This window comes from Tachypleus tridentatus, chromosome 8 (assembly GCF_004210375.1).
Source record: "Tachypleus tridentatus isolate NWPU-2018 chromosome 8, ASM421037v1, whole genome shotgun sequence".
Taxonomy (NCBI): Eukaryota; Metazoa; Arthropoda; class Merostomata; order Xiphosura; family Limulidae; genus Tachypleus; species Tachypleus tridentatus.
This window is the reverse complement of record NC_134832.1, coordinates 84,270,025-84,330,972: the sequence shown is the minus strand read 5'-3', so window position 1 is coordinate 84,330,972 and position 60,948 is coordinate 84,270,025. Positions and strand designations below refer to the sequence as shown.

Genomic DNA, 60,948 nt, shown 5'->3' with positions numbered 1-60,948 from the left:
CTGACAACACTTCAATATCAGAGGATATAACATTGCTACCTCATCTTTATTAGAGGTTACAAGCCTTCAAACTCCGTACAGCTCTCCACATTGCTACTGCAAGCATCACTAAAGGAGAAGCCCCTGGCAGCTAATAGAAGTGGGGCTTGATGGTTAGATGTACCACTGGAAATTGCAGTGTCACTAACGAGTGATGAAACCAGTAATGATAACACCTCTGAAGATATCACTATGTTCCAAAACCAAAGAAAATTCTTCCAGAGCTTGGGTTCTCTAGAGGGTCAACAGTCTCGGAAATGTAGAAGCAAGATAGATACTTACAGAACACCAGTCGTTGGGATGATGATAAAATCCAAAGTATTCTATGATGTAACCGCTGTCATGCTGCCAATACATATGAGTTAGCCAACTCATGAATCTTTGATGCTTGGAATAAGTGAATAAGGGAGCCCCGACCTCGAAAGGAGTGTCTACCACCCTGAAAATGGAAATTTACACCGTAGCAACTGCCAAAGCTCCATTTGCAAAGTGGCCCATGGAGCAGGCCCCAAGAATACTAAGGGTGGAACTCCTATCTAAGACATCAAAAGGCTGTTACTAACTGACTCACGTTAAAGCTAATCCCAGTGCTGAAAAGATGCATCCAGAAGACAGTTACCAACTGATGGTCTTGAGTTCTCTATGCAAGAGGAGGATCAGCTGTGACAGAGATTAATCCCTCTACTACGATTTGGGAAACCATTGCACCATACATTGCAACTCAGATAACATTAAAAGTGCCCTAGCCAAAGCCAACAATGATCTTCATACCACAACAGTGACAGACTGCAAATCAATGAAGACCTTTGAGAATTTGCTGGTGGGTTGAAGTGAATGGGAGCAAACCTCTACAAACTCGGAGGTACGTTGTATATTTTATTTATTTATTTATCATTTTAATTTCAGTTGCATATTTTGTATATCTTTCTATTCTAATTCCATTCTTCCACTAACTTATCTTGATATATAAGGAAGTTTAGAGAACTTTAAGCCAATTAGTACTCAGTAGCATATTACATCATTGTAGCATGCAATAGATGCTTATTAGAATTGGTTTGTTCAACGTTTATAAACATAAGAATATTCTACTTAATGTGTATTGTTACGTAGCCAAATAATCAAATTGAATACCATACGGTTAAATATATATATTTTAACACATCTCACATTCAGCACAACTATGCAAGCAAATAGTTGTTATTGTGAGCTATTTTAGCTATGTAGATTTTGCTAAGTGCTCTAAATTGTACTTTTCATTGTTAAGCTAACACATCAATAATAGAACCAACTAACAGATAAACTTCAGGCCACCTGGTGAAGTATTTTACAGATCAATTACCTGTAATGGATTTACTGTTATATATTTATTTTAATATCTACGTTTGTTCCAGTTTAATGCACGTAATGTATATTATTGAGTGTGTATTGCGCAAGCTCTGCCTATTCTCTAAATATGTAGAAGATTTTCAAAAGTAAGAATCAACAATATGTTTTACGAAATCACTTGTGTATCTTCGAATATTGTTGAACTTTCAATAATCTCGCCAAATAAGTATAAAAGTTAGCCATTGTAACACGCGGAGTGACAGTAATAGAATATCGTTAATCGGCTACAATCAGTATACTATAAGCCTCGGAAGCTGTATTGGTGTCAAACACTTATTAATCGGAAAACTACAGATATTTGACCAGGAACGTTTATAGATTTCAGATATTGTGAACTTTAACCGTTTGATTTCAGAGAATTAACTTTGGACGTTAGTATTTCTACGAGGAAATTAGATACCTTTCTCGGTAAAAAGTAAACTTGCAAACCGCGTTAAGCCAAACAAAAATAGAACTAGCTAGCATTCCCGTTATGTGAAGTATATCTTTGAATCTACTCGGAATTAATTCGCTCGTCATAGACCTAGATCGTCGAAAAATTTTCTCAGTTCCAGACCAAACAGAATATTGTTTAAGAGTTTATAACATTTTAGTGTATAAGTAATTATTTGTAATAAGTACGTGCATTTGTAATAACCATAATTATAAATTGTACTGTTATTTTTATATTAAAATATATTTATGTCAAGAAAGAAAATTTTGTGTATCAATCTTGTTGGAAAATATAATAAATTTGATACATATTGAAATTCTATTAACTTCTAAATTAAAATTAAAATGTCCGGTTATTTGAAATCGTAATACGTAAAATAATAAATAGGAGTCTCGTCCGCGATAAATTCTAATATGTAACATATATTTCTCAGTTTTAAACAAAGGACCAGCTATACCCAGAATAAATCCCTACTATATATTTGTTTGTTTGTTTGTTTTGGAATTTCGCACAAAGCTACTCGAGGGCTATCTGTGCTTGCCGTCCCTAATTTTGTAGTGTAAGACTAGAGGGAAGGCAGCTAGTCATCACCACCCACTGCCAACTCTTGGGCTACTCTTTTACCAACGAAAAGTGGGATTGACCGTCACATTATAACGCCCCCCGGCTGGGAGGGCGGCATGTTTAGCGCGGCGAGGGCGAGCATGTTACGATTCGCGCGCGCGACGCGGGCGCGAACTACTTTCCCTTTCAAATATGCTTTCAGCTGTGGGGGCTTTATTATGTACAGTCAATCCCACTATTCGTTGGTAAAAGAGTTGACGGTGGGTAGTGATGACTAGTTACCTTCCTTCTAGTCTTAAACTGCTGAATTAGGGACGACTAGCGCAGATAGCTCTCGTGTAGCTTTGCACGAAATTAAAAACAAACCAAACCAAATCAAACTAGAACCTACAACTAATTTGACTTGCTTTTTCTCAGAGCTTTGTAAATAGTACATGTTCATGTAAGCTTTCAACTTCTTTATATGAATGTATCAAAACAACAACAACAAAAAACACGCACGAAAACAAGAAATCCTCACGCATATTTTTATTATAATAGAAACATTTAAATTTCTTGGAGCAATCACGAATTTAACGTTTTTCATAATAACATATGAACAAATTCGTCAATACTGGTGCTAATTTAGATTCCATAGAAAATCATTCTGTCTGATCTCATATATCTTGATTAAGCACCAAATATATGTGTTGTAGCTAATCCAGTATCTGTAAAAATACATTGTAAATTTTGTAGAGAAAAATGTACAATCTAGATATTTACCTTTTGGATTAGTTTGAGATACGTACATTATTTGCTAAATTTTGTAACATTTTTATGCCAGCTTGAAACTGTTTGCATTTGGCTAAATAGTAAAGATATATTTTAAAATATTAGAACATTTGTGGTAGGAGTAGCTTTTATATCTTTTCATAAATATAATAAAAATAGAAAACCAATTAATGTGAGTCAGGAAGAATTAGAAGCACTTAATCAGTTAAAGAGTTAAAAATATAATCATAAATAAACATGTTAAGAAAGTAGAATTGTACTATTCAATAAAACATAACACATTAATAAAGTTTAAGACATTTTAAAAGACGAAACTAAATACAAGATATTGGAGAAACATTCTACGAGAACAAGAGAAGATAATTAACAAAAGTGTTTATTGAATTTAAAGAACCAAGGGTTAATAAAATATAATTATCATAAATTACTAAGACCAACAGAATCACATGCAGGTATTTTATAATTACTACCTAAAGCACATAAGGCAAGATATCAAATAAGTACTGTTTTATTGATCATGTCACAATCGGGAATTATCGATTGCTAGTTGGCCAGGTGGTTAAGGCACTCGACTCGTAATTCGCGGATCGCGGATTCGAATTTCTGTCGCACCAAACATGCTCGTCCTTTCAGCCGTGAGGGCATTAAACTGTGAGGCCAATCTCACTATTTGTTGGTAAAAGAGTAGCCCAAGAGTTAGCGGTGGGTGGTGGTGATTAGCTGCCTTCCCTCTAGTCTTACACTGCTAAATTAGGGACGTCTAGCGCAGATAGCCCTCGTGTAGCTTTGTGCGAAATTCAAAACAAACAAACGATTGCCAGTTATTATAGCGCAGAATCAAGTCGATTATAACATTATTTTATATTGTTGATAGTTTAACATGAAAAACTGTAAAGACTACAAAGGATATACATTTAAGCATCATTAAATTTGAAATGGTTAAAGTTATCAATAAATGTGACATGCAAATAAAAAAAATAATCGCTTTTCTCTTTTTAGTTTTTCATTTGAACAAGTGAAAAATGAAAATTGGGAATGACATTGTGGCTAGCACACGATCGATTCACAACTTTATGTGATCCTTGTGAGAAGCAAATAAATTGTCGAGGTTCGTTGTCTAAAGCCATGATTTACTTCAGCCGTAAGTTTGATGAGTTTTGTTATCATTCTGCAGATTTTGAACTAAATCACGTTCTGATCCAAACGAAGTATTCCAGCCAAAGGTCAAATAAAGCTACAGATTTTGAATGTTTCTTTTGTACATCGGCGTGATTCTAAGTCTTCCATGTACTGTAATTTAGGCTAGACACACTTTCTATGCTGAGGAATATCACTGCATGTGGTGTAAAATCCTAATGAGCCCGTGACGCAAATAGTTTTGTTTCTCAAAGCATAAGTACTAACTCATTCGTACGTGAACTGTGTGTAACAATTTTAGTTGCATACTACGAGGGCTGTTCAAAAAATACGCGGACTGACGTCATAAAACAAAATGTACTTTATTTAGAAGTTACAGGTCTGGGACCCCTTCAAGGTACTCTCCTTCCCAACGCACACACTTATCCCAACACTGTTTCCACTTGTTGAAACAGTCCTGGTACGCTTCTTTTGTAATGTCCTCCAGCTCCTTCGTCGCATTTGCCTTAATCTCGGGAATCGTCTCAAATCTTCTTCCTTTCAAGGGTCTTTTGAGTTTGGGGAACAAGAAAACATCGCAAGGAGCAAGGTCAGGTGAGTAGGGGGGTGGGGAAGAACAGTGATCGAGTGTTTGGCCATAAACGCACGAGTTCTGAGGCACAAATTTCACAGCAAGTCGTTGCTCCTTCAGGTCATTCATTCTGAAATCCGCCAAACGAAAAAATCGCACTTCACTTAAAACCGCGTAGCTAATACACAAATAAAGATATCTGCAATCGGAAAATGGCGTCGTAATCAGCTGATCTGTACGAACCTAGCGACACCAAGCGGATTCCACTGGAACCAACTGGAGCCGCGCAATTCAAACAGTCCGCGTATTTTTTGAACAGACCTCGTATACCTTAGAAGGTTATAGAATTTTCTATAATTCAGCTACGGAGATTTCGAAAATATTATTAATTTAATTTCATATCACATAAGATTTTTTCTTTTTTACAAATTGGGAAGAAAAACTCTTACTCAGATCAAATTTCCAACAAATTTATCAGTTATAAGACAATATGTTTGGGAGATTTAAATAACCTCTTGTTGCTATAGCGAAGAATAAGTAATACTGAAAAGAAAAAATTTGTTTGTTTTGGAATTTCGCACAAAGCTACTCGAGGGCTATCTGTGCTAGCCATCCCTAATTTAGCAGTGTAAGACTAGAGGGAAGGCAGCTAGTCATCACCACCCACCGCCAACTCTTGGGCTACTCTTTTACCAACGAAAAGTGGGATTGACCGTCACATTATAACGCCCCCACGGCTGGGAGGGCGAGCATCTTTAGCGCGACGCGGGCGCGAACCCGCGACCCTCGGATTACGAGTCGCACGCCTTACGCGCTCGGCCATGCCAGGCCAAAGAAAAAAAAATGTTAAAAAATGCACACACAAAGAAATATTATCTAGAAACGACACACCATCAACCTATTAACCATTTATTGACTAGTGCTATGTTTCTTGTGGGTTGTAGAAAGATCGATAAGACTCTCACATCGCAATTGGTCTAGAGAAATCTAGAGTCAGTGGTTGTCAACATTTTAAACGCAACAAAATGTGGCCTGATTTCAATGAAAACAATTTACTTATTTAAAAGCATATACGACATTTTGTGAAAAATATTTACGTGATAGGAAAATTTATATATAACAAAACTATTGCAGGCCTGTGTAATAAGAACTTTTTTTCTCTTAGCGTGAACTTGAGAAATGACCAGTGCTGTAAAACAGATATTGTCAAATTGGTAAAAAATATGTTTATTGTTAAAAACTAGTGAACTAATCTAAAACTTCTGGATAGTTCGGCATGATAATAGAGTAGTGAAGTTTCAATTCATTCGACATTCAGCAAATTCAGAGGCTGATGTTCTCAGTTTGCTCACAGTATTCTAAGTTGTATTACACGTGTAGCCTTATTGTTCAGAATGCCTCGAATTAGCAAAAAATGGAATTATCTCACTGAAGATCCTGCATATAATTCTTGAACAAAATACAATATTTGCAGTTTATTTACATCACACACACCAGCGCGTGCAAGGCGTGCGAACTCAGTAATACAGACGAAGGTCGCGGTTTCGCGCCCGAGTCGCGCCAAACATGCTCGCCCTACTAGTGGAGGGCAGCCGATATGGAGGGGCATTATAATGTTTGATGGTTAATCCCACTACATTCGTTGGTAAAAGAGTAGCCCAAGAGTTGGCGGTAAGGTGGTGATGAGCTAGTCATCCCACCCACCGTACTTTGGGGTACACTCTACCAATGAATAGGGGATTGACCGTCACATTATAACGCCACACGGCTGAAAGGGGGAGCATGTTTGGTGTGACGGGGATTTGAACCTGCAATCTTTGGATTACGAGTCAAGTGCCTTCACCAACTAGCCATGCCGGTCTCCTTCTTAAAGTATGAAACCTAAATTTTGTAAGTTGAATTTATTGTGCTAACTTTGATATTTAATCATATTCACAAATACACCTTTGAATGAAACACTTAATATAGTTGTAAATGTGGTTCAAAATCAATATAAAAAATAGATTCTTTAAAGAAGTATTTAGAAAGTGTAACGCATTTATATTATACGTTTAGTTTAGTATCTACGCTTGTTTCTTTGTAGTTTTCTTTTTTTTTTTTTTGCATGTGACGTACAACGTTGACTACGTATTGCACACGTCCTGTCTCTTCTCGAAACTTGTAGAAAATTGTTGAAAATGAGAAGCAATAATATCTATTTTCGAAAATGCGTTAGATAATTGTTGCCAAGCGAAGTGTGGTGAAGGTTATACCCGCGCGATATTTGCATAGAAAGCAGCTATCGGAGAGACTGAAGAATATTGGTGGACAATTATAGTTAGTACGTTATAAGTCTAGGAAGATATAATTGTGATTTAACGTTTATTAATTCTAAAACCAGAGAATTAGACCAGAAACATTAGAAATTTCGAACATTACAAATCGTTCAAATTCAGTGAATTACTTTGGACGTTAGAATTATTGCAAGAAAATGAAATGTCTTCATCTGTAAGCGATGTGAGGTTAGTAAAGAAACGATAGCTAGCTAGCTTAAGTGAGGATAAACTCAGAATAATTTGTTTGGCGTGGACCTGGATCGTCGATAAAATATTTAGTTCCGGACCGAATATAAGACTCAGTGTTGTCTGTAAACCATTATTTGTAATAATTATTAGTAATAACAGTTATTATAAATTGCATTGTTTTTATGTTTGTATATTAAAATATATTTATGTTAAAAATGAAATTATATGTATCAATCTTGTCGGCTAATCACATAAATTTAATATATATTAACATTTGATTAACTAAACTCAAATTAACATTCAGGTTTTTTGAAGTAGTAATATGTAACTTGATAAGTTGGATACTCGTCCGAAATAAAATATTAAAGTGAACATTCGGATATTCATGAAATGTAAAAAAATGTTTGCCCTTTAATGCAGTAGTGCGTATGCTTCGACAACATTGGATTCTGTTAACATTATTCTTGTATGAGTCACTTACTATCCAGAGTTTTTTCCTGGCCTTAATCTTTATAAATTTTTTGATAGGTCTATAGGCTTAGTTATAGTATAAAGCAAGCCATAATAATGGTATCAAATTATTACATATAAATTTGTATATGCATTAACTATCTGAACTTATCTATCCTTGTTAGTCAACAGTTTGGCAGTTTTATAAAATTCATCCAAATAATCTTCATGTTATAATAGACAATATAGACATTTGCATTGCTTTTAGGTTGCAAAAAAATCATGTTTAAAAAAAGTATACCAAAAACTTGATTTGTGTTTAGAATGCACTCCTTTATAGTGGCTCTAAATGATAATGTTTCTCTTGTGAGATAAGATGGTTTGGTGTTTTATGGGATAAAGCAATTAGGCAATCTGCACCAAGATAAGATGATTACTGCAATATATTTTCATGCCTTGTGAACATATCTTAAATTTTTATATGTTGAAAATAATTTTTGGGTTTACATTGGGAATGCAGTGATTGTGTGCCCTGCTATGGGATAAAATTTTGTATCAGAATAAAATGTAAAATCTCTTATGTATCAATAATAAATGTAAACTAAAATGTTTATATATAGAAATGCATGAGAAGGTTAAACAGTGTCAATCATTTGGAAAAAAAGTGTTGCTCTAAATACAAATCTTGCTATATATATGTATAAATCTATTATTTATATTATGGACTTTTTCATGGTAGTACATAAAAATAGAGGAAAGTTAAAATTCATTTATATATTGGGAGGCAAGATTGCTGGTGTACATAAAGTACAAGTTTGGATTTTAATGTAAAACATTAAATTTTTGTTTACAACTTGAAAAAAATGTTAAAAAAAGAATATTTTATTGTAAGAAAATGTATAAAATTTGTGTTTTTATTTTTAAAGATATTCTAGGCTTTATGTCTGTCACTTTGATATCAGCTGGATTTTTATGCTCATGCACACACATCTTTATTAAAGGGTTTGTTTTCTTGTACTTTGTAATTACATACCTAGTTGTAGGGCCTCATTATTATGTACTTTGAATTTAATTGATAAAGGTTATTGCTTGCCTGTCCTTTCTAAATCTTGTTCTGTAGTGTATTGTTTGATACAAAGATCAATAAGATATTACATATACCCAGCCAGTTTGTAATGTTTGTATTTACCTTTTCATGTCTAATTTTTATTGGATTTAAAGTTAGGGTTGAGGATGGCTGGTAAGTAAAAGGAAGGCAAATATGGATTTTGAAATACCATGTATTCATTTCTTATTTAGCTTAGATTGGTAAAAGTTGACTCCATGAAATTTTCAATACTTTTCACAATTATATGAAAAGTATATGTATTAATGTATAATATGTAAATGAACTCATTTGACTTTACACTTGTGCTAGTCACATGTTGTTTAATGTCATTTACCCATAATATTTCTGTATCTTTCCATGGCTTCTGTTGTTAGAGTTCTTTCAGGCTTGTTTAGTGGTTTGTTTTGGGGGCACATCAGTCATGCAAATGTAGGAAAGTACTGAAGTGTCTATCTTCTCTCTTTGTCATTTGTTTTTTTTAATAGGAGTTACATTGTAGATTACAATGAACTGTAGAATAATTAGCCACATAAATATTTTGTACACAGCAAACTGAGCCTTTTGTTTTTATTCACCAGTGAATAAAGTTTAATGTTTTATTATGAATGTTTTGTTCAGCCAATTTATTTTATTCATTGAGGTAAATTTTACATTCCACAAACATTTCTTGTTGCACTTCTAGTTATTGCAACTTATCTTTCCTTTCAAATGTTATCTTGAGTTTCATTATTGTGAGGTTATCCAAGTGTTGAAACAATGCATTTTAATTTTTATTAGTAAAAACGTAAGAAAAATATATTTACTTATTTTTAGTAATTGACATGTTTAGTGTTAGTTTTGCTCTAAGTACACAGCTTGCTCTTACTGAAAGTTAATGCTAATTATTAATTGTAATGGAACACTTGTAAATAATGTCACTGCAGCTGTTACATTGTTACTAGCTGATAAAAGTGTAGCTGATTAAAATTCTATTAGTGTTAACAGTTTTACAGAAGATGAACTGTGTATTTTTATAAGTTTAAGCAAACAAGAATGATGAGTAGCATTTAAAAAAAATACAAAAATGCAAATTTCTTTACATAATGTTATTTTTCATTATGTTTTAAATCAATATGGGGAGTGGCAGTAAAGCAATAAACAACAGAAGCATAAAGCATTTTGTAGGTATTCACTCTTCACTCCAGGTGTTTTCAACAGTATCTATACATACTCAATTCCATCATTTCCTATCTCCTTGACTATCTCAATAATAATCTTTGATGGACCTCTTTTTTATTTTTTTTTGGTTTTCTGACCTCTGTTGTACTAATGTCCAGTACTGAGCCTACTACTGGAAATGTATTTTCCAGTTTTCTGCCTCTTCATCTTTGGTGTTAAATAGTTACTCATTGTACTGTTTTTATCTTTTATCTTTTTTTCTTTTTTTTTTTACTTTTCTTTCACCAAGAGCATCCTTTCTTTATCTCTAATTACTTTGAATACTGTAATGTCTCTCTTTGCTATTTTTTTTGCTTGGCTATTCTCCGTTTTCCCATTTTGGTGTTTCCATGTCATCATATAAATGTTTAATTGCCTCTTTCTTTGTGATTTCTACTGCAATCATTTCCTCCTTTTTTGGCTTTTCAGTACACTATTCTTGGATAGTCATCTTTCATTATCTATGGTTTTTCAATACTTTTTTCTTTTCTCTAATGGTTTGCTGTATTCTTTCACTGTATGAATCTACATCCTTTTGTTTTGCCACAAACGTTTTATGTTTCTTGAATTATGAACATCTTCAGTACTTTTCAATAATTCTCTACGTTGGACCTCTTGCATCTTTCAGTTCTCTACTGCTTTTTTTTTTCTTCTGGCCTCCATGCCTTAATATTCTCAGTTTCTTTCCCTTTTTCTTTTTTGTTGGGCCTCCTATTTGCAATCTTTATTATCAGCATTCTATGTTGGTGTGCCACTGCTTCTTCTAGTATCACCTTTACATTCAACACCTTTATTTTTTTTTTGTCCCTCCTTTGGACTTGATATAGTCAACCATGCCATTACTCAAACCTGCATCCTTTTAAAGTAAAAAGTTAAGTGTAATACTCTTTAAATTTGTTGTACAATATTTATGTAGAAATGAAATAAAACACATAAAATACAGTATCTTTTATGTAACCACATTTACGTGTAAACAAATATATACACATTCTCTGACATTGTACTACACAAGGAAAAAAATTCTTTAAACACAAAAGTATATCAAGTACAAGGATATGAATATATTAAGACAATATTTACAATAATCCTGGATTTTTTATAACCTACAGGTGCACCCTGTTACCCCCTCTCCCCCACTACAGAAGTTCGTGAATGAAAAGAAGCCTTGTAGGACAATAGCAAGTTTCTTCTTTGTATTTGCTGTATGAATATTTAAGATATTTAGCTCACTAAGAATCTCAATAAGCTCTTGTCAGCTCTTCATCCAGGCTGTGCCAGTTACTCATTTCTCTTCCTCTTGTTATCTTCTTTCTAAAATAGTTCCATGCCATCACTCATTTGGTAATACCAATTCATTTGGCATGCAGTGAAAATACTAATGCACCACCATTTTCAAGCTGGTAGTGGCTGGATGCAAGGCAATCAATGGTGATTCTACTTGGTCTATTGATCAATATTCTGGTGTTACTCAGGACAAGAATGAATTGGCCATTGTATTGGCAATAGTAATCACCATTTAAGTTGTAGTGTTGAAAGGAGTGATAATGGTCTTAGTTTCTTAGCTGTTTTCTCTGCAGGATTTTCATTCTCATATCTTTAAAGAGGTCTTTCCCTTGGTGACTTTCTTTATTATAGACTCTTTTTGATATTTTGGGGTCTTCTTGAAAAATTCAGTTTTCATCACAGTTAAAGATCTGTGGAGTTTTATGATTCCATTCTTTGAATGAAATGATTTTCAGATATGACTCTAGTGTTTCTTTTGTTCTTTGTAGTTAGTTGCTTTTTGCTTTTACATCATGTAGCTTCTCTCTACAGTATGTTGATAGTTATGGAAGGTGGCATCAGTGAACAACTTGGGAGCATCAGAAATGCTGTAGCTGGCAGGTCTTTTTCTTTTGAGATGAGATTCAACAAATATAGTTTTTATTGTTCTTCAGTGCTGCAAGCACTATTATCAAAAGAAGCACAGATGCTCTCATAGATTCAGATGTGGAATCACCTGTGTAGGTGCTGAGGATATTCTAATTTCTTCAAGTCTACTGTGATCTTCACTTCTGGAGTATTGTTTCATATTTTTATTTTTTACCAAAAGAACAGAAATAATTGTAATGTTGATTCTAAACATTTCTTAAGAAGTAAATCTTTAAAAAAAAATTTTCTTTTTCTGTTAATGCAGAGGAATGGATAATATTAGTCATTATGTCCAGAATAGGTTTAAACTTTAAGCTTCAGAATAGGAGTATTTAGTGAACTCAGTGTTTTTGTATATTCATGTTTGACACAGTGCTCAAAATAAAAAGCAAAGGAACAATATGTGAGTGTATGACTAGCACACACTGAAGAAATGGTGTTCTCATCTGAAAATGGTGAGGTTAGACACACTTTTGTGAGTAACAATTTGACTTAATCATCTAGTAAGCAGAAATTTAGTATTTCACCCACCTCTGGTACAGCCCATATTTTGTTCATGTTTGATGCAAACCAGTCATAGATTCTTGGTTATCCATTATTCCAGTGTTTATTTCTGAGGTATATTACCAACAACTCTCTACAAGCTTCTGCAATTGTTGGTCAGGTTACAGTTAATGCTAGGCTGACTTACAGTAGGGTAATTGACAAGTAATGCACATCTTTTTTTATGATACTTTTTGTGTTCTGTATAGTTTATAAGGTTAAAACATATTCAATATTCACTTATTGTTTGCCATTGCAAAGTATAAGTCTAATATTACAACACTATTTTATATGAAAGTACAGTTTTCCTCATGGCACATGAAAGTTAAGTCAGAATTACACTAATAATAGCCAGAACAGATTTTCTCAGAAAGAAACATTATAGCATTGTGTAGCACAATAAAAACTTCAGCATAATATATGCACACAATATATTATATCTCAATGGCTATATTTCTTTCTTATCCAAAGTAGGATTACCATATATTTTAATAAAACTGGAATCATTTTTTGTCCCAATCAGAAACAATATATGAGTTAAAATGTCCCAGTTTTTCTCTACCTTAGTATGAGTTTGATATGTAAGGTTTGTCAGTTTACACTGTTTCTTTAAATTTTATTTGTAAGACCACCTGATTAACAGATCACATGGTACAGTGTTCCTTCCACTGATCTCTACACTGAAGTGATTCCCTTCTGTTCCATTACATTTTCTTAAAGTAACCTATCATTGGACAGCTAGAGAAATTGTGATCTGATGACCTACCTAACTACAAAAAAGAAATGAAGAGGTAATACTTTTCTTTTGAGTGACATAGAAAAAATAATAGCAAGTGGTTCATAAACTGAATCATTAACTACTTTCAAAACTCTTGTGTAGATATTCATTGATCCTGGTGCTTTATCATTCTTTAAACTTGCTGAGTTTTTTTTTTTTCTGAACAAGCTTAGAATTAATGTGGCTATAGTTTTTATCTAGCAATTGTTCAGGTTGAGAAATATTGCTTAAATCTGTGTTTTTTTTTCATTATAAAAACTGAAGAAAATAAAACTTAACCTAGCCATCCTGTAATCATCAGATGTAAGCCTTCCAGTATCACCTCTCAAAAGCCTTACTCCCTTCCTAACATTCTATTTATTCTTAATGTATTTGAAGAAATCCTTCATATTTTTAGCCAAACATTTTTTGTACACTTCATAGATTTCCTAATTTCCCATTTGACCAACTCTTTTAATCTTCTATAAGTTTCTAAATCTCCCATCATTACAAGGAATTTAAACTTCTTATAAATGAAAATAAAGACAATACAAAACACAAGGCCAAGTGTGTTACAATAGATGTGAAACTGGTGAGAGATGAGTGATGAAACTTTTAACAAACTCTTAGCAGTTTTGAGTGCTCCCTTTGAAGTTAAGCTATAAATCTCTTTAACATTGAATGGGAAAAATAAAATCTCTGGTGAATATTAGAATAAAACAAAAGATACATTACTATTTACATTAAAATTCATATGTTACAAAGTTTTATATCACAAATTGTTACAATTCAGGCAGTAACTCTTACCTAGTCAAATTTTGCATAATAGACTAAAAAACAACCAGATCAATGAATATGAGTTTACACCGACTTCATCTTGTACACATCACTTTTGTCTACCATATTCTGAGTGCAAGAGCATAGCAGCTTCTGGCTGATTTGCCAACAGAAAATATAACCATCTATCTTACAACATTAGGAGACATCTTTTATCTTAGACAACAATACTAGTTACCAATTAGGTAATTCACATCATGCCCACCAGAGAAAGTGAATGGCAAGTGGCTTACTTCAGAATTTTCTGAGTTTAAACTACATTTAAAGAACATATAGAAATTTAAAAAAGTTGCATATTAATTAATGGTTATTAATGCATATTGCATACGTTACCACTTATTTCCTTCTCTCCATTTCTTAAAGACTAATTCATCCATTTCTAGTACTAAAATTGCAACAACATTAAAATTTTAATGGTACATTATTCAAGAATTATAGCTAATTCTAGCCCCAGTAAAACAACTTATTTAATGATACTTACTTGTGTGAAGGCAGAAACAACTTCACAAAACAAAACACTAGAATGAAACAACTGATAAATTTTAAATGTTCCCTCTACAAGAAGGTGGTTTAACAAACTGGGTTTGCATAAAACAAGAACAAATAAAAAGACCTGAAAGTATCTCTAGCAGAAAATACATACATGAAAGAAAACCTGTCTTTTTCAGGAGAGGAAAGCTAACAATAATGCCCTTACAAAAGAACACTATTAACAAAAAAGGAAGATATAAAACTTCAAAAATATAAATCACACACCAAAATTAAAACACAAACCCTTAAATAACATTTAACTGGCCTTTTAAAATGGAATAGTTAATGCATAACATCCAAAATATAATAACTTAAATCTTATACTAACCTTAACCTTGATACCAAAAATACATATGTAAGAAAATGTAATATATATACAGGAGGTGGATAAAAAAGTGATCCCCCATGAAAATGTTGTTAATATGTTATATCAAGTATTAGACAACAGAAAAATATGTAAAACTATGTTTTTAGAATGCAGTTGATAAGATCTGTTGAAATATGATCTCAAATCCTAATTTTAACACTAGTTTTTTGTAAATACCTGAACTATTCATTATTTTAGTTACATTTTCTTATAAAAAGTGTTGTATACCTGCTGTAGTATCTTAGTTCTTCTGATTCCACTATCACTGGTATCAGTATCCAAAATAAACTCACAATTTTGTTGTAGATACATTAGCAGTGAAAGTTACATTAAAGCATGCTTCTAGGACAGAAAGGTGTGCATACACTCTTTTAACCATCTGAAATGACATCAGCTTTAGTGAGAGTAGATATTAGTGTGGAAATCTTGGAAAAATTGTTTAAAACATATAACATATGCCCAAGAAAACTTCAAACATCTTGTCTCGTTACAGTTTGAACTTGAACCACTGCTGTCTTTCTATGATAAGCTGAGACACCTTTATCCACAACATGATCATGAAAGTTCACATGTATGTACATAAATGCACATGTTCCAGATTTCAAACTTTAATCCTATCATTCTTATCTGTTGTAAACCCACAGACAGGTTCACAGCAGCAGACTCAAGTGTTTAGTCAAATGTCAAGACATGATCTGCATACACAAAGCATTTGCTACACTCCTGCCCTTTAAACATAAGCTCCATTAGTCTTTTCAAAGTGATAAGAGAATTATATGTGCTAAACAGCATAACTTGAAACTCAAACAAATCATCTTATGTGTTAAAAATAATTTTGACTGTTCTTATCATCCCCCCTCGGTGTGGATTCCTGTACATGGTGAGGGGACCTCCCAGGGAAGGTTCTGTTCTATCTGGTTACCTTCTCTGGGATCTAAACATCCACCCACGTGTTTGCCGTGCGTGGCGACCCGTGAAGGGGAGGAGAGGATCCTGGTGGTTGAGGGGTCCAACCCTAACACACCACTTTGGCCTCGAATTCCTGTAGACGGGCAACCTTGGGATGGCCCCCCTTGGGTCAATCGGCTGGTCCACTTGGGCTAGAGTCAACCAAGTACCAGTGTTGGAAGTTCTCAACGGGTGTTGTGGACATTGTGCCTGATGCTGATGTTTGGGTATAGTGCTCACGAAACCCTGGCGTTGCTGCATTGTCCTTGCGTGACTTTGTAGTGCGTCCCCTTGTAGGGCTCCATGGTGGGTGGGGTCAGTGGGTACCGAAATTTTTTCTTTTTCCTATGGATCCTCTAAAAAATGTAAATGAAATTGTAAAAAAACAGTCAATGGGTAAGCGACCACGTCTTGAATACTCAGAACAGCAATCTTCAACATCAGTAACACACGTACCTCATTTTCTTATATTACATTCTCTTTTGGAAAAACCTTTAGGGCAAATGTCCCCTTTTTTATTCAAAAGGGACTAGAGGGACTTGCTGGCTCTCCAAAGTCAGTAAAGAAACTTCGATCTGGTGACATATTGGTTGAAACATCCACATCCCAACACAGTGAACTCCTCTTGAATTCAAAGGCAATTGGGGATATGTCTATTAAGGTTACACCCCATGCTACCTTGAATTCTTCATGAGGAGTTATTGTTGAAAGGGATTTGAAGAACGTTCCCGAGTTAGAGATTCTCGCTGGTCTCTCCACTCAAGGAGTTTCTGCAGTGAGGCGCATCTCAACTCGCAAAGATGGAGTTACACTCCCAACAAATACCCTCGTTTTAACATCTACTTCACTACGTGCACCTGCCAGCATCAAGGCAGGTTATCTCATTTGCAGGGGATCGGCCATACATACCAAACCCTCTTCGATGTTTCCAATGTCAGAGATTCGGCCACTCAAAGACATCTTGTCGTGGTTCCCTGACATGTGCTCGTTGTGGAGGCAAGGACCACGATGCCTATGACTGTGACATGAACCCACATTGCGTAAACTGCAATGGTTCTCACCCCTCTTACTTTCATTCTTGCCCAAAATGGTTGGAGAAAAAGAGGTGCAGCGTTTGAAAACGACACATAACATTAGTTATCCTAAGGCTCGGAAATTGCTGTCCACAACTCCATCTCGGACATATGCTGCTGCACTTCATTCCACAACTACAGTGGGAGTGCAGACAGATCTCTCTGTGCCTCCAAGAGAAGCGGTGGAAGCTGGATCAGGCAGACTGGTCCACTTTCACTGCTCTCGCAGAACTTGATCCTGCCATCGTAAATCAGCCATCAATAGACGACTGTGTAGCAGCGGTAACTGACTGTATTACACATGCAGCTGCTCAATGTATTCCTAAAATCTCGACACGTTTTCCACGATATCCTCGTCCGTGGTGGAATCCTGCTTGCCACTTAGCACGGAAGGTTCAAAAGCGGGCCTGGGATACTTTTCGTAGATATCTCACACTTTCAAACCGGGTTGCTTTCCAACGGGCCCGTGCACATGCTACGTGGGTAAGACGTCAAAGCCAGAAGGAATCTTGGATTAAGTTCACAACCAGCATATCTTCTACCACCAGTTCCAAGATCATATGGGACAGGATTCGAAAGGTTAATGGGCACTACAATTCTGCCCCCCTCTCGATCTTACTCTCTGATGGTCAGGAGGTGACTGATGTTCGGAACATCGCTAACACTCTAGGTGAAAGCTTTTGCTGGGTATCTAGCACTTCTGCTTGTTCCCCCACCTTCCTGGCCATCAAGACTCGGGCAGAGCGATCACCTCTTTTCTTTCGAACTGACTGTTTCTTTGACTATAATTGTCCCTTTACCCTGGTGGAACTAAAAATGGCCCTACATCGGTCTGCCAGTACATCTGTTGGACCTGATGATATTCATTATGACATGTGCACCATCTATCTCCTGCTTCTCTTGATGTCCTTCTGATTGTTTTCAACCGGATCTGGCAGGAGAATGTTTTTCCTGATGCCTGGCGCCAGGCTATTATTTTACCTTTCTCTAAGCCAGGGAAAGATCCCAAGATTCCTTCAAACTACCGTCCAATTGCTTTGACGAGCTGTCACTGTAAGACATTAGAAAGGATGGTTAATGCTCGTCTTGTTTGGTTCCTTGAATCAACCTCCTCTCGCCCACCCAGTGTGGGTTCCGTCGACAGCACTTCACCACAGACCACCTAATTCGTCTTGAAACATCTATCAGAGAAGCCTTTCTCAACTGCCAACATCTTGTATCAATATTCTTTGACATAGAGAAGGCTTACGACATAACATGGAGGTATGGCGTTTTGCGAGACCTACATACATACTGGTTACGTGGCCATCTACCCATGTTTATTAAACTTTTTTAATGGACAGGAGATTCCAAGTTCGTGTGGGTTCGACACTTTCCCGTTCTTTTGTACAGGAACTTGGAGTCCCTCAAGGCTGTGTATTGAGTGTTACACTCTTCAGTATAAAGATAAATGCCATCACTGAACAACTCCCTCTCACTGTTGCTAATGGGCTGTATGTCGACGACTTTCACATCTCATGTCAGTCGTCAAACATGAGATTTATTGAGCGGCAACTACAAACTGCCCTCAATTGTATACGGAAGTGGACTCTGGCGAACGGCTTTAATTTCTCTCTCTCCAAAACTGTATGCATGCACTTTTGCCGTCGACGGGGTATTCACCCTGATCCTGAACTTCATATCGGTGAAGTTTTGCTGCCAGTGGTCCCGGAGGCCAAGTTCTTGGGGCTTATCTTTGATCGTAAACTGACCTTTATACCACACTTAAAGCAGCTTCGGGTCAAATGCACAAGAGCACTGAACATCCTCCGTGTTCTCTCTTCTACCAGTTGGGGGGCAGATTGCTGTTCAATGTTAAAGGTATATCGTGCTCTTATTAGATCGAAACTCGATTATGGATCAATGGTCTATGGCTCTGCCAGACCCTCGGCCTTAAAGATGCTGGACCCCGTTCATCACCAAGGACTTCGACTCTGCACTGGGACTTTCCGTACTTCTCCAGTTCAAAGTATATACATTGAATCTCATGAACCTTCTCTACACCTTCGCCGTTTGCAACTATCTTTACAATATACTTCGAAACTTCATTCCTTACCAAAGCATCCCACCTGGAAATGTGTTTTCCTTCCTCAGTGGGCCATACTTTTTTCAGAATAGATGACCTGCCATTGCTCCTTTTGGCCTTTGTATCCAGGTGTAGTTGGATGAATTGGGTCTGTTCTTGGATAACATTGCAGATTCCACAGGTTGGCCCATCCCACCATGGCTTATTACAGCCCCCAAATGTGACCTTTCTTTCAGTCACCTAAAAAAGGCAGATACTCCAGATTGGAAGTACCGTCTTTTATTCAATGAATATCTTTCAAACAATCATTCAGTTCTCATTTATACAGATGGTTCCAAATCAGGTAATTCAGTGGGCTCTGCTATGGTTTGCTATGGGTCAGTAGTTGCGCGCAGAATCCCTTCTACAGCTTCTGTGTTCACTGCTGAACTGTATGCCATATCTCTTGCCGTGGATCATATTGCAGCTGAGCAGTACTCCAACTGCACTATTTATACTGATTCGCTTAGTTCTATACTTGCCTTGGAATCGCTACAAATTAGCTCACATCCTATTCTCGCTGATATTCGAAACCGACTGGCCCATTTCTCATTAGCAGCTACTTCAATCTAGTTTTTCTGGATACCAGGCCATGTTGGTATTCGCGGGAACGAGCTTGCAGACATGGCAGCTAAATATGTCTGCTTCAGCACCATCACTCCTATGCCTATTCCGTACATGGACTATGGTGTTGTCTTCAAGGCTCGGCTCCGTGCTAGCTGGCAGTCCACTTGGAGTGAGCAACATGACAACAAACTTTTTCAAATCAAACCCAAAATTGGACTTTGGCCATCTAGCTTCCGTAAAGTTCGGAAGGAGGAAGTTGTTCTCACTAGGCTACGCATTGGTCACAGTTTTTTAACTAATCATTTTCTTTTATCTGGAACTGATGCACCAATGTGTAGTTTGTGTAACACTCAAATCACTATCAGCCACGTTTTACTTTCTTGCCATCGTTACAATTCTCAACGACGGCAATATTTTAAACATATTTTTTCCGAGGGTCAGTCTGTAACATTGGACAGAGTTATTGGTGATGGTGACTCTGTCCACCTTGATAATGTTTTTAATTTTTTAATGGACATTAATCTTTTTAATCTCATTTAAGTGTTGCATATTTATTCATTACACCTTTTTAATTGTGGTTCCTTTTTTACAGTTTTAATCTCTCTCCTTCAATTTGACATTGGACAATGGCCAGAACATTAAATAACTCGACACCAGGACTGGAAAGGCCAACTTCAGGTGACTAACGCTACTGTTTGAACTATCCGTTTGAACTACTGACGTCCTGGCGAGTTGTTATTATACTTTTGCTGCATATCATTTCACACTTTTACTACTTAACTTTTTAGTACTGGCCATATTGACTCATAACCCGGAACCAGGACTGGAAAGACCAACTGCAGGTGACTGACGGTGGTTTTTATACTTACCTGTTAGTCTTCCTGGCGGGTTATGATCATTACTTTTTTGCTAGAGTAAATACCTTACAACTTCTTATACTCTGCCTTCTATCTTAACATTGTAGACTAGGTGTCAACATTGGTTTTATATTTTTTTGTTTTACCTTCATTTCCATTTATGTCTATTACTACATTTATTTATTTATTTTTAATTTTTTTTTTACATTTTTACCGAATGTCTGGCGCAGATAGCCTCGCTGCTTTGTGCCATAAAACACTAAATCAATCAATCAATAAATCAATCTTATCATCCATTTTAACTTGCTGATATTTAAATGCCAATTCTATAATGTTGAATCATTGTGCATTTTTGAATGCATCTTGAAATTTATCTGATCACAGCAACAGAAAAACATCAACATGTGTTACAGTGCTCTTCAAGAGAAATCAGCACAAAACCAGTTATTTTCATTTGATATGTGTGGTCACTTTTATATTTGTAGGCTTTACTGCTCTCTTATTATCATATCTCCAGCTCTGTGATTTCAAGAGTTTAAGTTGTGCAATACACAATCCATATGTGTGATAAATATATCTCAGAAAAGAAGAAAGAAAAATTCAATAATCTCTCTGAATCTTAAGTCCCTAAAATGCTTGCAGAAATCTACCACACAAAGAAAAATATACTTTACATAAAGTTCTATTTTCCCATGCATTGTGACCCACCTGCCTGAGGGCCACTCTCATGTCAATAAGGGGTAGGAAATAAAGGGAATCCCATAGTCTGCCAATAGAACAGACCAGTATGGTCATCTATTTTAAAGGTAAACACAAATGAAAATTTGGTAACCCCTGAATAGCTAAGACAACAGAAACTTCACTGAATTTTTGTACTAAAATTAGACCTACAATAACGAGAAAATGAAAATATTTAGTAACTATATGGTTAGGAAGTGTGTTATGTTTACGTATCATGGTATGAGATATAAAATCAGCATACACGTGTACTCCATCTTGTACAACAAAATGGTACCTGATATAAAAGTATTTAGTATAGAAGAAAAGCAATTTCTCTAAAATAGATCATATTAGTTGTACTCTAATAATAAATTTTAAGGAAAGAAGATAAATATTGGAGAAAGAAACGGAAGATGGGTAGAATCCTATATCTCACATTATAAAGGTCAATCCCATATGAAGTAGCTGAAATAGAAATAGCACATGCATGTTTTAGAAAAAGTTAAGCACCTACATACTTGTAGTGAACTTGTTCCTTATAAATGTTTTAAAGGACAAATATGTGTATGATGAGAAATCTAATGTATAATTCACTGTTTTATGAAAGCTAGGACAACAAAAACATTAACAAAGGAAATAACCCAGTTCATTACCAGCGTCTCCAATTGGGTAACTGTGTGAAAATCGATCTTGATAGCTTTGGTTGGCTCCAAAATGACGACTAAACATTTTAGGTGCTTAAGATTAAGAACGGTTACGATTGGATAGATAAAATACAACTAGATGTTTCTTCACATGGTCTCCAAAAGTACATAAAACCAAAATTAAAAGAAACAAATATTTCTATTTCTTGTTTTTGAAGTTCATATGTCATGCTGCGTTGTAGCCCATAGAATTCATAATTCTTCCCGTGATTTATGATATGTGCACGTTTTACTGACAATGCGACAGTATGCAATGTTAAGCATCCATTATGTAATGTTATTTTAGTGTCTACTGAATGGCTGACAGACAACACATTTCTATACAGTGATTCAAGTGGTTAGAACAAGTGATATCTCTAATTGGCCTCTGGACCTCTTTCGGAAAAATTAAATTACGTTTCTCTATCATTTGACATGTTGACGCTACTACTGGGAAAAAGTAAAAAAATAAATAATTGGAAAGGTCGTATTCTTTGACATTAAGCTATAATACAACGCTCTTATCGTTTTACCAACTTTTCGGCAAAAATACTGTGGCTTAGGATGTTGATGAATGTCTTCAAATGATAGTAACGACATTGAAGTTGGTCTGTTAGGGTCGAAACTTATCACTTATGTTTATCAATTTTAATTCCTCCTTCCGCCCAGTAGCACAACGGTATGTCTGTGGACTTATATTGCTAGAGACCGGGTTTCGATACCTGTGGCGGGCAGAGCACAGATAGTCCTTTGTGTAGGTTTGTGCTTAATAATAATAACAATCATTTTGATCCATGAGACACAATTTACGGATAAATATCGAAAATTATTGTTTTTTCCTACTTGAATAAGTCAGATCGTATTGACTGTAATTTTAATCACTTTTCCAGTAGGACGAGCAATCGCAGTTAATTTCTTGGAAAACATTTGCTCAATGAGTGAACTTGTGTAAGCGATGCCACAGTAGAGTGTTTTCATTTCTATATTCAAGAAGAGAAAAAATCAATAACTATTCTAAAACATTTTACATATTTTCAAATAATTCAATCACATCGCTGTACTGCCATATTAACCAAAAAAAAAATGCTTCCATTTTACTCCCAAGTCTTGTTACAGATACGTGGGCTGTGACCTATAAACATATAGATCGTCTGCTTGGCTAGAATTAGGCTACATGAATACAAATTTCTTACAATGGAAATTACACACACAAATACAACGCAGAAATACATGTTATTTACATACAGGTTCTTCCTAAGGTTATGACAAGAAAAAAATTACAAGAGGTAAGAGTTAATGTAACAACTTTCAGGTTGAAGGTTCAGGGGGAGGAAGTTAAAACGACTTCAGAATGTCACCAATGCATGATGGACATCTAATAGTAGGTTTTCATGGCCCGAATTTAGCATCAGATTTTATGTTACTACCCCCTTGAGATCCCTGGGTGGCATATTTGAAACTATATTCATATAAACACTCACAAGCAAGTGGGACCAATCCTGACATACATACCCAGGTATCATGGGTGTATGTCTAAACGAGGTGTTACATCTTCCAAGAACTAGGTTCTAACTCCTAATAGAACTGATATTAATTGAATAATGTTTTGAGTTACAAAAACTTGAACGTAGCTCAAAGTTAGTCCAACAACAGGTAAAGTCAAATGTTTTAAAGTGTAAAATATCAAGGCACAAAAACTTTATTATAAGTTTATGTTAGGCCTACACTTCTTTAGAAACTAACTTTATCTCATTTTATAATAAGAAATATGCTAAAATATATCAATATAAGCCAAACAGTTCATTCGTACAGCATCATATAGTGCTGTAGTTCAAAATGAAAGGTAACTTGTAAGTCAGGAAAGAGAAATATTAATTACACCTAATATAACATAAAAGTTATACTGTACAGAAATAGAACATTTTAAAAATAGTTTTTTGTTTGTTTTTTAATTTCGCGCAAAGCTACATGAGGGATATCTGCTCTAGCCGTTTTTAATTTAGTAGTGTGAGACTAGAGGGAAGACCGCTAGTCATCGCCACCCCCCGCCAATTAATAAAGACAGCTCAAATTACTTGGTCTAATGAACACTAAACGTCAAAGTGTAAAGAAATATAAAGAATCTCAAAACTACATATCAAGATTTCGAAGAAGGTGATTTTTTTTTTATGTCTAACCTCATCCATGCCATTCCCTTTTAAAAAGAAAACGAATAGTGAGATTGACCGTCACAGTATAACGCCCCCACGGCTGAAAAGGCGTACATGTTGGGTGTGACGGGGATTCGAACCCGCAACTCTCAGATTACGAGTCGAGTGCCTTAATCACCTGGCCTTAAAAAGAGTAGTGGAAGAACACTTTGCTTCTCTAACCGCTACTGATTATGTGATTGGAATAGCACTCCAAGTAAATTGAGACGTTTAAATGAAAACAACAAAGAAAATTGCGAACAGTATGTGTTTTCTAATAGCAAAGCCACATCAGGCTATCTGCTGAGTCCACCGAGGGGAATCGACCCCCTGATTTTGGTGTTGTAAATCTTTAGACTTACCGCTGTACGAGAGGGGGAAGTTACAAAGATTGAAATTTTTTTTTATAATATTAACAGGATCATGTGTGCAATATTAAGTATCATGGATGTAAATATACAATATGCACAAGTAAGTTCAATAAATATCCTGAAAGTTCATAAACGATGATAGGGAAAAAATACCCCAACAACACAAATGTATAACTGTTGCATTCTCTTCTAGAATAACATAGCTCATGAACAACCCCCGTTAGTACAGCGGTAGGTCTACAGATTTACAACGCTAAAATCAGGGGCTCGATTCCTCGCGGTGGGCTGCGCAGAATTCACTTTTTATTTTAAATTTCTAAAAAGTAGTATGCTTCTTTTACAAACATTCGATGACATGTTTATATATTATCTTAGAATTTGAACATAAATATTTCGCTACTTAAAATTGAAGTTTCTCATTTTTACTCATTAAAATTTTGTTCGCAATTGCATGAACACATTTTATAATATAATACCATGAAAACAGTACTTGAATTTAATTAATCAATAACATAGACCTGCAAATTTAACCTTCATGATTTTAATAACGGATTTTCCGTCCGTAACACAACTACCCAGATTTTGAAAATAATATTCATTTTTTCTATCATGTAGGGATTTTTTTTTTCAAATTGGGAGGAAAAATCTTACTTAGATCAAAATATTTCGTTTATTGCAATAAACATTTATTATTATTATGTTTGTTATGTCCGAGTTGTAGAACAATCGATAGGACTCACATCGCGATTGGTCTAGAGAAATTTATAGCCAGTGGTTGTCAACATTTTAAGCATAACGGAGTATGACCCGATTTAAATGAAAATGATTCTCTTAGGTACATATGACGTTTTGTGAGCAATCTGTACTTGACGGAGAAAAATGATATCATTTGTAGATTCAGTGTAGAAGAATTATTGTAGAACATGTAAAAATAAAACCATCGCAGGCCTGTGTAATCAATTAAAAAGTCTGTATTTTACAAAATACAAAGTATGGTTTCTGTTTTCTTCTTTACTCATTGATGGCACTGAAAAATATTATATGATATCAAAATTAAAGAAGTATATATAAAAGCAAAGAGACAAAAGTAGATTATCAAGTTTAAACAATATGCAGCAAAGAATCACGTCTGAATGAATTGTCTGAGCCCGTAATTAATAAATACTTCAATCATCTGTAAAAGTTATGCAGTATGAACCCATTCTCAATCTGATTTCAGACAATCCATCTGTTCCCCTAACTATACTTGCACAGAAAATGTAAATCAGAATTCATCCATAAGAAAATGTTGGTAAACTTGTCAAAATAACAAGCACCACCGGCAGAGGGTCTATCAAATTCAAGAAAGTATACAAGAGAAAAGTATGCTATTTAGTGAATAGTAACGAGAAAATGTGCATTTTATGTTAGAAAATAACAAATTACATGAAAAGAACAAATAACTACAAACTATTTATTTTAGCTGTTGAGCTCAGGACAGATAATAAAGAACCTGGATCAAAGAATTAATTCTATCACCTCATGGGATACCGTGACAGCTAAAGTTCGTTACCACGAAATCTATTGCAGGGACTATACTCGTTAAAAACCACGAATGTAATGCACAACAAAAGACAAAGGTGATGGCATTATCAGAAGGTTGAAAGTTAGCCTTATTATATTCTTTAGTAACATACAGTGTGATTTGTTTTGCAACCCATGTATTGTTCCCCTTTTAGAACTGACCATCCAACTCGTTTTATTTTTAAAAGGGAATGACATAGATGAGGTTGGACATGGAACAAAAATCACCTTGTTCGAAATCTTGATATGTAGTTTGGGGATTCTTTATATTTCTTTACACTTTGACGTTTAGTGTTCATTAGACCAGACAATTTTAGCTGTCTTTATTAATTATATCATTTTGAAAGACAAACTCGACACTTACGATGAACACCAAATATTTGAATCCCAAATCAAACAAGTGGCTAAACGCCTATGTGACCAAAATCAGACAAGGAACCTATAATTATTCCTAGCCTCTCTATCCCGAAGATTTAAATGAAATCTACCTCTCCTTGTCTGACTGTTTGACGCAGTCCCTGAAAACCTTACTTGGTGGTCTGCAACAACCACCTGCTCATAGTAGCTGTCTCACGTGGTCTTTTGCCCTAAACATCATAAGTGCTGTTAAAACTGGTAAAATCTTTACCCTGAAGCACATGTTGCTTTACTGAGCCATCAAAACTTTGACTGGTAACGTTTAACGGATCCAAAGTATGAATAGACTTGACTATGGTTGTTTATACTCTTGCTTGGAGGAAATTAACATCTTATTCTGTATGGGAAAACTTCAAACCATATTCCCTTTCTGATGAGTATTATTATGTTATATATTACAATTTCAAATGGTCTAAAACTGAGTTAAATTATAATTTAGATTTAGAAGTTAATAAATGTCGATACGTATGCAGTTTTTGCCAACAAGATTGACACACATTTTTTTTTAATGCGAATATATTTCAATATACAAACAATAATATAATTTACCATAATTTGTACTAAAATAATGATCAATGTTCAAAATATTTACTAACTTACAAATAATATCAAGTCTTCTTTCCGGTTTGGAACTTGTTACCGACTGTTCACGATGAACGAGTGAATTCTAAATTAATGTAGGTACAATTCATTTAACAGGAAGCTAGATAGCACAACGAGCAATGTGTCTTTGTAAACTTAAGTATGAAACATTGACAAGATTAGCCTGTAAAGGTTTTGAAGACTGGCTTGAACTCATAAAACCACGAGGAGTATCAGCCAGTCATGACATAAATTAATCATGTAGTATACAACATTTGGCGTTATTCATGCAACACACAATGCTGCTATGACCAATGAATCTTGAGAAAATATTTGGAAATTTTGCATTATGAATGAAATCCACTGTTATTGCTTTGGATGATATATATATTGCAGTGATCAAAGTTCTCCTGGAACTTTTTCAAGCCAATGGCAATGGACCTCATGTTTGCCATGCGACATCTTGTTTTAGGCTTTTGTTCCTCAATTATCACAGATAAACCATTTTTGCAAGGCAAGTCTAATTTCAAATATATTTTGTTAAGGTTACCTCAGATATGAAGTAACTCGCGTTGTTAGCGATTTCTACTATATTGATGGTCATCTTGAAAGTTCTTTGACAATATTAGCTGTGGATCTCTAATGTCCATCATATATTTTCAGACACTTCACATATATGGTTAACCAAAAATCATAGTGGCGTTCAGTCTCTCTGTTTGGTAGTCAACTCCCAAATTTTGATATATTATTGCAAGTATAACTGTCTAAAGTTTTTCACCGAAAGTAAAACTAAAAATATCGTTTGTGACGTAGAGGCATAATACACTTTTAATTGACCATGCCCTCTGTTGAGGAGTGCAGTTTTGCCTATTCAAAATTCAAAAGTACAACTTTGTCAGCAAACCAAAGAAATACAGTTAAGCTCCTTAAAGCCCCCCCCCCCCAGTGGCACAGTGGTATGTCTGAGGACTTACACACTAAAAACCGGGTTTCGATACCCGTGGTGGGCAAAGCACAAATAGCCCATTGTGTAGCTTTGTGCTTAATTCAAAACAAACAAAAGCTCCTTAAAAATTAGACACAATGCCATAATACTGTTTTCACGCTTAAATTAATTAAACTTACTGGATGGAGAATTAAAAAAATAACTTATAGATCTGTTTAAGTCACAATATCGTAAGTACAACAAAACATTTGAAACTAGTGAGATCTCAGCACCATTTGTGTTTGTCGGAGTGAGTGTGTAAGGCATCAAGTGGCAAGTATAAAAGCAAAAACATGTACACCAAGTTGGTTTGCAATAGTATCAATAACTTTTCTAATTACGGTTTTAGTTTTGTTTGTTTGAAATTAATCACAAAGCAGCATAATAGACTATCTATACTCTGGCCACCACATGTATCGAAACCTGATTTTTAGCAATGTGAGTCCGCAGACATACCGCTTTATCACTGGGGGGTCTTTGAATTTTGACTCTTCTATTCCGAACTATACATATGTTATTGGACTTATAAAAAACGGTTGTCACAACATACTTCAAATGCTTATGTGACTTTCTTTTCGTGGGAAGATTTCAAATGTGTATTATATATTTAATTTTCCAAGATTACAAATACAGTTCACCGGTTACAAGTTGTATAACACCCCATTATATAGTACAGTGTAATTATATTAATAACTGGTAATACAACTAAAATATGATACTCTATAACTTGAGCGTTTTCGAAAGGTGGACCTTTCTTTTTCAGAGGCAAACTATGTGTTAAATATATTCCTTGAACCTATGTGTTTTTATAACATCATGGTGGTAATATTAATTTTTGTTGTATTTACCATTTTCAGCATTTCATTATTTTGTTTGCTTGTTCAGAATTTTGCAAAATGTTACACAAGGACTATATGCGTGCAGTGCCCCTAATTCTGAACTGATGGACTAAAGGGAAGGCAGCTGATCAACACACCAATTTACCAGCTACTGTCAATTTAGTAGCATTTTACTGTCACTTTTGCATAGCATCTATGGTCCCAATATGAGGATCGTGTTTTTACGGCAGCGTGTTGCGAATAATAAATCCACTGATCTAGGTTATCATAATGGACAAAATCCTACTTATACACCGCACACGTTATCTCTTATTTATTGATAATTTCGATTTATAGATAGACATATACCCAAACAGATAAGTGCCACAATGGGTAAACGCTAAAATGCGGGGCCGATTCTTAGTGGTAGAGAAAGCACAGAAAACTAATTCTATAAGTTTAGGCTAAAACAAATAAACAAACTAAACAGGTAGGTAAGTGTCTTTTAAATTAGTAAAGTACCAAATACAACTATAAATAGTTTCTTAAAACTATGTTAAACTTTGAAAAGTATAATTATAATTTTCAGTGAACTGTAATTTTTTTTTATAGTGACAAAGTTTCACTTAATTTAGTGAAAGACTAGAGAAGAGGCATCTAGTCAACACTCCCACTGCCAGTTTTTGGGCTTTTGTTTTATCAAGAAAAGTGAGATTGACCGTAACTTTATAACGCCCCACAGCTGAAAGGGTGAGAATGTTCAGCGACGGTAATTCGAGCCCGCGACACGGAAGTTGCGAGTCTAATGTCATAATCTGGCAGAGATATATCAGTTGAGTTATTAGTCAACGTTAAATAATTGTGTTATGTAAAAAGTTGTTCCAGTTATATATATATATGCTATATACCATATTTCTTATTAAATACTAACAGCATAGAAGTACTTCGTTATTGTCTTAGTACCTACCGTCAGGAATTTTTTTCATTGCTTCAAACTCTTAATCTATCTATACAGGCTTATTTCTGTATCCTTTCCTCTTGAGTGTGATTTTTTATCGTGTCAGTAATCTCTCTCTTTAATTGTTTTTTAACATTAACTAATTTTTCAAGATTAGTGGCTACTTTCATGACACAGTCAGAGACCATTGGGAATAACCAACTTTACACCACTAATTTAGGTTTGAAGTTTTCGTCAGTTTGTTTATATGTCATCGAGTAGCAACCGTATACATTACAACATTTATAAAGAAAGAAGCGTGTATACCTGTCCCCTTTATTATGCTCTGTTCTGATTCAGTTACATCTGATGTAATGTTTGTTGTAAGATACCATTGAAAGTGTCAGGATTTATTACAGAAAAGAATTGGGTTCAGTGTCGAACATTTGTCTCCCATACGTGTTTTGTTTATCCATTTCGTGCCTGCTGTCATGGTAACGAGCTTTTATTACTTTATCGTGCGGTCAAGGTTCGGCAAATATTCAAGTTTCATTCTAGAGGAATGGTAAAATGAGTTAGTGCATGTTGCAAGTGAAGACAACTCCAACGTATAGTAACCTTATTTAATAACCTGTGCTTACAGCATAAAAGATAGACAGCTCACCTGTGATATGTAAATAGCAGTCGTATAAAACAGAACTGGTGAGTTTGTTGACTTATATACTTAGTTATTAAATATTTGGGTTAATATGAAACTGAATATTATACAGCCTATATCATTGATATAACAAGAAATTGATTTACAAAACGTAATAAGTTACCAAGTTTAAAATACTCTACTTAACTATTTTGTATGCAACTAAAATTTCAGTTGGACATTAATGAGATTTAGTACTTTTATTTCGCAAGTGAAATAGGCATTATCTCTTGTCCATTCAGTTATTTTATTAAGCTTTAAATACTATCCTGTACAACCCCTTCAGTTCTTTTACCAAACTTCAGTACTATCCTGTATAACCCTTCAGTTCTTTTGTCAAGATTTAAATACTATCCTGTACAACCCCTTCAGTTCTTTTACCAAACTTCAATACTATCCTGTACAACCCCTTCAGTTCTTTTATCAAGCTTTAAATACTATCCTGTACAACCCCTTCAGTTCTTTTACCAAACTTCAATACTATCCTGTACAACCCTTTCAGTTCTTTTATCAAGCTTTAATTACTATCCTGTACAACCCTTTAATTCTTTTATCAAGCTTTAAATACTATCCTGTACAAAGCGTTTGGCTCTTTTATATCTCATGAAATGTCGAGACCCTACGATTTGAACATATTTAATGCTAAAAGTTATCCATGTTAATGTGTATAGCACATATAAATTACTTATTAAAATGATTAAACTTTATGAAATACTGCTTTAAAAACAAATTGAGTGTGGACATATGCTAGCTAATTTACACGGCGTTCAAACATTTTATTACTGCTTAAGACAATTTTAACCTAAAATAATTATAGGTAAAAAATATTGAAACCTGTTTCGAAGTTAATTTTTATCTATTAAATAATGATCATTATACATGTAAGGCTAAATATAATAAGAACTTAATATATATATATATATATACACACACATTACATTTATTAATAGAAATAAAATCAACTGTTCAACTGAAATAGGAATATATATATACACACACACACAAAAATGCAGTGTCGTCAACAATGAGTTTTTTTCTTGATATCTTTAATGTTACATTTTCATCAGACCTATATATATATAATATGTATAACATTTCACGTAAAGAAGTCATACTTAATAATCCTTCTTGTGGTTTGTCTTCCAGTGGTTCAAAGGTAATTATACGAACTTAAAATGCTAAAATTCGAGGTTCGTTTCTCAACAGAGGATAAAGTGCAGATAGCTAATTGTGTAGCTTTGGACTAAAAAACAATCCCATGGTTTAACAAACATATCTGAACCAAAATTTAGAAATTTATGTTTTCACGTTTTATACCCTTACGTTTTTTAATGTAGTTTGTTGTACAGTACTTTTATTAATAATAATTTCTTAATTCTAGAAAAACCTACAAGATTGCCAGTCACTACACATTCATTAAATAAGATTGCTTGCCATATAGAAAGCTGTGACACCCTTCTTTCTTCTAACTAAAATAATTAAAATATTATAGTGTTTACCCGACGCTTCTTGTCACTGGAATAACAATAAAACCTTTGAACAAAATCTATATAGTCCATGTTTGGGTATCTATATGAATTTAAAGTTGTAAATGTAGTGTTCTAATTATAATACAAGCAAAGCGATGACATTCTAATCTTCTGTGGACAGCGTATCTCTAAAGCAAAGTATTTAAAAAAAACAAATAAAACGTTGGCCCCATATGATCAATCAATTGTTAGTTCAAGTTTTAACAGTATTGATTTAGTCTGCCATTTTATAATTAACTAATAGACACTTTTTTAATGTTATTAAATCAACTTATAACTTTCTACTAATTTTTTTTTTTCAGAATTACAGCACGATAAAGTCCTGGCAATTTGTTATGTACCTTTTACCCTTTGAGGACCATTATCAACACGTAGAGATCATAAAGTGCCTTAAACATAAGTCCAGTTAGTTATACATTGTGTGTGTTTGTGTGTGTGCTTAAGAACTGTAGACAGAATGGGTTGTGGATCTTCCCAAACAGTAGAAATAGACCCATCGACCTCTCCTACAGAGCCCCTTGCCGTACCGAAAGAACCAGGTATGTAATATTTTGAACATTTGATTGTATTTATGTGATACTAGATTTTTGTATTTTGTATTAATGGAAAAGTTACCAACTCCATTCCATAATTTTGAAGTACGGCCCTAAAGGGAATGCATCCAGTCAGCAGCACATTATCATACACTATCCACGCTAAACACTTGACTGTCACTTTCATAATTTACTCACATCATAATGTGCAGAAATATATTTGATACGCACACAATCGAACTTGGCTTGCCAGTTACGAAATTTAGAGCTCTATCAAAGGGCCAACCAGTGCCATATATTACTAGAAGACAAAAGTTTGCTTCTATTGACAGAACAGAGAATGTTTTTTGGTATTGATGTATATAACTTCTTTAACACAACTTCACGGTAAATCTAGCGGGAAGGCTAAAGCCAACCCACTGCAAACACCAATTAAATGGTAGAATTGGTTGCCACATTACAACATTTTCACCGATGAAAGGGCAAGAATGTTTAGTGATGGGATTCGAACCTACGACTGCATTTTGGGAGTCGAAAGTCCTAACCACAAAGCTATTCAAATATTCAGAATAGTCTCAAGAAAATAAGATACAAATGAAACTTTTATGATTTCGACAAGTTTTTATAATATATCTATTGCTCTAAGTTATACACTGGGTTTTTTCACCTTATTTATAACACGAATTTTACACGTCTTCAGGGTTTCATTTAGGGCTAACTTGAGTTCAAAATAGTCTTTTTAAACAAATCTGTATTATTTTTTACAGTTTATAATTTTGTTGTTCACTTTTCTTAATCTGAAACAAAGGAATTAAACAATTTTTTATGAATATATATAATTTTGAGAATTTAATGTGTAATTTTGAAATTACAGCAGAGAATGCACAAAAGTGGTTCAACAACTGTCGGAATGTTTTTTAAGAAAAATGGGTTAGACGTAAACTAATCGTTGGCGTGTCGGACTGTCAGTCTCAAGATCCATGATTTATGTCCATTGCGCAAAATAACAATAACAACTAAAGAACACATTCTACACTTTATCAAATTGTGGCTATTCAAAGAGCTACCACTTGAGTATGAATTCCTTAAAATTATCACACCCGGCGGCTCAGAGGTGAACTTGAGGGTTAACAAATAAATTAGTAGTCTTATCCTTATGGAGGAAACAGTATATATAACCCAATGTGCAGTTTTAACTAAAACAAAAAACATTAAAACGAGATTTAGTGATTTGTTTATCACCAATTTATAGTGAAATAAGCAAAATGAGTTTTTAAAATCTTCGAAGTTTAGCAAATTTATGAAGATTGTAAATCTATAGTTTATAATTTTGTTATTATTTATGGAACAAGAGAAGTGGGATAACGTTGTTCAGTGACTATTTACATGATGTTTGTTATGAATAAAAGTGAAAAGGAATGTAATAATATGCCAACTACACTGTATATCTGCTATATCTAGTACTGACGAGACCTTTTGTCAAATACCAGGGCTCACGAGTTTGGCTACGAGACAACAGACATTAATAATGGTCGAAAGAATTCACCAATTGTTTAAACAAGAATTATTTCGGTGTTAGAATATGGCGAATTTCAAAGTTTATTAGTTTTAGTAAAGCAATCAATAGAAGCAACAAATTTCACATATTTCATATCTTGTGTCACTAGCATAACACTAGGAATAAATTAACATCATAATTAAAATTGTAAAAGAAATACCAAGCCATGATTTCTATTACGTAGCATGCTTATTATCTCAAAAACTTGATCTGCACCTTGTTAACCGTGAATGTGCTATATGAATAATGGCCAAATCCTACGATGTTTCAGTTACAAGAAAGTAGTCCAAAGACTTCAGTTTCTGCTGCTAATTAACTGCCTTCTTTCCAGTGTATAGTTAAAGGGCTTCTTCTATTGGACGTATAATACTGTTGCATGTAATAGTTGTTAGTTACAAATAGTAAACATGCGATTTTATGTCAAAATTAAAGTATCGCTTGCTTTTAGATGTTGTTTCTATGATTACGGACTGATAATTTTTAAGTATAGGAAATATAGTAGAAAATCAGAGTGATATTAATCGTTGGAATGTGTACATATGTATATAAAGAAATGTATGAATATGACTGCGTATATACGTTGAATATAGGGAGTTATTAGTTCGAATAACATTACCAAGGATACACGTCGATTATACGATTCTAAGAACGTATATCGAACAAGTAACGATTACAAGGGATTGTTGAGAGTTGTGTGAACTACGTTACTGGGAAACAGCATTGATTAGAATGCTAGTTTTAGTGACACGCTTTCCAAGAAGGGTAACAAGTGTGTGATTGGATAGCCCTCTGGTGTTTGCAAGTTCTCATTATATAATAGTCATCACCTTCTCAAAATGTTATTGTAAATCTTCTTCAAAACGAAACCAAATTAAAATTATTTACTTCCAGACGCTCTATCAATATGAAAAAAATCGCTCTGAATATATAAAGGTCTCCGAAAATTGTACTAACGTTTTCGAATACTTATTTAATATAATTTCGAGACATTATATATACACTGAAGCCAACCTTTGAAGGCTGCCACACTTTTGATGTTCACTTTGTCATTACTTGCATATAAAACTAGCAAAAATTCAGAATGCAGAGGGGTTCGTAATGTTGTATTTATCATTTGTTAATATGATAACTTTTGAAAAACCGCTAATAACGTACTTACGAAAGGTTAATATGAGATAAATGGATTTCCAACACATAGATGTGTTGGTTTATAACTTTAACTGAAAGTCACGTCATTCAAAGGTATTAGATACCGAAATTAATAGTATTTTATAAGAATAAAGGGCCCGGCATGGCCAGGTGGTTAGGGCACTCGACTCGTAACCTGAGAGTCGCATATTCAAATTCCCGTCACACCAAACATGCTCCTCCTTTCAGCCTTGGAAGTATTATAATGTAACGGTCAATCCCATTATTCGTTGGTAAAAGAGTAGCTCAAGAATTGGCGGTGGGTGGTGATGACTAGCTGCCTTTTCAGTAGTCTTACACTGCTAAATTAGGAACGGCTAGGAAGATAGCCCTCGTGTAACTTTGCGCTAAATTCAAAACAAACCATAAGAACAAAGTTTTGGTTCATTGCTTCCCCATTGTTTACGGAGTTCAGTTGAATTCACACGAATACACTGTGATGCCAAAATCCGCCACAATACATATACGCATGCGTGATATATAGGCAACAAGTCTGTCAAATCTCTCACATCTATAAGTTATATATATATAGATACATAGAACACATATTTTAGGAATTATTGTTGTTTTTTTCCCATTATTATAGAAGTTTGATATCGTTTATTTAATTTTATAAGGGTAATTTTGTTCATATACTTTATTTAATTGGTAAATACTATAGCTACTTTCACTCACTTTTATGAGAAGTATCAGTTTAAATATACTGTTATAATAATGGCTATTATATTTGTTTATTAAGTAAAAAGCAGATAAATGAAAATATATTTAAGTCATTTTATACACATTGTAAGACTTAATTGTCTGAGAAAATTTAAATACTTTTGTAGATTTTTCAGAAACATTAAGAATACTATATGAACGTAATTTTACTCATAAATTTATTTAAATTTTCATTCATCCTATTTAAATCCCGTAATCATGTTACGAAGATTTTTGAAAATAAGAAAAAAAGAGAAAATCATGAAATATAAACCTAGACAAATTATTATGAATGTTATAGTGTTGTAGCAAAGCTATTTTGGTATTAAGTTATAAATTGTGGTTTAAATCATTCAAAGCACAGTCAATGTAATGTACGATAAATTTATTAATTTCTTTACTAATGTAATCCTGTAAATCTCTTACCGTCCTGCGTTACAAACTTCATTAACTAAACTAAACTTATTGAAGGCAATGGTGACAGCTCATACCCTAAGAGATTTATTATTTGTCTTCAAAATTAATATTTCTTTATAAGAATTTCATATCTGTAATTTTAAATACGTTAGAAACCTGACTCACTTATTAGCGTTTTGTAGATGGTTAAGCTTGTTAAACTTTCCCACACCAACACTATCATTAAAATCCACAGCTATCTCTTGCTACGAAAAATACATTAAAAGTACATAGCTTACAATAATATCATATATAATGATCAGCCTATTAATTACTTTATGTACGTTTATGACAACCTGAATATTGAATGATATGGAATATACAAGTTCATGGTTCAGGTTTTCCACGTTACTCTTAAATGTTTCAGGCTTGGAATGAAAAAAAAAAAGTTATGACAGAATCATGGCCACATTCACAAGTACAGTGGTATCTCGGTTCTCGAACGACTCCCTTCTCAAACAATTCGGTTTTCGAACATATTGTTTGAGAAAAAAATGTCTTGGTTGTCAAACATAAACTCGGTTCCCGAACCAAGTTGTCGTGGCCCGAACTCCCGAAATAACCCGACTGATGACTCGAACGACCATTTTCGGCCCACGCCAAGCTTGTCCAAAACATTTTACTCGCACCTGTCACTCAGTCCACACCCCCACTAAAATGTGCTGTAAACGTTCTCGTTTTTCTTTTTGCTTTTCTAAATATTCTGATTAAATAAGCCACCACGGGGTCAAAAAATGATAATGAAAGCATCAAACCAAAAAAGAACAGTTGTTAGAGCCACGATAGAGGTGAAAAAAGATTTCACAGCGAAGTATGAGAGTGGTGTTTGCATGTCTGACCTTGCTACACAGTTTGGTATGGCGAAGTCTACAGTTTGCACCATACTGAAAAATAGAGAGGTCAAGAAAGGAGCTAATGTTGCAAAAGGAGTGACAGTGCTTACGAAACAAAGATCACAAACAATGGAAGAGGTAGAAAAACTGTTGTTGATTTGGGTAAACGAAAAGCAGTTAGCTGGTGATAGCATTTCTGAGACCATCATTTGTGATAAAGCAAAGCAGTTGCATGCTGACCTCCTGAAAAACATCCCTGGAACGAGTGCTGATACAAGTGATTCCTTTAAGACTAGTAGAGAGTGGTTTGAAAAACTTAGGAAGAGGAGTGGCATACATAGTGTGGTGAGACATGGGGAGGGTTCCAGGCAGAAACAAACCGCATTAGACAAGTTTTTAGTGAGAAATAGGTCCAGTGAGTCTCAAGCAGGTTGTAGTGGTGCAAAGAGACAGAAAAGAGAAAGAACCCCAGAAGGAGAGTTACTTGACGTTTTTATGGAAGGTGATTCCCTTTCCAAACAATAATAACCCTCCTACTCTCCACGTTCCTCACCACCTTTTCACTTACGCCATCAGCTCTCCTCAGCACAGGTAAAGTGCAGTTACATTTTCATTTATTGTTTTTTATTGTGTTTATAGTTTTTGTGGTTGACTTTATGCATGTAAGTATTATTATACAGGTATAAATAAGCAATATTTTTACTTAAAATGCTTCATAATGCGTCTGTAACGGATTAATTTAATTTACAGTATTTCTTATTGGAAAAATTGATTCGGTTTTCGAACAGCCTTCTGGAACGGATTAAGTTCGAGAACCGAGGTACCACTGTATGCGTAGCACAAACAAAACAACATAGAATTATTAATTAACTACTTAGTGTAATGAAAGTGAAAAATATAATTTTCAAGGAATTACAGCTTTACATTTTACTTATATTTTAGAATAGTTAGATTTTGAATTGTAAAACACATAATTATGAAGTGAAAATAAGAATAGTAAAACGTCAGTCAAAGCAATAGTATATGCAAAGTGGAAAGAAAATATAACACAGATAATTACAATTGTATACCAGTCTTAGGTTCGGAAATTCATAATTTTGGGTGGTAATACTTCTTAGTAACGTCGAGTAATACACTGGCTGGGCAAGGGATAAAAGTAATAACACACAATGAAAAAAAATTATATAAACATTAGTATAAATTACATGTCGAACGTATTGATACCAATATAAAAAAATTAGTAAGCCTATTAGTACTAAATTATACACAGCTGTTCGTATTAGTAACAACCCTCTTGGCCCGGCATTGCTTAGCGTGTTAAGGCGTTCGACTCGTAATCCGAGGGTCGCGGGTTCGAATCCTGGTTGCACCAAACATGCTCGCCCTCCTAGCCGTGGTGGCGTCATAATGTGACGGTCAATCCCACTATTTGTTGGTAAAAGAGTAGCCCAAGAGTTGGCGGTTGGTGGTTATAACTAGCTGCTTTCCCTCTAGTCTTACACTGCTAAATTAGGGATGGCTAGCGCAGATAGCCCTCAAGTAGCTTTGCACGAAATTCAAAATCAAGCAAACAAACAACCCTCTTAGTCTTATGTAAGTACGTCTTATGGTGATATCTTCCATAAGAATTTCATTCTAAGCATAATATCATCATTAGAAAAAAGAATTGCTAATTTAATATCATTATTAATAAATAACCCATTGTTTGAAAGTGGCATTTTACAAATGAATATCTTACTTATTACATGTTCAGTATTAAAACCACATAAATTATCTGTTCATTAAGGTTTTAAAATAGCACATTTTATAAACAATACAAAGAAGTAAATCTGTTTGTTTTACATTAATAGTATTTACGAACTATATTTGTTCCAAACCAAAAGTGGAATGAGCAAAATTAACAAAAAACGGATACATAGTGAAGTAGCATATAAAGATACAATGGGATGAAATTTAGATGGGATGTTATATGGCAAAGCTGTAAAATTCTATCCTCTGGGTGAAATATGGACAGGAGATGATATCTGGTAATACTTTAAGTAGCAAGCATCTGCGAAGAATGGCTTTCAGAGATCCTCCGCTGCATTGGATATTAGCTTCGAAATCATGTTCAAGGCAGGCCACAACAAAAGTCTGTTAGAGCTGCATAAGGATACTTGAAGGATACATGACCGTATGAAATTGTTACAGCAATATTTGCTGAAAGTAGTGCCCATAGTGCCACGATTTGCATCTGCGGCGTCGTGCCACTGCAGTAGCTTATGAAAATGATTCAAATAAATAAAGATTGCTATCTGTATTACATACGAACATTATATAATATATATATATTGTTTAGTTATGTTATCTGCCTGTTATTTTTTGCATTTATCCCTCTGTTTCTCTTTAAAGTGTTAACATTCAATATATTATTTTTATCATAATAATTTCCAATATTTCTATTTATTTTCTAGTTCCTCCACCACTATCGTTTGAAATTCCTTTAGAAGAAAATAATGTCGTCAAAAAACATCCGCCTAAACGTATACAGGTAAAGAACTGTAACTGTATGGTGTTGTATTAATTGTATACACATTAAGATAACTTTAAAATCAGAGTAATCAATGTTGTTTATGGTAGATTTCTTCAATATTGGTTGATAAGAGAAAAGTTGAAAACGAGCAAAAGTTATTTGAGTCCACAAAACGACAGGCTGAATAAAAACACAGTTGTTTCAGCTTGACTCTGTTATTCCCAGCTGACTAATACATGACTGGTTTAACCTGACTCTGTAAACTCAGGCTAACTAGTACGTGGTTGTTCTAATTTGGCTCTGTTATACTCAGCTAATTCTTTCTAACCTGACTTTGTTATCCTCAGCTAACTACTACACGGTTGTTTTAACCTAACTTTGTTATCCTCAGTTAATTACGAAATGGTTGTTCTAACCTGACTCTGTTATCCTCAGCTGATTAGTACATGATTGTTTTTCATAACCCTCTCAAGTTACTTTGTATATATCCTGTTAAGGTTTTTTTGTTGAATGTATACTGTATTTATGTATTTGTATAAGCATTTTGTGGTCCTTAAAATTAAAATTTTATTCAGTTCTATACGATTTTCTGGTCGCTCAGTGGTAAGTTTGAAGACTTATAAAACTAAAATTCTCATGGGTACAGTATAGATATCTGTTGCGTATTTCTGTGCTTAATAACAAACAAATAAACAATTGGATTATTTGGTTTGTTTGTTTTAGCGCAAAGCCGCATTGGACTATCTTCTGTGTCCACCACTGGGAATCGAACCCTGGATTTTAGCGTTGTAAGCCCGTAAATTTATACCTGACACAACGGAGGACAAACATCTGTATATGCTATAGCCTGATTACTTTGTTAATGTTCGACTTAAAGAAGATCCTTATTGTGATAATAGTATACTTTACTCTTGATTATTGTATAGTCGTTTAATATAATTTAATAGAAAATATCTGAACTGTTGTATGTACAATATGTTTAATTCGCGCCATTACAGTACAAGAAATGATATATTGATCTATCTGATATAGCGCTTGGAAGAACAGCAACAAAAGGTTCTCACTGCTGAGGAGATAGAAGAAAAACAGAAGCAAGCTTTGGAAAGAAGAGAAGAGGTCGGCTAGATTAAAATGAGTAGACGAATTTCAATCTTGCATTTATAACATCTAAACATTTTCACTTCCTTTCATTTATGTTGATACAAATTTCGAATTTACATATCAGTTAACATTACTGAAGTATCTGCTGGTTTTACAGATATTACAAGATCGTGTTCGTAATTCTCAGAAGATGCAAAAAATTCTTGAGAAACCTACAGACAATTTGGAAAACAAAACTGACAAGGTAAGTTGAAGTAGCTTCAGGTTAAATATTGAACCCCGAATTATAGTGTTATAACCGTTGAGCCACCTGGAAATAATTTTTTTAGAAGTAGAATGTTTTCAGAAAAGCATTTATACCTTTTTTTTTTTTCTTTAATGAAGTCATCTTGATCATTTTGAAGAAAACGCTATTAGTCTGTATGCCATTATGAACCAGATATCCATTGGACTAGTGCTCTCCAGCTCCTTAAAATAGAGCCGATTTATGACGCTTCAACAACTAAAAATACTGTATAAAAATGCATTAGATTACATCCAAAGTTAAGTGTCTTTCATAAACAAATTCTTAGGGTGTCAGCGGACTCTGAGTGTTTGTGGACTCTCGCGTTCATTGTTTAGCTCTCTCAACACACATCTACCATTATCCTCACTGTAATTGTTATTTTTTGCTTATGTATTAGAGGGAAGACAGCTATTCAACAGCAATAACAGCTAACACCTGAGTTACTTCTATATGTCTAAATACAGGGATTTAACATCACCCTTATATCGCACCCACGATCTCGTCTCTATAATAACGGGACAAAAATCAGCAGGTTTCAATTCCCATTCCGAGAACATTAATCCATGTAGTCACACTCGACTCGCAAAATTAAAAATATTTAAACATGATATTATGCAGTAAAGCTGAAAATGAAAAGATAAGCTTCATAAACTCACCACTATTTAGAGACAGTAGAAAATCGTACCAAAATACAAAGAAAATCAGTTTTGTTTCCTTTGTTGTTTTTAAATTTTAACTCTCAAGAGTTAACTTCAGTCACGAACTAGTTTTATCTTTTAATTCAAAAGAAAATCATTTTAATTTATAAATATTTTTGTTTAATTTAAGACTCATCCGGATTGTAGACACCACTGTAATTATCACTTTAAATGAAGTTGAAACAAAATTCTATGGCTTTATGAATAATCGAAAGTTTATGAGTGAGTTTGTTCGTTTTTAATTTCGCGCAAGGCTACTCAAGGGCTATCTGCGCTAGCCGTCCCTAATTTAGCAGTGTAAGACTAGAGGGAAGGCAGCTAGTCATCACCACTCACCGCCAACTCTTGGGCTACTCTTTTACGAACGAATAGTGGGATTGACCGTAACTTTATAACACCCACACGGCTGAAAGGGCGAGCATGTTTGGTGCGACCGGAATTTGAACCCGCGACCCTCGGATTACGAGTCGAACGCCTTAACACGCTTGGCCATGCTGGGCCTTTATTATATCCTAAGTCCACCGAGGGGAAGCGAACCCCTAATTTTAACATTGTAAATCTGTAGACTTACCGCTGTACCAGCTGGGGACGTTATGAATGAGATTGTCAGATTAAAAAGATTGTACCAGTAGTTTAGTTTGGTTTGTTTTGAATTTTGCGCATAGCTACACGAGGGCCATCTGCGCTAGTCGTCCCTAATTTAACACTATAAGACTAGAGGAAAGGTATCTCTGTCATCACCACCCACCGCCAACTCTTGGACTACTCTTTTACCAGTGAATAGTGGAATTGACCGTCACATTATATTGCTTTCATGGCTGAAAGGGCGAGCATGTTTGGTGTGACGGGGATTCGAACCCGCAGCCCTCGGATTACGAGTCGAGTGCCTCAACCACCTGGCCATGCCGGGCCACCAGTAGTTAGAACGTGAGTGCGAATGTTTAAAGCAATAAATAAATAGCCCACAACGTTAAAGTCCACAGACAATTTTTTTTTAAATGTAGATTCTACGTGTTTCAACGTTAACCATATCATCATCAAGACCTAAATTTCTTAATTATTTCTTCTCAACTCGGTCGTGTGACGTATGTATAAATTTACAGTTTTCTACGAACTTCAGAAGAGGTTCCGCTGTATTCTTACGTAGATATTTGCCGTATCTATTTAATAATTTATGATCTTTTTAAAACTTTATTTTTTGAGCATTCGCGAATATTATTGGCTTTAATACCCTTTTGCTTAGCCAATATTACTGTTTTTTCTTTGCTCTCGTAATATCTTATGTCGTAATTTTGCACATATTCTGCTGTGGTTGAATTTTCAGTCCTTTCATTTTTTAGATATCCCTTATTTTATGCTAAACGATATTTTAAATTACATTTTTGCATATTCAGTGTAAACACTTCTATATTAATTCACTTTTAAAAACTCCAGGTTTTCCTATTGACTATTCATTATTTTTAATATTGGCTTAAATTTGTTTTATCGTATTTATTGTCCCCCGCTGGCACAGCGGTAAGTCTACTGATTTACAATGCTGAAATTAGAGGTTTGATTCCCCTCAGTGTACTCAGTAGATAGCTCGAGATGGCTTTGCTATAAGAAAACACACACACATTTTATTTATCGGTTAAAATAAAAAAATCTGCAAAACATAGAAATATACTAAAAAGATGGATATCTTACCTAAATTTTTGGTGAGATGAAAAATAAATTAGATTATTGTTGTTGTTTTTGAATTAAGCACAAAGCTACACAATAGGCTATCTGTGCTCTGCCCACCACGGGTATCGAAACCCGGTTTCTAGCGTTGAAGTCCGAAGACATACCGCTAAGCCACTGGGGGGCAAAGTAGATTATTCCTAAATTTAAACAAGTGAAGTGTAATACAAAAGGAAAAAAGTGGATCATTTTGTAAAAAATTGCAAGTAACAAATATTGCGCATTACGATTTAACAGAAAAGAAATGTAACAGCCAAACTCGATAAGGAGTATGTGTTTTCCTGTAGCAAAGCCACATTGGGCTATCTGCTGAGTCCACTAAGGGGAATCGAACCCCCTTGATAGGAAGTATACCAACTATATTTAGAATCGACAAAAGGAAACTAAGAAGAATCTTGAATTTAATGCAAAAATTTTACTTGGAATCCGACAGTGACAGATATTGTTAAAATATGAGTATCAATTAGATCAAAAATATAAGAAATTGATAAACGAAAAGAAAGATGAAAAACTGATAAAACTGGATAATTTACCTACGAATTATAAGAAGTTTTTGGAGGATCCTAAGATAAAAGTTAGATGTAATTCTTAATGATAATCAGCTGGAGGTATTAAATAAATATTTAGGGTTTGTCTATAAATTGTCAAGCATTAAAAAGGAAGAATGTATAATAGATATAGAAACCAATTTGGATAAAGTGATAGATGAGAACTCTCAAAACTTAATTAGAACCGAATGTTATAAATTTGTAAGGAATTTTAACCATTTGGGGAGAAACCAATATATATATAAAGATATTGTTATTTATAAGGCAATACTGTAGTACATCATAAATGTGACTACGATACAGGTGTTAGAGTTTGTCTTGAATTTCGCGCAAAGCTACACGAGGGCTATATGCGCTAGCCGTCCCTGATTTAGCAGAATAAGACTGGAGGGAAGTCAGCTAGTCACCACCCACCGCCAACTCTTGGGCTACTCTTTTACCAACGAATAGTGGGATTGACCGTAACATTATAACACCCTCATGGCTGAAAGGGCGAGCATGTTTGGTGTGACGAGGATTCGAACCCGCGACTTTCAGATTACGAGTCGAGTGCCTTAACCACCTGGCCATGCCGAGCCAGGGTGTTAGAGACTTATTAGATGAGAATGCATATGAAAACTTAAGTACAATTTTATAAATAAGTATCATCAATTGGTAAAAATAAGTGTTAAAAACTATTTAACAAATGCAGAGAACAATAGATTGATTACAGCTAATTTTATTACTGAGAGAGTTTATGCATTTCCAAAAATACATAGAATGAATAACAGTGTTAGACCAATAGTATTGATAACAGGCACATCATCATATTAAATAGTCAAATGTGTAGTTCAGAAGTATTCTTGTTTGAGAAATTGAAATAATATAGAGTTAAAATGCTTTATGATTTGTAGTGAAAATCAAAAATATAAAGTTGAATAACAAAGGTTTGTTAGTATTGTTTAATGTAGTGTTGGTGTTTATAAAAGTTAAGGCAAAAAATGTGGTTGAAGTGTTTCGGAAGTACATTGTTACAAATTAAAACTTCAGCTGTTGATACTATAGATATAATACATCTAACAAAGGTGACTATACTAAATTCCTTTTTTTCAGGTTAACAATATTTTTTTATAAAAAATGAAAGGTGTGCACTGGGATCCCTACTTTCACCATTTGTTATGTAACATTTCAAACACAATCCATAAATTGTGCAAAATGTGAACCTGATACTTAGATATGTAGATGATATAATTTTGGTGTAGAGATATAGTAATAAAGTATTAACAGAGCTTACGTGCTATTTGCATAGAGTAGAACCTTCAATACAATTCAACAATAAAACAAAAAAGCAATAGTTTGTTTTTTTAGATCTATTAGTAAAAAGGAATGAATATGAGAATTTAGAAACATCTATTTATGGGAAACCTTTTGCTGTTCTTATGTTATCGCATCAAGAATCATGTTTGTGTTGAAACACAGTGTCTGTTTTACACTTATGTTTGTAGAGTTTTTAAGTTATGTAGAAAAATAGTGGACTTAAAAAAGTGGACTTACTAATAAAATAAATAGCAGTTTAAAGAGGATTCAACTCATATACTGTAGATAATAAAGCAGTCAAGAAAATCATTAATGTGGCAATAACAGATCAAAGTATTACCTTAAACCCAGTTATGATAAGTTCTAAAAAGGAATGTTTAATTTTGCCATATGTTCCAGGTTTATTTTATAGTTTGTTCAAAGTGTTTAAACGCAACAAATATTTTACTCTACATTTAAACCAACGAATAAGATAAGTCGAACTTTAGGTAATGAAAACATGGAATTTCTAAAATTAAATGTGGAAGTATTTATATTGGACAGACAAAACTCAAATAAAAATATCGTTTAGAAGAACAAAAGAGAAGTATAAAAAAATGAAAGAACTGGAAATTCGGTCATAGCAGAACTCGTACCAAAAATTCAACATAATATATTGTGTTGAGAAAAACAGAAATATTGGTTCAATAATAATAACAAACGATTAGAAATAATAAAGTTTAAAAAATAATAAATTATTAAATAGAGACGAAGGTCTGGCAAACATCTACCGAAAATTCTAAAGGAACTGTAACACGCAGGCTCTTTGGCTAGTCATTGGAGCTTCGACATTTTACTAACCATTATACCTAATTTACTTAATTGAGAAACTGACATTTATTTGGTTTAATCTTTATGTTTGCTTTTCATATTCTATCAAATATATTCCTTAATCTTTCTAAGTATTCTTCAAATTCGCAGCGAACACTATGATATCATCTAAATAACAAAAACATTCTGAATCTTGCAAGCCTTTTAACACAACATCTATTATTGTCTAGAATGTTCAAAAGGCACTGCATAAGCCAAATGGCATTCTATTAAACTGATATTTTTCTGAAGGTAACATAAAAGCAGTTTTTGCTTTATCTTCCTCTCTTTGAATGCTTATTCTCTTATTCAAAACTTCCAGAACTAGCTCTATTTTCAATCTGTAATCCCGACTGGAATTACGTTTTTGACTTTAGCATATGTAAGGTTACTGTTACTTTTAGAGACCTTTCCTCTGTAAGTTTCAGCCTTAGAGACCTTTCTGTTTTCTACATTCTAGAGATGACGGCAATCTTGTGTCATGCAGTCTTTAATACCACGATTGAAATATACTATTTGCTTGTTTGCCTTTCGTTTTTGAAAACACGTCCTTGCAATGTGGCCAATTTTGCCACCGATAAAACAAAGGAAGTCATCGAGATTACTCTACTTGTTTTGCCAGGTTGTTTTACTAGATTGCTTACTACATTTACTGCAGAGTGCTCAGGTTTGTATATCTGTTCTTCTCGTAGCTCTTTTCGAGTGGTCACTTCAATCAAATCAAGGAAATATGCTTGTGGTGTATTTGCTACACTTACATGACTTCAAGCTGCATTGCTGAACAATCCTCGCTCATAATCAGATTTTAAGATATCTTGTATCATTAGTTCGTTTGAATGTGTGTAAGCATTACACAACGTTTCCTAACTTCTGCAACTTATGTCCAAATACTCGAACAGATTTGTCTCGTTGCTGAGTTAGTTACATATTTTTGTTTAGGTTACATTTAGTGTTTCTTGCTTTCTATATTCTTCTACTAATCTGCGTACTAAACATTGAAAATCTGTGGTTTCACGCAGCTCATTATAAGCCCAAATGTAGTGTTTTGCTGCTCCTACCATTTTTAGTTTTAAAATGCCCCAATATTCTAGCAGCTTCATTTAGAGCGTCTATAAAGTCCTCAGCATTTTGTGTTGAGTCTACCATGATACAACTGTTAAATGTTTATTAAGCACGTAACACCACGTGAACCTACTTGTGCAGGTTGCTCTGCCACAGCTTCACAGTTAGCGTCAGCCCTTTGATCTACTCTAGGGCATATGTCACCCTATAATTTAGTTGTGTCTACATTATAGCCACATTCACTTACTTTTAACTTATTTGCTTACACTACTTAAGCTAGTGTTAAAACTAATTTACTTACTTCTACTCATTTCTTTAACCAACCTGCCATTAGTTACTCCAAAAATCTTCAAAGACTGTGCCAGTTGTAATGTGCAGGCCCTTAGGTTAGTCGAGTTTCAACTTTACTGCCTATTATACATAAGTTATTTAATTGAAGGATGCAGCAATGAGTGGAACTCACAGATCACTAACTGGAGGAACTTTAAGGTTAGAATAAAGAAACTGATTCTGTGACTGATATTTAATAAAATATATCAAGTTTATTAATTCTTACAATGACGTACACTTTCATTAATTAGTTATTCATTATTCAAACTTTTCAGTAATATGCTTTCCACATATATAACGCTCAAACCAAGCTATATTTACCAACTTTTTGAAATGTTTACTGTAATATTCTCTCCATACTACATTGACTGAATAAGAAAAATAGTAATCTTACTTACAACAAAGTTGAAAAAGTGTTCCATTGTAATTGGAAATATTCAACATTCTGAAACTCGAGAATAGAATTGTAGAAGTGGTGTTTGGCATGGAACTTCAAGTGGTCACGCAGAACTGCTGAAAACTGGAATTCTTCCAGAGAACTGGTTTTCTAGACTCAGTCACGAGTTTTTAAACAATATTTTCTTTGTATTCTTATGATTTATCAAATAGTATCCATAACTACCTACAGGTAGTTCTCACACTTCATTGATTAATTTCAGTAACAACTTATTGGCCTTTCCCAAAACAAGAACCAAAACTGTTAAGTAATTGGTCACTGTTATGGTGGGTGAGCCGGTTGCATTTTCATTCATACTACGACCACCATCTGCCATAATGAACCATGCTTTAAACTGCCGATTTTAGACATTATCATAAATTTTTCGTGACCTTTACTGTACTACTAAATTCGCTCCAATAACTTATCATTGTCAACTCATGACTATCGTGTTTTTTCCTCAACATTTCTTCTGAGACACTAGGCGTTCGTTCTATTTTTTATAACTCTTTAACTTGTGATTCTAAATACCAACCATTCTTCACCTATTTGTTAACCTAATGTTGGAATACAGGTGTCATTTTATTCCATTTTTTCATTTGTGCATGCTACACTTAAAACCTAGACTTTCATATTAAAGCAATTGTTTAAAACTATTTTAGAATACACACTGCTTCAGGATCTCCTCTGAGATTTATGAAGTGTAAATGTACATGCAGACCACATGACTTAACTGAAAAATAATAAACATGACACTGATCTTTCAAGTTCACTTCTGATGATGACTTGGTGACATAGAACACCAACATTTTTAAAATGTTTTTAATTGTGTATCGGCTTTAATGTTGTGGGTTATTTATTTATTATTTTGACATTATACAAAAATGCCAAGAAAATAATATCTTCATTCATGTTACCAAGATAAAAATAATGGAAAGACCTTTTTGATGACAGGCAAATTACTCTTTTCAATAGCCGATAATATCATGAGTAAATGCAGATTATGAAAGATGAAATATTTAGAAACTTTAGTGTGTAATATACGTTTTTACCTTCCTAATATGTAGCAGACAGTCTTTGTTAGGTATAACGAAAATAACGTCATCTGAAAAGTGACATCAACTGAAACTGTTAATTTCTTTTGAACTTTCAGATTGAAGAAATCACTGGTGAAGAATAGGCACAGTTCAAGTATGATTTCAGCGTTTAACCATCCATTTCACTTCTGCTTTTCCATCCTATTTATCGAGTTCACCTGCAAGTTTCAGTGACAAACTTTTTTTTTTTTTAATTTACCTACACTGGGTGCTTAAAAAGGCACACACAAATTTACATACATTAGTGTATAAAGCACATAAAGCTGTTCATAAATATAATACTGTTTAAGTTATAAGGCTTGATTCATTTGCCTTAAATAATAAGTGTGAATGAAGTCTGAAATAATCTATCGTTTTTGTAGCATATTAAACTATTATAGTTTCTTACTTTAAATATTGCATTGTGGCAAGGCATCGAGGTTAGAGCGATCCACAAGATGGATGATATTTGATTAAAAAACACCTCAAAAATTGTCTTCATTAATTCTAATGTATATAAAAAACATTTGTCTTCTGATAACACTGTGCTCTTTTGTGTCACTTAGCAATAAAACTATGATCTGATATTCTTGACTTAAGCGTGTATATTATTACACTTAGAACATTTCACATTTCAATTTATGTTATACATAGCTTGACGTAGGCATTTCGAACTTCTTGAATATTTTTAAAATCATCCAAGTGACCATAATTCGTATGTTTTTGTTACGTTTTGATGAAATTTTTCAGTTTTATTACGTTTTTTAATAAGACATACATTTTCTTTTTTTCCAAACATATTGCCACGTCTTAACCGATAATGATGCTTGATGTTAATTTTAGGCTTAGATTTGTGATAGAATTTTTATCTTAAGCCTAATGGTTTTGGGTGCTTCATTTTCTTTGGGTGTTTAAACCGAAATTTTTAGATTATGTGGCGTAATTAGAAAAATTAATTATGGAACCTGTGAAACATGGATAAATTTGTGAAATATTCTACCAACGATAGAGCCACCTGAGTGACAAAACATCATGAAAGAGATATATCGGATATACTTCAAGTGCTTTGGCGTGAGATTGCTCTTTCTGCGCATTAAAATCTGATATACACAAAAGCCAGTTGTCACTTTGTGTTTATCAGTGTTCATATTATGAGTGATTTTTAATTTACGTTGTACCATCCATTTTGATTTTGTGAGGGAACTTGAAAATTGTTTGTGTTTTCTCAGTGTGTGATTGTTTTTCTTTTATGATGATTGGTTTGAATTTCACGCAAAGCTGCACGAGGGCTATCTGCACAAGCCATCCTTAATTTAGCAGTGTAAGACTAGAGGGAAAGCAGCTAGTCATCACCACCCACCGCCAACTAGTGGGTTACTCTTTTATAAACGAATAGTAAAACTGACTGTTACATAATAACGCCCCACGGCTGAAAGTGCGAACATGTTTGGTGTGATGGAGATTCGAACCCACGACCCTCAGACTATGAGTCGAGTGCTTTAATCACCTGACCCTTTTATAATGAAGGGGAAATTTGATGGTCAAAGCTCGCCGAATGAAGTAAGGGGTTTCCCTTACTTGATTGCATTCATTTATATTGGATAACATCAAATTTCACCTTTGAAAACTCAGGAAGTCTTTCTCAGATCTGCAATGATCAATGATCTGGATCATTTTCTGTTGTGTGATGAGGAAACTCAACCTTAAAATGCCCATCAAATTTGGAAGAAATCCTATCACACTTTAAAGAGTTATTAACTCAAAATTGCAAAAACATGCTTCATCTCTCCATTATAAAAACAAAAGACTTCAAAGTGATCAGAATACAGATTTGAGTCCAGAGCAAATTTGAAGTCCGACACTGACCTCCCATCTTTTAAAAATGTATGCATTCAGAAACATAGACACACACAGACTTGAATGCAGTACAACATTACAGAGGTAATACAAGGATTTAGTTAATATTTAATAAAGGTTATACACTGATTCATGTATTGTAAGTTTCTTCACATCTACAAAGGCAAAAATATAAAATATAGTTATTGAGTCTTTATGATCTCCAATACCTTATTCTATCTGCTTTTCCATTAATTACCTGATGCTGCACCATTAAAAAGGTGGAATACTTTGTTGTTTCATGTTTACTAGTATTTATTACAAATTCCAAAGTTGTCAATAATTTGTCTCAATTGTTCTTTTTTTTTAATCAATTAATTTCCTGAATGCTCTCTTAATACTTTCATCAAGACCACTTGTCTCTGGGTGCTGCATGCATGTTTCCTAACACCTGAAACATCTATTGGTTTATCAGCAAATAAAACTACCCCCCACATACGTATATATACACACACACTAATTAAGTTATTACATGCACCAATATCTTTATTATAAACATCTACATATCTTGTTAATTAGCTTTCCCATGATCTTTAATGATTTTCAATAGAAATAGAATATCAAAGAGAGTACAGGGAAGGAGTGGTTTACATGTAAAACGTGAATTACATCCTGTTAAAGTTGATGTCAAAGATAATAGCAAGGAGACTGAATCCACTTGAGGTTTTACAAGTGTGTATACAGGTTTTAGTAGGAATTTGTTACAGGTTGGTTGGTTTGGTGTTTTATAGCACAAAGCAACTAGGCTAAATGCGCCAAACATCCGTTAAACAGTTAAAATTAAAGTAACATTATTATAATTCATAAAGGGAATTAAGACAAAACAAAACACGGTTTAATTTTTGAATTAAAAACATACGCAGCATTAAATCCAACTTTTACATCTAGTCTACAGCAGTCAGAGAAAAACTACAGTTATAGGAGCTGTAAAGGACTTTCTGTAGCATAATTGTAATTATCACAATTCACCAGGATGACTGAGGGATAACTTCAAAAAACAGCGTTAGTCACCTGAAGTTGACTCTTCAAGTCCTGGTTTTGAGTTATTTGACATCATGGTCATTTTCAGAAAGTAAAGTAATACACGTTTTAAAAGACTTGTAGCAAAACTTTAACTATTATAGCTTGCCAGGATGAGTAATGGGTAGTCCAAACAGCAGCTTTAGTCACCTGAAGTTGACTCTTCAAGTCCTGGTTTCGAGTTATTTGACGTTATGGCCATTTTCTAATTTCAAATCAAACTAGATGTACTTTGATTCTTAAAAGAGAATCACACTAAAAAGGTCTAATGTAAAAATTAACAAACTTAAATAGCATTAAAAAGATTAATGGCCTTTAAAAAACTAAAACATTTCTAAGGTGGACAGTATCACCATCGCCGATGACATTGTCTAATGTTATTGATAATCTTTGGGACAAAACATGATGAAAATGGTGCCGTCGTTGAGAGTCGTAAAGATGGCAATAGAGTAAAATGTAGCTTATTGTGAACCGAGTGCCACACAGAAAACAACTGGTGCATCAGTCTCAGATAAAAGAAAACGATGAGTTGAAAAACCGTGATCAATGCGTAGTCTAGTCAAGAAAACTTCCTCTTTCTGATCCTTACAGAAGCAAGACTGTCAAAATGTAATAAGGGATTTTATTTGGAAAAAATTGTTTTCACGTTGCTCAATCCAAGTTGACTTCCAACTGTATTGGAGCTGAGCCTTTAATACAAGATCATAGTCCATGTATGGGGGAGACACAGAAGTGATAGTGCCTGAGCAGACAGAGGCCCAGCATAGCCAAGCGTGTTAAGGCATTCGACTCGCAATCCGAAGGTCGCGGGTTCAAATCGCGGTCGCACCAAATAAGCTCGCCTTTTCAGCCGTGGGGGCGTTATAATGTTACGGTCAATCCCACTATTCATTGGTAAAAGTGTACCCCAAGAGTTGGCAGTGGGTGTTGATGACTAGCTGCCTTCCCTCTAGTCTTACACTGCTAAATTAGGGACGACTAGCGCAGATAGCCCTCGAGTAGCTTTGCGCGAAATTCAAAAACAAACAAACAAACAGAGCAGACAGATTCAGTTGTGGTGTCGGCGAGTCCGTTCCTGCGAATACCAACATGACCTGGTATCCAGAAAAACTGGTTGGTTGATTTGGTGTTTTATGGCACAAAGCAGCTAGGCTATCTGTGCCAAACATCCAGTTAAAAGTTAAAATGAAAGAAAATTAGGAAATTTATAAAAGTAATTTAAGGTAAAATAAAACAAAATAAAAAAGCATAAAACCTATGTTTACACATAGTCTACAGCGTTAAGAGAAAAACTACAGTAATATAAGTGGTAGAAGGCTTTCTGTAGCATAACTGTAACTATCTGAACTCGTCAGGAAGACTAACAGGTAAGTACAAAAACCACCATCAGTCACCTGAAGTTGGCTTTTCCAGTCCTGGTTCTGAGTTATTAGACGTTATGGCCATTTTCAAAAAGTAAAGTAATAAAAAAATTAAAAGACTTGTAGCAAAATTTTAACAATAACTCGCCAGGATGACTAACAGGTAGTTCGAGAAGCAGCGTAAGTCACCTGAAGTTGGCCTTTCCCGTCCTAGTTTCGAGTTATTTGACTTCACAGCCATTTTCTAATTTTAAATCGAACTAGATTGGACTGTAATTTTTAAAAGGGAATCTCATTAAAAAAGATCTAATGAATAAATTACAAAATTTAAATAGCATTAATAAGATTGATGGTCTTTAAAAAACTAAAAACATTTCCAACGTGGACAGTGTCACAATCACCAATAACACTGTATAACGTTACGGACAAACTTTGGGACAGAATATGGTGAAAATGGCGTCGTCGTTGAAAGCCATAACGACGGCAAGAAAGTAAAATGTGGTTTACTGTGACCTGAGTAATATACAGACTACAAAATGGTGCATCAGTTCTAGATAAAAGTAAACGATGAATTAAAAACTGTGACCAATGCGCACTCTAATTAGAACAACCTCCTCTTTCCAATCCTTACGGAAGCAAGATGTCCAAAGTCCAATATAGGGTTTTATTTGGAAAAAGCTTGTTGTCACGTTGCTCATTTCAAGTCGACTGCCAACTGGCATGGAGCCAAGCTTTGAATACAGGACCATACTTCATGTAAGGAACAGGTACAGCAGTGATAGTGCCAGAGCAGATAGATTTTGCTGCGGTGTCATTGAGCTCATTCCCACGAAGACCAACATGGCCCGGTATCCAGAAAAACTGGATAGAAATAGATGTTAAAGATAATTGGGCCAATTGGTTTTGAATATCGGCAAGAACGGGGTGTGACATAACGTGAAGCGATTCCAGGGCCAGTAGAGAACTAAGCGAGTCAGTATAAATAGTGCAGTTTGAGTACTGCTTTGCTGCTATGTGATCCAGGGCAAGAGAAATGGCATACAGTTCAGCAGTGAACACAGAAGCTGTAAAGAGAATTCTGCGAGCAACCACCACACCACAACAAACCATAGCAGAGCCCACACAGTCACCTGATTTCGAACCATCTGTATTAATTGGAATTGAAGGATGGTTCAAAAGATGTTCAGCAAAGAGCAGACAGTATTTCCAATCAGGAGTGTCAACTTTTCTCTGATGATTTAAAGACAGGTCACATTGGGGGACCATAAGAAGTCATAGTGGGATGGGCTGACCAGTGGATACAGCAGTGTCATCTGACTACAGACCCAATTCATCCAACTGCACCTGGATACAAAGGCCAAAAGGAGCAATGGCAGGTCATCTATTCTGAAAAGGTATAGCCCACTGAGGAAGGAAAACACAATCCCAGGTGGGATGCCTTGGTAAGGAACGATGTTTCGAAGCATATTGTAAAGACAGTTGCAAATGGCAGAGGTGCAAAGAAGGTTCATAAGACTCTACATATAAGGCCAAGGTCCTGGCAGAGCCAGAGACCAGTGATCCATAGTCTAGTTTTGATTAAATAAGAGCATGACATATCTTCAGCATAGAACATCGATTCACTCCCCAAGTGATGTAAGAAAAGACACAGAGGATGTTCAGTGCTCTTGTACATTTGAAACGTACTGCTTGATGTGTAGTATAATGGTCATCTTACGGTCAAAGACAAACCCCAAGAACTTTGTCTCAGGGACCACAGGTAGCACAATCTCACAGATACAGAGTTAAGGATTAGGGTGAGTGCCCTGTTGGCGGTAAAAGTGCATGCAAACGGTTTTAGAGAGAGAGAAGTTAAAGCTGTTTGCTGTAGTTCACTTCAGTAAACGATTAAAGGCAGTCTGTAGCTGCCGCTCAATATACCTTATGTTCGACGACTGACAGGAGATGTGAGAGTCATCAACATAAAGCCCGTTTGCAACAGTAAGAGGGAGTTGTTAGTGATGGCATTAATCTTTATACTGAAAAGTGTGACACTCAAACCACAGCCCTGAGGTACTTCAAGTTCCTGTAGAAAAGAACGGGAAAGTGTTCAACCCACACGAACTTGTAATCTCCTGTCCACTGAAATTTTTTAATAAAAATGGGCAAATAGCCACGTAACCCATATATATGGATGTCTCACAAAATGCCATACCTCAAAGTTGTATCATAAGCCTTCTCAATGTCAAAGAATACTGATACAAGATGTTGTCGTTTGAGAAATGCTTCTCTGATGGACGTTTCAAGTTGAATCAGGTGGTCCATGGTGGAGTGCTGTCACCGGAACCCACACGGGGTGGGTGAGAGGAGGTTGTTTGATTCGATGAACCAAACAAGACGAGCATTAACCATCCTCTCTAAGGTCTTACACAGACAGCTCATCAAAGCAATTGGACGGTAGTTTGAAGGAATCTTGGAATCCTTCTCAGGTTTAGAGAAAGGTAGGACAATAGCTTAGCGCCAGGCATCAGGATAAACATTCTCTTGCAAGATTCGGTTAAAAATAAGCAGAAGAATAGTAAGAGAAGCAGGAGATAGATGTTGAAGCATTTCATAGTGTACATTATCAGCTCTGACTGATGTACTGCCAGACAGATGAAGAGCCAGTTAAGTTCCACCAGTGTAAAGGGACGATTATAGTCATAGAGATAATCAGCTTGAAAGTACAGAGGTGTTTGCTTTGCCTGAGTCTTGATGGCTAAGAAGGTGAAAGAAGAAGCAGAAGTGCTAGGTACCTGGCTAAAGCTTTCACCTAGAGTGTCAGTGGTGCTCTGGGTATCAGCCATTTCTTGGCCATAAGAGAGCGAGATCGAAAGAGGGACAGAAATATACTACCCACTGACCTTTCGAATCTTGTCCCATATGACTTTGGAACTGGTGGTAAAAGATATGCTGGTTGTGAATAAAAGATATGCTGGTCGAGGTTTTAAGAATACACTGAGCAGCTGCCTGTATAATACAGTCAGTTACTGCTGCCACACAGTCATCTATTGGTGGATGACATACATTGGCAGGATTAGGTTTTGTAAGAGTAGTAAAAGAGGGCCAGTTTTCTTGTCATCCCGAGTAGAACATAAACCTCAACAATTCCACTGTATCAAGGTGGCCATTTTTATTTATGTGTAGGTGAATTGGGTAGAGAACATTTCTGTTTACGACCACGTCTTTTTTTTTGTTTTTACTGTCTTTATTCGAAGGAGGTCAATCGACCTCCATAGATCATGCCCTAGGTCGATTGAGCATGTCTTTGCTGTTGGAAGAGGAATCCAGTGACTGAGGACGTGAACGAATGATCATTTTGCACCTTGGGGTAAAAGAAGTTGTATTTGAGAAAATGCCTGTACCTAGAATTAAAAGATGTGGATCTTGGGGTTTGTTGAAATGTGTGTATGGGACAGAGATAGGTGTTGAAGTTGATTCATCAACTTTTTTACCATGGAGGTTCATTGACTTTTCATTTGTTTTGAAAACGATTCTTTTGGAGGCACAAAGAGATCCGTCTGCACTCCTACTGTAGTAGTGGAATGGAGTGCAGCAGCATATGCTCGAGATAAACTGGTGGACAGCAACTTGCGAGCCTCAGGATAAATAATGTTGTGAATCGTTTTCAAATGTTGCACCTCTTTTTCTTCCAACCATTTAGAACAAGAACGAAAGTAGGATGGATGAGAGCCATTGCAATTGAAGCAATGAGGGACTGTTTCACACTCATAGGCATCGCAGTCCTTGCTAACGCAATGAGCACACGTCAAGGAATCACAATATGACGTCTTCGAGTGACTGAACCGCTGACTATGAAAAGATTGAAGAGGGTTTGGAATGCAATTAAGATAACTTGCCTTGATGGTGACAGACAGACGTTGTGACGTAAATGTGAGAATGATGACATTAGTTGGCATCATAATTCCATCTTTATGAGTGGATATACCCCTCTCTGCAGAAACTCCTGGGGTGGAGAAACCAGTGAGAATCTCTGACTCTGGGATGTTCGTCAAATCCCTCTCAACAATAACTCCTCATGATGAATTCAAAGTAGCATGAGGTGTAACCTCAATAGGTATATCCCTAATTGCCTTTGAATTCAAGAGGAATTCACAATGTTGAGATGTGGATGTTTCCACATCCAAAGGTTTGTCTGAAAGTGAATGCAGTATAAGAAAATGAGGTACAACAGGTGGTACAGATTGTGAGGATTGTTGTTATTTTATTAAGATTTTTAATTGGAAAAATCCATAATAAAAACGGAAAATTTCGGTGCCACTGACCCCACCCGCCATGAAGCCCTATAAGGGGATGCACTACAATGTCAAATAAGGACACTGCAGTAATGCTAGGGTTGAACACTATACCCAAACACCAGTACCAGATACAATGTCCATAACACTTGTTGAGAACATCCAACACTGGTACTTGGGTGACACTTGCCTAAGTGGACCAGCCAATTGACCCAAGGGGCCACCCAAAGGCCGCCCGTCTACAGGAATTCAAAACCAAAGTGGTGTGTTAGGGTTGGACCTTTCAACCACCAGGATCCTCTTCTCCCCTTCACAGGTTGCCACGCACTGCAAACACATTGGTGGAGGTTTAGATCCCAGAGGAGGTAAACTGAAAGAACAGAACCTTTCCTGGGAGGTCCCCTCATCATGTACAGGAATCCACAGGGGCAGAGAAACTGGATAGAAGTAGATGTTAAAGAGAAATTGTCCAGTCAGTTTTGAATATCGGCGAGAACAAGGTGAGAACTAACGTGAAGCGATTCCAGGACCAGTAGAAAAGTAAGCAACTCAATATAAATAGTGCAATTTGAATACTGTTTAGCTTCTATGTGATTCAGGGCAGGAGAAATGTCATGCACTTCAGCAGTGAACACAGTGTAAAGTGGATTCTGCATGCAACCTCCAAATGACAACAAACCATGGCAGAACCCAGAGAGTTACTTGGTTTTGAACCATCTGTATAAATAGGAATGGAAGGATGGTTCAAAAGATCTTCAGCAAATAACAGACAGTATTTCCAATCAGGAGTATCTGCTTTTCTCAGATAACTCAAAGATAGGTCACATTTGGGATCTGTAATAGGCTACGGTGGGATGAGCTGACCAGTAGGTACAGCAATGTTATCCAAGGACAGACGAAATTCATCCAACTGCATCTGTATAAGAAGGCCAAAAGGAGCAGTGGCAGATCGTTTGTTCTGAGAAAATATGGCCCACCAAGGAAAGAAAATTCCATCCCTGGTGGGATGCTTTGGTAAGGAACGAAGTTTCGAAGCATATAGTAAAGACAGTTGAAAACAGAAGAGGTGCAAAGGAGGTTCATGAGACTGTGTATAAGCTCTGAACTGGAGGACTGCATAAAGCTCTAGTGCAGAGCCAAAGCCCCTGATGATGAACAGGGTCCAGCATCTTTAAGGCTGATATCCTGGCAGAGCCATAGAGCAGTGATCCTTAGTTTAGTTTTGACTGAACAAGAGCACGATACATCTTTAGCATGGAACATTGATCTGCTTGCCAAGTGGTGTAAGAGAGGACACAGAGAATGTTCAGTGCTGTTGTACATTTGACCCATGGCTACTTGATGTGTAGTATAATGATCATCTTACAGTCAAAGACAAACCACAAGAACTTTGTCTCAGGGATAACAGGTAGCACAATCTCACAGATACAGAGTTAAGGATTAGGGTGAATGCCCTGTTGATGGCAAAAGTGCATGCAAACGGTTTTAGAGAAAGAAAAATTAAAACCGTTTTGTGTAGTCCACTCCAGTAAACAATTGAAGGCAGTCTGTATTTGCCGCGCAATATACCTCATGTTCGACATAAGATGCGAAAGTCATAAACAAAGAGCCCGTTTGCAACAAAAAGAGGGAGTTGTTCAATGATAGCATTAATCTTTCTACTGAAAAGTGTGGCACTAAAAACACAGCCTTGAGGGGCTCTTAAGGTCCTGTAGAAAAGAATGGGAAAGTATTCAACCCACACAATCTTGGAATCACCTGTCCATTAAAAATTTTGAATAAAAATGGGCAAATGGCCATGTAACCTATATAAGTAGAGGCCTCGCAAAATGTCATACATCCATATTGTATCAAAAGCCTAATGTTAAAGAATATTGATACAAAAAGTTGTTGTTAGAGAAAGACTTCTCTGATTGATGTTTCAAGTCTAATAAGGTGGTCCATTCAACTGCTTAATTAGTAATGGACATAGAGTAAATATGAAAATCGTTAATGAATGCTTTTGTATGTGCCAATATTATAAAATGAACAAGACACTTGAAAATAAAAAAATAGAAATTTCAGGCCAGGAAAATGAATACAGATTATTCTGAATTATTAATAGTGAAATTTAAGTAACACGTATGGAATATTACAAATGTTGTCAATCTGCACAACATATGGAAATATGAAACATCAAGTTTTATTAATTTTTGGCAGACAACCAACTTGACAATGAATGGATTTGGCCATCTTTCTCCCGAATAACAACCATGTTATTGACATTGCACAGAATCCAATGGGAATGAGATGTCAGTATTGGGGAACAAGCAGATGCCAGAAGTTTCCTCAAATCTTAGGCATCATGTATGGAAGTGTTGTCATCTCAGAAGTAGCTGCCCCATCGCTGGATACAGTTAATTATAAATTATGTTGAGGTTTTCATAATAAAGGGACGAAAAGTTCAACCTATGTCAGGAAAAGATGACTTAAATGATGAATCCACCAACATAGGCTAGAACATTTGGGACAACACATGGAAAGTGTATGTGCGTGCAGGTGCTAAGTTTGGTACACGCGTGCAAAGTGCTTATTTTGTTCATGCGTGTGCATGTGCATAAATTGGTAGATGCGTGCCCTGATGCTTATTTTCATACATGCGAGCGCAGATATTTATTTTGTTAGATGGGCGCGCATATCTTATTTTGGTACATGCGCGTGAATGTGCATTAATTGGTATATGCGCGCGCAGGTGCTTATTTTCGTACTTGCGAGGACAGGTCTTATTTTGATACATGCGAGCGCATGTGCATATATTGGTACATGTGCGTGCAGGTGCTTATATTCGTACATGTGTACGCAGTGTCCATTTTGGTAGATGCGCGCGCTGGTCTTTTTTTGGTATATGCGCGGAAAGTTCGTAAACTGGTTGATGCGCTCGCAGGTGTTGAATAATGACTTTTGGCGAGAGTAAGCTAAGAGATTGGCGAATTTTTTGCAAGCTCTTGAGTAGTATAGGAAAACTTATAACCTTTTCCTAGGAGAACCACCTTCACTTATCTGGGCAAAGACAAACAACTATACCCATA

General features: G+C 35.1%; 1 protein-coding gene across 2 annotated transcripts; it reads left to right on the top strand.

The window, feature by feature from the left end:
* The first annotated feature begins 7,018 nt into the window (after nt 1-7,018).
* Nucleotides 7,019-49,910, top strand: LOC143222816 (uncharacterized). Of its 2 annotated transcripts, none has more exons than XM_076449882.1 (6): nt 7,019-7,402; nt 32,449-32,685; nt 39,867-39,943; nt 40,958-41,041; nt 41,184-41,270; nt 49,407-49,910. In XM_076449882.1, exons 2-6 carry the CDS (start codon nt 32,604-32,606, stop codon nt 49,431-49,433), a joined length of 357 nt encoding a protein of 118 aa, XP_076305997.1. In that variant the 5' UTR covers nt 7,019-7,402; nt 32,449-32,603; the 3' UTR covers nt 49,434-49,910. The 2 variants fall into 2 exon arrangements, with proteins under 2 accessions (XP_076305997.1, XP_076305996.1); XM_076449881.1 differs by lacking the exon at nt 7,019-7,402 and adding an exon at nt 30,119-30,622.
* Nucleotides 49,911-60,948: the final 11,038 nt, after the last annotated feature.

Bases quoted from the DNA above. Each gene is read 5' to 3' on its own strand.
- LOC143222816 (XM_076449882.1), top strand. From the start codon at position 32,604: ATGGGTTGTGGATCTTCCCAAACAGTAGAAATAGACCCATCGACCTCT. The intron at 41,042-41,183 runs GTCGGCTAGATT...CTGGTTTTACAG, and splicing joins CTTTGGAAAGAAGAGAAGAG to ATATTACAAGATCGTGTTCG. The intron at 41,271-49,406 runs GTAAGTTGAAGT...TTGAACTTTCAG, and splicing joins TGGAAAACAAAACTGACAAG to ATTGAAGAAATCACTGGTGA.